Below are 60,948 nucleotides of genomic sequence, written 5' to 3'. Positions count from 1 at the left end.
CGGGCGCTGGGGATGGCTCCTGGGCCTCTGCCCCAGGCGCTAGAGTGGCTCTGGTCGTGACAGAGCGATACCCCGGAGGGGCAGAGCATCGCCCCCTGGTGGGCATGCCGGGTGGATCCCGGTTGGGCGCATGCAGGAGTCTGTCTGACTGTCTCTCCCGGTTTCCAGCTTCAGAAAAAAAAAAAAAATTTACTTGTTCTTTATTTTAAATGTTATATTTGTTCCTGTTTTGTTCTTTTACTTTAAAATAAGATATGTGCAGTGTGCATAGGGATTTGTTCATAGTTTTTTTTATAGTCCGGCCCTCCAATGGTCTGAGGGACAGTGAACTGGCCCCCTGTGTAAAAAGTTTGAGGACCCCTGCTCTATACAGATAATATTGTACTAGGTTTGATGTCACCTGCCTTTTGTCACATACTTTTAAGCATTTGGTAAAAACTATGATGGCCTCCCCCACCCCCCAAAAAAGGCACAACAGAAAACTTTCCCTACATTTTTCGAATTCAGACCCCAACATTTCTTCCATAACTGTATATTCAAAAGTTCAGCTATCTTATGTGTTTATAACTCAAGTCTAGTGTACACTTAACCACTGGGCCTCTCCATAGCATTTGAAAAATCATGTTATTCACTTGATTCTTTAAAAAAAAAAAAAGTCAGCCTTACATACCAATAGGGTATTTTGTTTAAAATTTCTAGTGGTTCCCATAGTCACTGTAATACAAACTCCCTAGCATGACCAAGACGACTATATAATCTAGTCAAAGTTACTGGGTTTTAACTATATAAAAATTTATGAAAATGCATTAAGTGTACATTCACTGTTCATTCTCCATAGATATTCTTCCAACAAATGTGGACTCCACTCCTAGTTACTTAAATACCTTAACTAGTGCCTTGCTTAACCTATCTCCATCCAGGTAGTGTGTTATAACTATTTCTATCCTAGCATTTATCACAAGGTTTTGTCTTAAAGTATAGTAATAGTATAGACAAAATGAGCAAAGCCAGGTTCACATTCCTGTTCAACTTTTAAATGGGTGATTCAATTTCACCTGTAAATTGGCAATACTATCTACCATAAAGGATTATTTTTAAGTACCAGAGAAAATACGTGTAAAGTGTTTGTCGATGCCTACCACATAGTAAATATTCAACAAACTATGACTAATTGTTTTACATGGCTAGCTTTTACAATAGATGGCTGAAAAGATTGATTTAGCATCCCAGAGTACCTGGCTTTTAATGACACTTCATGTTTTAAAGCTGATGAAAGTCACAATCTAAAGCCATTCAAGAAATCAAGAGACACAAATGAAGTTTCTTCATCATTCTATTTATTACATGTATGAATATTAACATCTCATGTTATCCATCTAATTCAGTCAAAACCAACAAATGAAAAAGGTTAACCATGTTTCAAATGAACATTCTTACAGATTCCCCTGTAACTTAAAATAGAAATAATGTTCACTGCATTAAATCATGACAAATTTGAAAAATGTCATAAAAAAAAATCACCTTTAGTACTTAAATATATTTGTTTGATGGCATCAGCGTCCAAGTTCAAGAATAAAAGTTGCTTCTTAGATACTTTTCAAAAATGGACATCTGCATAGTTCTCAAAATTTAAAAAAAAACTTGTTTTTAATCTGGCTTTTCTATTTGAGAAAAGTCCTGCAGTGTTCTCTCACAACCCCTTTGAAGGATAAAACTTAGACTTGACTTCTTTAATCATGGGAGCTACTAGAAAAAAATCTTATGTTGCAGTTTATTTCCATTTTCACCCAGTAAAAAGTACAGAAACACTGTCTTTATTTGATGGTGTGCATAAATATTACACTCCATGGATAGCAAAAATATTTTTTATTTATAATTTACAGTTTCACAAGTGAAAATCGTACATTTTTACACATACAATTTCATTTTGTTAAATTTGCACACATCTACAGAACTTTCACACAACAAGCACCTGAAACTGTGCAGGCAGTAGGAAATGCAAATACTAAAATGTATTTATTAACCAAATGATAGCTGAAGGCCCTGCCTCAGCTAGACAATTTATATAGATATGTCTATATATACATAAAAAAATTCTTCACCTTCTAGATCCAACAGCAGCTTTTTTAAAAAAAGAAAAACATACCTTTCTCATTTTATTTAAACTGACTCGACTTTATCATTTTCTGTTTTAATTTCAGTGGGTGTTGCTATGCTTTCCTCTGTACAAGCTGGTGGGTTATCAGTTTGTTCTTCCTTAACCTGGGGATTTTCACAAGGTTCCTGCATTTCATTTTTGACAATGTTCAACATAATGTTCAAAGGGTTTTCAACAGGTGTCTTGCTGGGAGATGGTGTACAATCAAATGAAGATGTCTACAAAATGAAAAGCAGTATAAGTGCTGATTGAAGTTCAAAAGTATCACAGTAAATGACGGTTTTATTATAAGACCATTATATAGACAAAGAAATAGACATATATACCAAATGCAACTGAAATACCTGCTTCCCTATAAAACATTCCATAGAAGCAGACTATTAAGCATTTAATATATACTCAGCAATGAGATGAGAAAAGCAGTAACCAATAAAAGGCCAAAAGACATTGATTAGACATGTTCTATATTGACCCTGCACAGATAGTAACCCTTCCATCACAGGATTTTTGTGATTCCTAATTTCAAACACTTAGGGTTTTTAAAAGTGCCACAAACCCTCAAAACATCCTAGACAGTCTAATCTTTTGATGTACATTACAATCTAGCAACTGCTTCTTGAACCCACGGAACAAATTCTCTGAATGACAATGTGTTCCATTGTTTGGTTTTAAAAAAATGGTCACTCTATAGGAAAAAAAAAAGTTTCTACAGGCAACACACTAATGTCTTTTTTAAATTTCATCTGTGGCCCTGGCTGGTTAGCTCAGTTGTTTAAGAGTGTCACCCTGAGGCCCTGGCTGGTTGGCTCAGTGGTAGAGCATTGGCCTGGTGTGCAGGAGTCCTGGGTTCGATTCCCAGCCAGGGCACAGAGGGGAAGCGCCCATCTGCTTCTCCATCCCTCCCCCTCTCCTTCCTCTCTGTCTCTCTCTTCTCCTCCCGCAGCTGAGGCTCCATTGGAGCAAAGTTGGCCCGGGCGCTGAGGATGGCTCTGTGGCCTCTGCCTCAGGCGCTAGAATGGCTCTGGTTGCAGCAGAGAGATGCCCCAGATGGGCAGAGCATCGCCCCCTGGTGGACATGCCGGGTGGATCCTGGTCTGTCTGTCTCCCCATTTCCAACTTCAGAAACATACAAAAAATAAATTTTTTTTTTTAAAAAAGTGTCACCCTGAAACAATGAGGTTGCATACCAATGAATGAACAACAAATGAATGCTTCCCTGCACCCCCCCCCCTTTTGTTTCTCTGTCTCTCTTAAAATAAATAAATAAAATTAAGCACTGGCCCAATAGCTCGGTTTGTTAGTGTGGAGGTTGCCGGTTCGATTTCCCAGTCAAGGCATATACAGTCAATGTTCCTGTGTCTCTCTCCTTGCCTCTCCCTCAAAATTTCAGGTGTGATCATTTAAAAATTATTCCACTAGCCTGACCAGAGGTGGCACAGTGGAGTGCTGTATCCCAGAAAGGAAATCCCGAGGTCATCAGGCTTGAGCATGGGATCATCAACATGATCCCATGGTTGCTGGCTGGAAGCCCAAGGTTGCTGGCCTGAGCAAGGGGTTACTGGCTTGGTAGAGGCACCCACTCCACCCTCCACCCCCACCACTGTCAAGGCACAAATGAGAAGCAATCAGGGAACAAATAAATGGCCACAACTATGAGTTGATGCTTCTCATCTCCCTTTCTGTCTCTCGCTTACTAAATATATTAAATAAATTATTCCTCTATAGTATGTCTGAAAAAAAGCGAGATGCTATCTATAACTCTAGATTGTGATCCTTCTCATCTTTCAGTTTCCCTCATATTTCTCTATGACTAGTGACTAGTAAAAGACATCAAGATTAAAGTGAATGCAATGCAAGGAATAATACAGAAATTTCAAAATTTAAGTCAGATTCTATCAATTTAACAATATTTAGTGAATAACTTCTAAATACTACATAAAAATACAAAAAAGCTCAATCTCAGTTAAAATAAAATTATTACTCTGATGCAAAAAATAATAAAATTTATTAATGTAAATGAGACCAGTAACTAAAAAGAACTTACATTTTGATAATCTTCATAACATGATGGATGATAAATCTGAATCAAAAAGAAAAAAATAAGTAGGTATTCACATGTCTATTCATATCTAATGTCTATTCTAATAAGATTTTCTTTTCTAATTTAAACTAGAGGTATCTTTGGAAAGGAGACAAAAATCATTTTGTCACAAAAATAGATAAAAAATTTTCAACCAGATTTCTCTTTAAACTTGGCTTTCTGCATTTAAGTAGATAATGTGACAGGTTTTCAAGACAGTACCAGTGATGATGAAATATAAATTTAGAAGCAAAAGTGTGATTAGGCAGAAAGAAAACAAAACTAGATTTAGAAGACCTAGTCCTTAGTTTATCGTTAACTAGTTATGCAACCTGTTATATAAAATGAGTACAGAACTAGATGACTGCTAAGATCCCTTCCAACTCAAACACTGACTCTAAATTCCAAAACCTCAGAAATACTTTTATTAGAAACAAAAACATTTCTCTTTCAAAGTGGTGAGCTACCCCTACAAAAAACAAATACAAACTAATCTTAAAACTTCTTATAAAAAATTGAAAATTACCTTTCCATCTACTCTAATAGCATTTTTTAAATGCCATTCCTCCTCTTCTTCATCCCAGTATTGTTCAAATTGTTCTTGACAGATTTCACAACTCTAAAATAGAATTATATAAAAAGAAATTTACTAATAAACACACTGAATAAAAATATACAAACATTTTATTAACTGGAGGAAAAAATTTGCATTTTTATGCAAGTTTAAACAATATATAACACACATACAAACTTTGCATTCTCCCATGCAAAAAATAGCTAACATTTCACTGGTGTTAGTCACTGATACATATTATGTAAGTAACTATGATGGTTATAAAAACCAAAGCCAGGATCACAGAGTACAACGGAAGAGTAAAGGTTAAAAGAAATCTTAAAAAAAAAATCACTTCTCGGCCTCTGGCTAATATCAAGTGAAGAAATCTTATAATCACTGAAAGAGGGATATAAACCAAGTGGTATGCTTATGATTATTTACTTAAAGGGAACGACATGAACAGAACTAGAGAATTCTCTCACCTCAACTGCTCCAGCTGGCCCTGCAGGTACACTTTGGAATTCCTTTTCTTTTGCAGCTTCTTGAGTTTTAAGTACAACTTCCTCATGTACCTTTTCAAAAAACTGGCTCTTTGCACGTTCTTCCAGATCAGCTATTTCTTCAAATTCTATCCAGTCCTTAAAACAGGTTGATTTAAAAAGAATATATTAATTTGTTCCTAAGCTTTCACTGCAGATATTCAATATAATGTCATATTATTTAAAAAGATGCCTTTTCTTTGAGCCCCATAACTAGTAGACAACATAAAGCACCTAATTACAATTAAGACCTTAATATTAATTTTCCATTGTCTTTATAGTTACTAATTTAAACAAGATAAATTTTACATAAAATTTTTCTTAAAAACCCAGTAATAGCAACTTGAAATTTTAGAAGAAATCTGTGTCCTAGTCTAATCTCAACAAAAACTTACTACATACTATTCAAATTATTTATTTAAAAAACCTTTTATTGCTTGACTGGTTGTAGCACAGTAAACAGACCATCGACCTCGGACGCTGAGGTCCCAGGTTGTAAAACTCTTTCACCTGCTTGAGTGTGGTCTCTTAGGCTTAAGTGTGGGTTCACCAGCTCGAGCATGGGATCTACCATGATCACATAAATCACGGGCTTGAGCAAGAGAGGTCACTGGGTCAGCCCCCCACCCCCGCCACAGTCAAGGAATGTATGAGAAACAATCAACAACTAAAGTGATGCAACTATGAGTTGATTCTTCTCATCTTTCTCCCTTCCTGATTCACTCTCGCTTTCTCTTGCAAAATAACAAAAAAAAACCAAACAAACAAACAAAAACACCTTTTATATATTATTAAAAAACTTCACAAGTTAGATCTCAGCAATTATTTAAACTAATAAACTTTCGGAATGACAGAATTTAAAGGCTAAAAGACAGTTCAGAGACATACGGATTACGTACTGTTAAACTGTAGTACCAACGCCTATGAGTGACTTTTCTGCTGACGTCTTTTTCAGTTCTATTTTGCCGATAATGCCAGTCCAGGTGATCTGCATAGACATCTGTCTGTGATGTTGTAAACCTCATTCCACAAGAGTAACACTGAATACCAGTGTACAGTCGATTTATAACACTATCATAACGTCTATTTTGAAAAAAAAAAAAAATCTTTGGTTGTGATAACTTGGCTTAAAGGACTTTAAAAAAGGCAGTTACAAATATTTCAGTTTTATATATTTTACTAATGATGAAGCCATTATGTGACAAAATAATGTTTCATGAAAAACTGTTAACACTAAAGATTAATATTATTCTCTAATATTATTCACCCTCTTTGTCTTAACTTTGGTAAACTTTGGAATGTAAGTCAGTCTATCCTATTATTAACAGTTACTTATTTCTTTTTGGCTAAAATGCAACAACCATGTGTTAATTAATAAAGCAATAATTGGTCTCTTCTTAAACTAGTGTCAATATTAAGGGGATACCTCTCAGACCTTTGAAGTTCTCAATAATTCAACTGCCCAGCCTGGTCTAATAAACAAGGAAAGAGGTAAAGAATAAATAATCAACATATGTATTACTAAAAAGAGTAACTAGAAGATTTATAGGAAACTTAGGTCAGTATTAATCATTTTTTTAAATTATGGGCTCCCTATTTGGAAAGAAATTGTATACAGACCACATAAATCCACACACAGGGCAGTTAGGAACACTATAAACACTTTCTTAAATAGTAGAATAGTCCCTGACCAGTTGGCTCAGCGGTAGAGTCAGCCTGGCGTGTGGAGGTCTTGGGTTCGATTCCCGGCCAGGGCACGCAGGAGAAGCACCCATCTGTTTCTTTACCTTTCCCCTTATCCTCTATCTCTCTCTTCCCTTCCCACATCCAAGGCTCCATTGGAGCAAAGTTGGCCCAGGCACTGATGATGGCTCCATGGCCTCTGCCTCAGGTGCTAGAATGGCTCAGACTGCAGCGAAACAAGGCCCCAGAGGGGCCAAGCATTGCGCCCTGGTGGGCATGCGAGGTGGATCCCAGTAGGGCACAAGCAGGAGTCTGTCTGTCTGCCTTCCCCCACCCCCACTTCTCACTTCAGAAAAAATACAAAAAGAAACATAGTAGAATAAAGCAAAAGACATTATACACGGCCCTGGCTGGTTGGCTCAGTGGTAGAGCGTCGGCCTGGCATGCAGGAGTCCCGGGTTTGATTCCTGGCCAGGGCACACAGGAGAAGCACCCACGTGCTTCTCTACCCCTTCCCCTCTCCTTCCTCTCTGTCTCTCTCTTCCCCTCCTGCAGCTGAGGCTCCATTGGAGAAAAATTTGCCCGGGTGCTGAGGATGGCTCTGTGGCCTCTGCCTCAGGCGCTAGAATGGCTCTGGTTGCAACAGAGCAACACCCCAGATGGGCGGAGCATCGCCCCCTGGTGGGCATGCCGGGTGGATCCAGGTGGGGGCGCATGCGGGAGTCTGTCTGACTGCCTCCCCATTTCCAACTTCAGAAAAAAATACAAAAAAAAAAAAGACATTATACAAGTACTTTGTATACCAGCAAACAAAATAAATTGAGTCATAATATTAATGTTAAATGATTTAATGAAAAATGGTTATATAACTAACTATATGGAAGCAAGCTGGCAAAACAATGAAAAGATCTAGCTAAACTTCACTTTCAGAAAGTCACAAGACTTCTAAACCTGATAGAACAAAAAATGTGATAAATCTAAAAAATAAAAAATGGGGCAAAAGATTTACAGTTGTTCATATAGAAAATTAATTATATACAATAATTAATAAATAATACAAAAATGAACAGTTTCATATACTCATAACTGTAACTCTACTTATGTGTATGTATCTTATTAAAAAAAAAAGTAGACTCTGCCTGGTTGGCTCAGGGGTACAGAGTTACCTGGCGTATGGAGAGTCCAGGGTTTGATTCCCAGTCAGGGCACACAGGAGAAGCTATTTTCTGCTTCTCCACCCCTCCCACCCATCTGTCTGTCTGTCTGTCTGTCTCTCTCTCTCCCCCACTCCTCAACCATGGTTTGAGCAAAGTTGGCACCGGGTGCTGAGGATAGCTCCATGGCCTTGCCTCAGGTGCTAAAATAGCTCGGTTGCCCAGCAACAGAGAAGTGGCCCAGACAGGCAGAGTATCACCTGGTAGGGGGCTTGCCGGGTGGGTCCCAGTCAGAAGGGAGTCTATCTCTGCCTCCTCACCTCTCATTCAATAAAAAAATTAATAAATAAATAAATAAGAGAAGTAAATGCTAGGAACCATAGAAAAGAGTTTAAAAAATGGTTGCCTCGGGCCCTGGCCAGGTAGCTGTTAGCTGGACCATCATTCTAATACACCAGGGTTGTGAGTTTAATCCCTGGTCTGGGCACATACAAGAGTCAACCAATGAATGCATAAATAAGGGGAAGAACAAACTGACGTTTCTCTCTCCCTCTCCCTAAAATCAATAAGTAAAAAAAAATTTATAATATAATATATATATTATGTATTTTCTCTTTAGTACCCACTTTTTTTTTCTTAATTTCAGCAAAAGTAGAAGGGAGAGAAAGAGAAATAGGAATATAGAGCTATTATTGTATGTGCCCTGACCAGGGGATGAACTGGCAACCCCTCTGCTTTGGAACGATGCTCTATAGCAGTGGTCCCCAACTCCTGGGCCGTGGACCAGAACCAGTCCGTGGGCCATTTGGTACTGGTCCGCAGAGAAAAAATAAATAACTTACATTATTTCCATTTCATTTATATTTAAGTCAGAACAATGTTTTATTTTTAAAAAATGTCCCGATTCCCTCTGTTACATCCGTCTAAGACTCACTCTTGACGCTTGTCTTGTAAGTTCGACAATTATATTCAAAAATACCACAGTTTTTACGCCAGTCACATAATTTTATTTTGTGCATTTATCCATCCCACCCTAAAGGCTGGTCCGTGAAAATATTTTGACATTAAACTGATCCGTGGCCCAAAAAAGGTTGGGGACCACTGCTCTAACCAACCAAACTATCCGGCCAGGACAATAACTAAAATTCTTAAAAAAAAATGGTTGCCTCTGAGTGAACAGTAATACTTGGAGAAAGGGATGCCATCTTTTATTATTATAAGCCTTTATTATAAGACTCATTATAAACCTTTAAAGTATTACTTTTAAAAAACATGCTTTCAAAAGGATAAAAATATTAGCTGTTCAATTTTTTTAAATCAAGTACTCATATAAAGATATAATAAATCCATAAAATAGCTTTATACATTTTTTTATAAGTAATACAGGCAATAGAAAATTATGGAAAGATACGCAAGTATCTGTTAACAGTAGTTAGCAGTAAAGTAAGAAATTGTATGTAATTTTATTTTTTTTTAATTTTACTTGTATTTCCTAATTTTTCACAATGAACATGCATTACTTAATAAGGTGAAAAAAGATTTTTTTTAAATTTTTGGGCCCTGGGCAGTGGCACAGTGGACAAAGCATTAGCCCTGAAGATAGACATCCCAGGTTCAGTTCCCGGTCAGGGCACACAAGAGAAGCGACCATTTAATCTGCTTCTCCCCCCTCCCCTCTCCCCCTTCTATCCCTCTTCCACTCCCACAGCCAGTGGCTCTACTGGTTCGAGCATTGGCCTGGGGCGCTGAGGATAGCTAGGCTAATCCAAGCTCCTCAGCCTCAGGTAAAAATAACTCAGTTGATTCGAGCATCAGCCCCAAGCATCAGCTCCCGACCAGGTTGCTTGGGTGGATCCCAGTAAGGGCATATGCAGGAGTCTGTCTCACTGTCTCCTCTCCTCTCACTTACAGAAAAAAAAAGTTGTTTTTTTTTTAAATGCTAGATACAAAAACCTAATTTTCTTAACCCCAAATACATAATAACAATAAACAAAAATCAATGAAGATAAAAAGGAAGATGAGTGATTATCAATACCAACTCTCTGTATTAGCTGTACCAAACAGTATTTTAAAAAATAGCAATTTAGGGATAGCATTTAGGCCTAAATATTTGTGCAGTAGACATATTTTAAAAGGGGATTTAGAAACAGGCTTCCTGAAGTTTATGTTACATTAAAAAAAAGGCTTCCTTAATTTTAAAAATGTACAAGGGGTAAAATTAATAGCTATAATAATAATGTCCAATGTTAGTAAAGTCATTGTCCTTTTTATCTTAAAAAAGTCAGAAAAAAAATTACATACTGTTTCAACTCTTCAATTGTAAAATTGGTAAGATCTGGAACATCTTGATCTTCATTTTGATCTTCCTCTTCTTCAGCAGAAGGCTGAGCAGCAACTTCATTTGCTTCTTCAATTGAAAAGAAATATACCAATCTCTCAATACCATTTTTTATATAGTCTTTTAAAGAGAAATACTGTAGTTATAATAAAGAACTCCACCTTGTCTATTCAGTGCTTCTAATCTTATATTTATTTACTGGAAAGACACCTAGTGGAATTCTTTATTTTGTTAAGTAATATTAGGTCTCATCTCTTAAAAGTCTATCTTCACAAAATTTTACTTCATCAATATTCAAATTATTTTTAAAAACTAAATTAAACCTGACCAGTGGTGGTTCACGGAATAGAACACTGACCTGGGACATTGAGCTCCCAGGTTCAAAACCCCAAAGTTGCCAGCTTGAGTGTGGGCTCATCTGGCTTGAGCACAGGCTCACCAGCTTGAGCGTGGTACTGTTGTCCCTGGCTTGAGCACAAAGATGGCTGGCTTGAAGCCTACAGTTACTGGCTTCAGCAAGGGGTCACTGGCTCAGCTGGAGCTACCCCCTCAACAAGGCAATAAACAACTGCAAGTTGCTGCTTCTCATCTCTCTCCCTTCCTGTCTCTCCCCCAACCTCTCTCTCACTAAAATAATTAATTAATATAAAATAACTATAAAAAGTCTACACATTACCCGCAGGCATGTTATGAACCAATGTCCACTACAAAAGTAGTAAATTCGTCTCAGAAATTTTAAAAAGAATCTTATTACAAACGAATTCTATTAGATTTTCAAAAAACAGTATACCTAAGAATTCAATTATTTTCAGTAAGAACTTTTATCATAGCTTACATTGTATCACATCCTACATCTTTGTAATTTCATGGAGCTTTGGAAGATGAAGTATGAAAATATACTTACGTGTTGTAGCTGAATCAGGTTGAGACAATTTGAGAATTCCTGTTTTTAGCAGTTTTGAAAATAATTCATTTACATCCACCTGACTGAGATGATTATCAGGATATGCCTTAGGAAGGGCTCCTTAAAAATAAATAAATAAATAACACTCTTAAAATGAAAGTAGAAATTCAAAGATACAAATTATACTAAGCATTTTCAAAGTTTTCTTCAAGATGTTCTATCAACAGTAAATTTACATATTGTTTAGGATGAGTGTCAATTATTTCAAAAGCTCCTAAAATGAACTTTTCAGTTAGGTAAGAAAATCATCACCTCTTAAAAATATATTCTAGGACAAATACTGAAAACACTAATACATTATACTCATATTCCCTTCTATGCAATGCAACACACCATCACTATTTCCAACTACTTAATTTTCTATTCCTCATCTTCTAATCATACTCAGAAAAAAAAAGACCCAAAGCCTAAGTAGAAATATATATTATACTACTCCCCAACCCACCCATGACTACACATGAAGACGAGTCATGTGGCTCAGAGTATACCCACCCCGACCTTTGCTGAATTACTGCCCTTATAAAACAGCTCAAGCTATTGATGAACAAGTGTGAGGCTTATTAAAGCTTCAATAATTTGAAATATGAGACAAAGATAACAATCTTCTCCTTAAACTCACTAGTGAGAAATCAATTCAATTACATATTTCGTTAAGCACTAATCTAATTATTATTCTCTCACTCAACCATAAAATTAATATTTCAATGTATTTGTATGTCACTATTATGCATCTCACTATATACCACTAGAAAAAGTTGTGAACCACTAAAAATTCCTCTTCATGAGAAAAAATTCAATTTGCATCCACATACACTAATCTCTGCCTTTAACCACTGCATACTCTTCACACTTAGCACTATGCCTTAGACATAGTCTGAATGTACAAATGAATGAATAAATCAACCTCAATGTCAATTACAATAGCATTTCACACACTAGTTTAACATTTACATTTTATTAGAATTTGCTATATAATAGTGTCTTAAGAGTCACAACTAGGTATACACAAGTCTGCAGATGGCCAAGTTCAGTGATCAAAAAAATGAACTATGGAACCAGATTCCTGGGATTCTAACTGGAAATCCCACATTCTAGTTGTGTGATATCTAGTTGCTTATTTGTGCCTCAGTTTCCTTTACATGTAAAAGGATAATAATTGTTCCTAACTAAGATTATTATGAGGACTAAATGAATTAATATTTATAAGGCACAAGTATTTGACACTACTGGCACACCAAGTTCAAAACAACAAATATCTTCAATAAGAAAAACTGAATTCTAGGCCCTGGCCGGTTGGCTCAGCGGTGGAGCGTCGGCCTGGTGTGCAGGGGACCCGGGTTCGATTACCGGCCAGGGCACATAGGAGAAGCACCCGTTTGCTTCTCCACACCCCCCCCTTCTTCCTCTCTGTCTCTCTCTTCCCCTCCCGCAGCCAGGGCTCCATTGGAGCGGGGATGACCCGGGCGCTGGGGATGGCTCCTTGGCCTCTGCCCCAGGCGCTAGAGTGGCTCTGGTAGCGAGAGCAACGCCCCGGAGGTGCGGAGCATCGCCCCCTGGTGGGCATGCCCGGTGGATCCCCGGTAGGGCGCATGCGGGAGTCTGACTGTCTTTCCCTGTTTCCAGCTTCAGAAAAATACAAAAAAAAAAAGAAAAGAAAAACAATTCTAAAGGAAAATACATTAATACACCACTTTACAAGTTACAAACTACTTTTGCACATACGATCTCATTTGATTCTCTTATAACAAATTTTCCAGGCAAATACTGACTTATCATATTCTGTCTACAGAGGAAGAAATTGAAGCTCAACGAGGACATTTCCTTATATTCTGCCCATCTATGAAGTAGAAGATTGGAGATTCTAAGCCTGGTCCTCTGACTTTAAATTCCAAATTCTTTTCTTCCCTTTCATTACAATGACAATAAAAAACATTAAAAATATTAATCCTAAATGGTCAGCCTAGAAATTAAAAACAAAAAGCTTTCAAATTAATTGAATCAATTTCTTATAATGACACAGTTTAAGAACTAATGCAACCTGAAGGGAAGGGGGGAGGGCGCTTTCGGGAGGGGGACAAGGGAGATGTTGAAGGGAATACGGGGGAGGGGAGATGCATTCAGGGTGACCCTAGAATCTATGTAAACACAAATAAAAATAAATAAATAAAGAACTAATGCAAAACTAAAACTTGTTAGGATTTCCCTAGTTACTTCAGAAGTTTTAGACAACTCCCTAAATTTGTAAATGGAATAGTGCCATCCTAGAGCATGTTTCTGAAGATTGAAAAATAAAGCAAGTATCACTGTGATTTGGTTGAGCTAATTCTCAATACATTAACTTTGCAATTATTTTATAAACCACTATAATTTATATACATCCTATTTTTCACATATTAAAACTAAAATTCATTTTTAAAGCCCTAGCATCCAATACCGTTATACGTCACACCACAGTAACAAAGACACTTATCAGGATACCTGGCTAAGAAATCACAGAAGTTTTTTGCTACTCTTTTAACACACTGGATATAATTATTGAGTACCCATAAAGACATATGAATGAATCAACTTTATAAGGCAATGTCCCCAGTATTTAATGTTTATTGGATCATCACACACATACACACAAAACAGAAACTCAAAATACCAAGTAACAGATTTCTGAGGTTTATCATTTGTTTCATTTCAACACAAGTGTCACACTCCTACCCCACCCTCCAGTTTCTACCCAATAGGTTTTACTCCTCCTCTTTTTAATGGTCTACTAGTCCTGGCTAATCATCTCTATATTTATAAAAAGGATCAATGTGAACGCACATCAACAATTTAAACAAAATACTCCAGTCTGACTAAATGTCTCTAAGATGCATATGCCCTCTCAAAATCGCTATTTCTAAAATTGACAAGGTAGCTATTCAGCAAGACAACAATTCTTTGTCCTTTGAAAAACACAAAAGTCAGAAAATACATACCTGAAGGATTCTGAACAAATGCTCCAGGATTCTGTGGATGAACTGGTAAAAACTGTTGCCCTTGGCCAAATGGTACTGGCTGAGCAACACCAGTAAGAACCTTTAAAAGAAACATTGGTTTTAAGAACATCATTTTAAGTAACATTTTAAGTAAAATTTTAACATCCTAATCACATAAAAATATTCACAGACCTCATTTCTATGAGAATAAAAATCTAAGAGTGTAACTTGACTGGGTCACTTCACTTCTAGGCTTTCAAAAAAAGGAATAATACCTTCCTGAATCTGTTTCATAGAATTATAAAGAACTGAGAATGGATGTGAAGCTTCTTTGAGAAGTCTAAGATACTATGAAAACATAAGGTAGCCAACAAATAGCTGTGTGACCTTACACAAATCACTTTACTTGCTGGTGCTTTCTTATTTTACAAACAGAAGATCTAACATCCAGATGTAACCTGTACACAGTCATAATGGCTAGTTAGCAGCAAAGATGAGCCCCTAACTCCTGACTTCACCAGAGATGTCTAAAGCCAGTTTTAATTAGCAATCTAACGCCTTTGTGATCATCTGCTTGGCCACCATACTTTAGGTTACAAAGTAGATTTCTATAAGACATCAAGGGAATGTTGAAAAAAGTCATGAAAAACCACTGTACAGACATACAAATACTGTATTTGTAGCTATAAAAGACATCAAGGGAATGTTGAAAAAAGTCATGAAAAACCACTGTACAGGCATACAAATACTGTATTTGTAGTCCAGAGTAAGGTAGGACTTCTACATGTTTCTGCTATGAAAACAAATATCCATTCATAAGCCATGTTCAGTATCCATGTAAACTTTCAGTGGCATGTATACGTGATAAAAATCCCACCAATTCTGTATAATGTAGGAAGCAAGACTAAGTCAAATCCCATTCTAGCGTATCTGTCAATAATAGTATCCTTTCTTTTAAGAACATACAAGAAAGTAAATCTAACTAAGCAGGGCAATTATTTTTTCAAACAATTTGATATCAACAGAAAATTGTTTTCTATCAATGCTTAGTAATATGCTTTTAAAATCTTATTCTTGTTTTACATTTTCTTCTATACAATGTTACTAGTATAAAGTGATTTTGCCTTAGTAAGAAAGCTTAAGTAACTCAAAAAAAAGTAAATTTAGCCTAGGAGAATATCAGCAGGCAAGCAGAAGTATTAAATAAATTCAACTGAATTAATCACAAATTTTAAGCACATTGCTTTAAAATTATTTCAAAATGCATTTTCAAATATATGTAGAAAAACACCAACAGGTGATTGTATATGTTTAGATGATAAAATACATTTGGAAGGCATGTCACAGGTTTGCTGTGTTGTTATTAATATCAAATAATCCTATGTGACTGAAATGACTGAAAAGGTGGTGAAAAGTAGGAAGAGAGGAAGAAAAAGAATCATAGACTGTAAAAGCATGGGTAATTTCATATTTAACTCAGGCTAAGGAATAATAAACTACGGTTACTTTAAAACTTATCCCAGTTCTACAATGTAACAGAGATCAATAAAACACCCTCCCAAGTGTATAATGCTTTACTGGCTTTGAGGCCTAAAAACACACATGCACAGGTAACAGGGAGGCTATGCATGTATGAAGCCAAGAGGTATAAAGGAAATATCTATACCTCCAGTATAACTTTGTTATGAACCTAAAACTACTCTAAAAATATAAAGTCTAGCCTGATCAGGTAGTGGTACAGTGGATAAAACATCAGATTAGAACATAGTGGACCCAGGTTCAAAACCCTGGGGTCGCCAGCTTGAGCGCAGGCTCATCTGGTTTGAGCGAGGCGTCACTTGGTCTGCAGTATCCCCCTGGTCAAGGCACATATGAGAAAGCAATCAATGAACAACTAAGGAGCTGCAACAGAGAACTGATGCTTCTCATCTCTCTCCCTTCCTGTCTGTCCCTATCTGTCCCTCTCTGTCTCTCTTTCTGTCATACACACACACACACAAATAAAAATAAAATAATAAAGTCTACTAAAAAAAGGGGGGGGGGGTGTATGTGTGAAAGAGAGATTTCTCTAGATACTTGAAAGAGCAATTTTGGATTGAAATTGCAAATTTCAGACAAAAGACTCTCTTCCCATTTTCTTAGCACATGAAGTTTTAAATTTTAAAGTACAGTGAAAATTGTCCAATCTGTAGAATAAACTATTTCCTGAAAACCTCCTTAAACCCTAGAAATATTAAAAACTTCGTATCTCCACACAACATAATTTAAAAATAAAGACTTATGTACCTGTTGAGATGCCTGAATATTTCCTACTGTTATTGGAGCAGGTAAATTGCCAAAGTTTCCAAACTGAGAACTCTGAAGATTCTTTTCATCAAAATAGTGTCCAGAAGCTCTGTTAAGGGGATTTGAGAAAGTCTGGTTTCCAGGGCCATGTGGTCCATTAAAATTTGGTCCTTGAGGTGAATCAAATATTTGTTCATGTCTCTGGAACTGCAGTCCTTGGGATGGGGCATTAAAAGCATTGCCAGGTGGATCATTATATGGACCAGTCTGGTTGAAAGAAACTGATTCAAGCCTTTGTGAAGGATGATTGTCAAATCGTGTGCCTTGAAGACCAAGGGGAATATCAAACCTTGATGCTTGCTGGTGTTGTGGACCATCAAATCTTTGAGGCACACCATCAAATCTTGGTTGAACTTGCTGTCCAGGTGGTCCATCAAACCTCTGTGGGCCCGGCTGACCAGTTCTTTCAAATCTAGGACCTGGTTGACCATGTAGTCCATCAAATCGTGGGAGGAGTGATGGCTGACCTGGCTGACCATCAAACCTTAAAGCATGACAACCTTCAAATCTTGGACCACCTTGACCCAGAGGCCCTTCAATTCTCAGGCCACCTCCTGGTACAGGACCTTCAAACCTCATTCCACCTCCTTGTTGGACTAAAGGTCCCTCAAACCTAATCCCAACCCCCGGCTGACCATGTGGACCCTCAAACCTAAGGTTTCCACCAAGTTGATTATGTTGTCCTTCAAACCTCAGACCAGCTACTGACTGACCATGGGGGCCCTCAAACCTCATTCCAACTCCTTGCTGTAGCAAAGGACCCTCAAATCTGATCCCACCTGCTGGCTGACCATGAGGTCCATCAAACCTGATTGCAGCCCCTGACGGACCATGACCCCCCTCAAATCTAAGTCCACCTACAGGTTGACCTCGGGGATTATCAAATCTAAGTCCACCCACAGGTTGACCATGAGGTCCCTCAAACCTTAGACCACCAACCGGTTGACCCCGATGTCCCTCAAATCTGAGACCACCCACAGGCTGGCCCCCTGGTCCTTCAAATCGTAGACCACCTGCAGATCCCTCAAACCTCAGACCAGGAGAACCTTCAAACCGAAAACCACCTCCACCTGCTTGACCAACTGGCCCCTCAAAGCGCAGTGGTGCCCCTACTGGTCCTGGAGGACCCTCAAATCTCAAAGGACATGGGCCTCCTAACTGACCTTGTGGTCCTTCAAATCTCAAAGGGCCACCTCCCCCCATTTGTCCAGGTGACCCATCAAACCGAAGAGAACCTGGTGTAGGAGGTCCGTCAATTCTAGGGCTTAATTTATTAGGTCCTTCAAAAAGCATCTTGGCTGGGCCATCTCTCGTGACTGATGGCCTACTAGGTCCATCAAATAATGGTCTGTCTTCAGCTAATGCTGTAAGTCGTTGATTTGTATCAAGGCCGGCGAACCGTGATGCTGGGCTATCTACAAATGGTTTATCTGAATCTTCATATCTTGGTCGCTTAAGTGGAAAACGATCATTGAATGGTGATCTCTGCTCTTCTCGTACACCTTGTAAAAAGAAAAATAATTACTTTCCCTGAATCTGTATTTATATAAAGTTATCTTAAAGTCTTTCTATATTCATGTAAATGTTTATCCAAAAATATCCATACTATCTCACTTTAAGAGGGGAGAAAAAAAGACAACATCAAACATCAGGTAAAAGATACCCTCTAGAGTCAGACACACCTGGGTAAAAAAAAAATCCCCATTCTGTCAACTTAGTAATTATTTGACTTAAAGAGCAAGTTATTTAACCTCTCTGATCTTAATTCCTAACTGTAAAATGGGGATAATAATCTATTTCATAGAGGTGTTTTGAGGATTAAATCAGATTACATAAAGAACCTAGTAAAGTACCTAACATACAGTTGGCCTTAAATTAGCTCTCTTCCCTTCCCACAGAGGAAAAAAACAAATAAAAAAAAAAAGAGGTAGTCTGAACAGTCACAAAAATCCATCCCCACTTAGCTTGCTCATTTTCCCTTCACTGCTGTGATTCAATAGGCATAATCTGATTTAACTTTCTACCTTTAGCAGAGACTTGCTCGTCATGTCTTCTCCGGCCCTCATGGGGTGGAAGATTCTCAGCATAAGTACGACTCCCAGATATAGGAGAAAGACGTCTTGCTCTTTCACTAAATTGTTCTTTTCTGTCAAACTGTGCTCCACTATTCCTACTTGCATGTTTACTTTTGGATGGCTCACATTCTATTCCAGACAACAAGGCATCAGTCAAAGGGTAGTCAAAAATATCAGGATCTAAGAGATCAAGTCTTGGAAATGAATGCTGAACCTGTGTCCTTTTCAGTTTTGCTTTATGTTCATAGTAGGTTAATTCAGCATCAGATAAGAGAGGTTTCTTTTTTAATCCACCTTTATTTTCTTCTGTAGGACTATCGCGTACATTGCATCTATGTTTACCTTCTTGATACTGAAATAGCTGTCGAATTTGATGCACAACAACAAGGAACTCATCCTGTGTAATTTCACCAGAATCTAAACGTTCACTCGTCTGCATGGGGTGATAAAAGGAAATCAAGTGTTTTAAATATAAAAAATATTTACAAAAATACTTAGACAAAGGGAATAATGATTACATGGGATCACAGTACTACCTTTTGAAGTAATTCTCTTTTGCTTGCAACAGTTAACTCTTTAGGAATCTGAAGATTGGCATCTACACTTAATCGATGCTGCTGCTTTGGGGTTCGAGGTGACAAGATTCCTTTAGTGCTTGACCAGCTTTCCCTATGCCTTAGATGAGGAGATTTACTATGTTCATCACCCTGTTGTAAGCTGAAACCATAAAAGCAGTATGTTACTTCATAAAATTTTTTAAAACACTCAGAACCATATTTAGGAATCCTTTTCAAAGGATCTAGTTACAGTGAATATATGTAATCATAAAAGTTAATTAAATGTTTAACAGGCGTCCGCAAACTGCGGCCCCCTGAGGCCATTTATCCAGCCCCACTGCACTTCCACATTTCCGGAAGGGGCACCTCTTTCACTGGTGGTCAGTGAGAGAAGCACTGTATGTGGCAGCCCTCCAACGGTCTGAGGGTCTGTGTAAAAAGTTTGGGGACCCCTGGTTTAAGAGAACAAGATCTTAAGTCAAAAAAATCAGATATAAATTCTAATTCTCGCATGTTCTAAATGTACAGCATTTGGTAGATTAATCTTTCTAAACTTTACTTTCCTTATCTGTACAATAAGAACGGTATTTAACATACAATTTTATAAGAACTTAAAAGAAAAATAAAGCACCAATGATAGCACCCAATAAACATTAACCAATTTTTAGGTTAACAGTTTTTAAATGTACATATTGTTCTACTTGATTAAAAATGTGAACATCCTACCTTTTATTTTCTTCCCAACCAGATTTCCATCTTTTGGTAGACTTGGAACTTTGCCAATTTTCTACATTCTCCTTTGGTTCAGTGCCTGACTTTATAGAATGCTGACTTGCAGTTTCTTGTAGTCGGTCATCTTCAGTCTTTTTTATTCGCCTTGGATCTCGAACATCCTGTTTAGCACTTCTCTTAGCGTTTCTTTCATCTCTGGAAGGTGGCATAAATTCTTCCATATGTGAGGGCTTACACCCCGACTGGCGCATCTTTCCAGCTTTGGGAGTCGAGGTTGGAGACATACTCCTTTGCCTTCGTTTGGGTGACCGCCTATCTCTTCTCTTAGGAGAATGTATAATTGGTGACCGAGACTTGGGTGATCGTGATCGTGACCGCTTTCTAGTACTTGATCTCCCAGGTTTTGTTCCCTGTTTTTCCAATTCTTCCATTATTGTATCCTGTTTTTGTACAATGCCATTAACAATTTTATTTCTACTTCCAACCAGTCTGTGATCAGATGATTTCATATGCTCATCTTTATCCTTTTTTTCTGTTTTTCTCCTGTCTTTTATATCATCATCTTTGCTATCAGTCTTATCTTGAAGATGTTTTTTTAATCTTGGATCTCTCTTGCTCATATCAGACACCCTGGGGCATTCAGATTCTTGATTTTTCAAGTCTTTAGTGTGAGATAATTTGTTTTTCAAAGGTGATGGTGATTTAGATTTAGATTTAGATTTAGAATCTAACTGGTCAATTTCTTTCTTGGTTATTTTTTCACCTGATTTACTTTTTTCTTGTTTAGATGAACTTAGTTTTTCAGAGGGTATAGTTTTACTTGTCTTAATATCAGATTGGTTTAATGTGTTCATTAGGAATTCTTTTCTGTGACTTTGATCTTTTCCATGAGAAGAATGTTGACTCATCCTATTAAGACGGGGGTCCCGGTTTGTTCCTTTCAAATCCTGAATTTGTAAGGACTGACCTGGACGGCTTTTCTCAGGTGGCACAGGCACCTGAAGGGGAGTTTTAACTGCCATAGGGGGAATTTGTGAAACATGTAATTTGGATGGTGCAGATCCAGGACCTAAGTTGGATGTTTCCTGCTGAACACTAAGAGAAACTGCCTGAAATATACAAATAAATGTTCATGTTAATACTGCAAAACGTGCAGATTACTTATCAAGAAATTGAAACCTAAAAAATATGCTTTATGCAACAAATTCATTTTTTTTCAAAATACTAAAGTGAAAAGATAGTTTATATATATATCTATATATATCTATCTATCTATATATATATATAGATATATATGGCCAATTATTTCTTACTAATCCTTTTTACTTTGGGTTTTTATAATATACTCTCTAAGTAGATGAGAAAAAATCCTCCCACTTCCTAATTAATCAGGTTTCTAAGCCAGACTGCTGCTAAGAAATTACTAATTGCACTCCAGCTTCATAGGAGTCAGTAATACCAGATACATTGTTATAAAATTTAGTTCCTCCAAAAGTAGCACTGATAGTAAATTTATAAAACTCTTTTTATATACCTCCTTACTCTCAAATTTAAGTGCCAAATAAAACAACTTAGTAGGTCATTCATGCGTATAAACACATAATCTTCCTAGAGTCCTTAATTCTGTGATGGTTTTTTCTTTTGTTGCCTTCTAGAAATCTGATTTCAAGTTCCAAACTCTGGAACAACATTCACTACAACAAGCCTACAATACTGGGACTGATATTAAACCACATTATATAATTAACAAAACTAAGGTGTTATCTTAGAAGATAGCAATACATTAGAAAATAATTGAAAGAAAATAATGTACAGTTTATATTCCAATGAGTTTTACAATAAGGATATAAAAATTTGCTCTAACTGCCGGGTCTGTAGTGGTGTAGTGGACAGAGCGTCAACCTGAAATGCTGAGGTCACTGGTTCAAAACCCTGGGTTTGCCCAATCAAGGCACATATGACAATCAACCAATGAACAACTAAAGTGAAGGAACTGAAAATTGATAGTTCTTGCCCTCCCTCACCTCTTCTCTCTGTAAAACCAAAATAAAATCTTTAAAAATATTGCTCTAAAAAATACACTATAATTTGTGAAATAAAAATACACTATTAATAAAGTAATGTTAATACAACTCAAATACAAAATAATTATTTTTCTATCGGAAGATGTTTAGAATATTTAAAATGCAAATTTCCTCTACTTACCAATTGTGCTTTAGCTTGCTCCAGTTCAAGCTCCAGCTTTTTCTGCTGAAGTTCTAATAACTGTTTTTGTTTTGCTAGTAACTGCTGCCTTATTAGTTGTTCTTGGGTAAGATTCTTTTGTATGTCAGGAACAATTGGAGGAGTGGAGATGCTAGGGGAACTGACCACTGTGCCAGGTGTTGAAGGTTCTTCTGGCTATAAGAGAAAATTACTTGTTAAAAAAAAAAAGCTATGTATCACAGCTAAAAAAAGAAGAGGGAACTAAAAATTATCAACTTATCTCTTCATAAATACCATCCATAATTTTAAACAACCAATCATGTTTAAAAGTATACAGAAAACTTTTCAGAAATGTAAAATCAAAATAACACCTAAACAAGAACATATTTTTAAATGCACTGTGAACCTAAAGGGGAAAAAAATTTTAACTAAACCATTTCAGCACAGAAAACTGTTGATATTATTTTCTGGCAAAAAATTTTAGCGAAGTCAGAATTTGACAGTTAAAAGTATTAGTTACATATCATTCATGTAAAACTTACCGATTTATTTAAAAATTTAGGATTCACATGGATGCTAGATGTATTCACATTGGGGGGTAGAGGTTTAATAGGCCAAGCAGGATCTAATGAATTGACTCTGACATCCAGGGCATAAAGTTTCTTCAATGGGAATATTTCATCCCATGTAGAACGTAACTTAAATAAACTTTTTCTAGTATTTTCATCCACCTAGAACAACAGAACAATTCTATGGCTTGTTAAGTTACTATAGAATGTTTTAAATATTAAATATAAAGCTACATCAATCTGTTCCACTTCACATATAGCACAAACACTTATTCATAACTACATAAAACTAAGTATTCAAAATATATTTGGTTGGCAAATGTAAAATAAATTTCTCCCTCAAAAAAATTTTTTTGAGAAAAAGCAATCATCACTTAGCATTCATGAAAGCAAACTACTGGCTAATCTGTACTTTCAAAAGTACAATTTCCTCAGGAAGTATGGCTTTGAAAATACTGAGATAAAGAACTACTACAAAGCCCAGAGATGCTCATGTGCTTCAGAAAAACTTGAAAGTGTCTTCTGTCAAGAATGCAGATGTGCAAAAGAAACTGAATGACACATGGTCTTTCTTCAACTTGCCTGTCACTAAGTAAAAAAGACCCATTGGGAAAAAAAATGAACATTTCCAAATTTTAGGGCTTAATTTAGCATTCCTAGTATTATTCTTAACTCTGGACAAAATTAACACAACTATAAAAGTTTACCTGATGGCTTAAGTTTCTTAATTATTTATGTGGTATACAAAGTTAAAATTTAGACAAAACTATCTCACTCCCAATCTTCTGCAATACAATATGGTTGATACTTAAGAACAAGCTATTTGTGGTGTGGAAGGCACCTTAATTATTAAAATTCAAAATCTTACCCACTGATGAGCTTTAGTTTTAAATAACTGCTCATACTTAAACAACAATGGGCATAGTAGCAGTATTTTAAAAATTAGCCATCAGAGAAACCTAGTACTTAAAAAAACTGAATTAGGTATTTAACTGTAGGATAATAAAGCCTTACTACATTTAAGTTTTTAGATAATAAATTACATTTACTACAAGGTCATTTTCATTAACTAGTGTTAAGGCCCAGTTAGATTCAGTCAAGGTATTCTACCAAACATGCAAATGAATTTGAACATACTAAAATTGAAACCAAGAGGTTGGCTTAGTTCCCCACCTTCAAATAAAGCAAAGTCAACTTCTCCAAAGCTATAGGCTCAGGTAAGAAGTATTTAATAAAGATCTATAATATACTACTAACAAGCTCCTTAATACAATTTCAAATACAGCCTTCCAAATTTCTTCTACATATACATACTTAGTAATATTTTTCTCTAGGAACTTAAGAGAAAATTACTCAAGTAGCAACTACATTTTCTAACAAGTAAAACCTTATACTGAATAATTCTTTCAAAATAATCCCAATTTTCCAAGTCTGACAACTGTTTTCTCTGAACAAATACATCTAAAATATAAGAACTACCAATGTTTTGTTAGAAAACAGTAACTAAATCTAAGTATCTTATAAATGCCCTTTTGCTAAGTGTGAAAGATAAAGCCTGAAAGGAAGATAATTACTCCAGCAAATGTATTCACCAAACTACCAGATTCAGTGTTATCAAAAGAATAAGTCTGTAGATATAGAAACTAACAAGCTTTTCTTTTATACTCTAAGGGGGTAAAAAGTGTTTTCAATATAATCTAAAGCAATGAACTGGTCCACTATTCACACATTCCTAGAACATTCATATAAAACATATTCACACAAAGTAACAAGAGGAAACATTTCCAGGAGAAAAAAAAAATCACAAATGTTTCAGGTATCAATCACAGGTTGAGACACAGTGGTAGATAGTTTTTTTCAGATAGGAATAGCCAACATCCTAACACCAGAAATGTAAACAATGAAATTTGAAATACTCTTGATAGCTTCAGATTTTTTGGCCAAATGTCATCTATTCTTGAATGGGTAATGTAAAACCCCTACAATCTGCATTAAAAATCTAACATAAAACACTAACTTCATGATGGCACCTGATAAATGTCCAAGTAAAACATTTGTACCACCCAAGAAAACCCAACACAAAGGCAAGTATTTATTTAATCAGGAACACATTTTTTAAAAATTCAAATGTTTCTAAATGCATATATACCTTTTCAAACACACAAATAAATGTTGCAACTAGATTTTTAGTAAAGGCAGTGAGATACTCTCGTCCAACGTTTTTCACGATAGAATCCATAAGGTACATAACAGGAAGCTTCTCTGAGGAAGGAGCCTGAATAAAAAGAAACTGAGAAGTTTAGTATAATGAATTGCCACCAAAGTATTTTTAAAAGTGAGTTTTTAAACCTACAATACAGACCTCTATTCTTGTTGATAATTTTTAAATTAGCATTAACGTTTATGAAACATTTGTGTTCAATCAAGTACTCATTTCTTACAGTGATCTTTAGTTGAGCATACAAAATAAGCTCAAAATCACCATTAAAAACCTTAATCTCTAGTATATTCATTTAACACTCAATGGAATTTTATGTTCATATGGTAAAGATCTGTTTTAAGTGACCAAAAAGGGGGGGGGGGAGGATATTTTCTGCAATCCAAATATAAGCTGTTCAACCCACATTAACTTATAAGATGTACCTAGACTCAATGAAGTTTTCAGATTTCTGGCAGAAATTCTAATTTCCATAAAATTTTATATGTTAAAGTCTATGAAGCTTTTACCTGTAAAATCATTAGGATTACTTCTCTATAATCCAATGTACAAAGAAATTAAATATACTTCACATACGAAGTCAATGGCAAAAAACACTTAAACTTGCAGGAAGGAGCAAGTTGTTATCGATACAAGAAAAACTGGACGAGTAGCCGCTGAGTCATGTAAATCAGGTTGAACTTGACTCTGGAAACCAGGATTTGTCCTGAAGATTTTCTTCACAGCATGGACTCTCCGTCGAAATATTTTTCCTCTGACATGCACAAACCAGGGGTTCTAACTTTGTGCAGAGCCAGTGGTGATGCAGATACAGGCGGCCCTTTTCAAAGCAATAAATGTTGCCCCAGTTCAATTGGGATGCCTACCCATCACTGGCTTTTAGAAGGCACATCAAGTTTCCAGAAAGCATCAGCAGGTTCACAGACTTGCTGAGGAGCTTTAAGACACACCACATAAACTAAGTGTCAAATCCGACTCCACAGGAGCAACCATGATTTAAAAAAAAAAAAATTATCCCCATTTACCCATCCCATGTGTATAGGAATCTTAACCCTGAACAACACTTACCCATAGCTATCTGTAGCTAGGGTAGGCTCACAGCTCAGACGTACACAATTCCATATTTCACAAAACCAATTGCCCATACAAGTGTGTAGAAGTGCTCTTGCTTCTAATAACTTTTACTACAACCAAAGTTGGCTAAGGAAACCTTTGAATAACCTTGTATGAAAAATTTTTTACAGTATTATCTAATAAAAGGGTTCACAAGGCCACGCATGTGGGTAAATTAAGAATCAACATGTCAAATGCTTTATTGCTGTGTCTCTATCTTGTGTCATGTTTTACACCATTTTAGTCATTGTGGTACTTATGATAACAGGCTCTCGATAAAACCAAAATCTGTTTAGCAGGCTAATTTTTTATTGTACAAGTGGATCCTACATGTACTATTTTTTTCACTACTACTGCCTCATGGGAGGAGTCAAATTAGGTGTGAATCCTTAAGTTTAGTAATGCTGAGATGCTAGTGAATAAGGACACAAACATTCACCTCCAGAAACACAAAACCAAGCCAGTTTGCTACCAAATGACAGAAAATCCCTCCCCTCACCCTCAACCCCATAAAGGTATTTTCCCAAAGTTACTTTCACATCTTCTCCTCAACCTGGCTTTACAAAAATAACCAGGAAACGTGTGCCAAAAAAATTTCAGCTGCAGCTTTTATCAGCAAAAAGTCCATCTATTTTCACCACTGTGTAGCCATACACAAATACAAGTTTTAATGTGATCACTATATTCAGCATTTACTTTTCAGTTCTCGAAGATCTTCTGGGTCCATTAAAACCCAATAAAAGAAACTTGGGTGACAACCTGAGCTGCTAAATATATTAGGCTCTGTGGAGTATTAGTAATCCCCCCAAATACTAGGCAATTAGATTTTAAAAATCAATGTTATTTTTTTAACGTGAGTGATTTCCTTGTTGCTTTTTTTTAAAAGGCATTCAATGCCAAGTTAAGCCTTCAACAAGACAAAAACTAAGTTTTTCATGTCCAACATGTTTGTGGTACCAAGAAAAGGATGTTGAATATGAGGAATGCTCCCTTTTTTAAATCTCATACTTAAAACAAACAAACAAAAAAAAAGCTGTTTCAGAGACATTCACAGGAAAAGGAGAATGAAGGCTTGTATTTTAGCTGTCAGACTGAGCATGACAAACTTGTAGGGCCCCTAAAAAAAAAACCTTACTTTTGTCCTCTTTAAATTAAGGTATGCAAGGACCACCTGAAACCGTGTATATTGTGAACAGATTTACCCAAGAGTGGATGGAACCTAAAGAATGAACCCAAGTCACTTAAAGACTTTTGTTTAAAACACACAACCACGTAGATAAAAATAAGTCTTGGAAACAGATTCTACACCTTACAAAGGTAAATAAAAAAGACAAATACATATTTTATATGTTTTATTCACAAATTTTATAATACCAGTCACACATTTCAAAACCATTTATTAGTCAGACCACTCAGTTTTACACTAGACAGAAACCGCTTCTAAACAATATATTGGTGGTTGTTGTTAAAGTGGCCTTTTAAAAGGGGTTCACTCTGCTAAAAGGAGGCTCATCCTGTTGAATTTCAATCACTAACTAGAAAAAACTAAACCGTAAGTACAAGCTTGAAAAATAACTTAAAAAGTAGTGCTGGGAAGCTATTAAAACGCATTATGACAACTAAGTTTAACAGTAACTTTACTTAAGTGACATATCACTCCCACATGAATCCAGAGAAAGGACTACAGGGAAATATAGGGTGGCAGAGGACCACTTCTGTCAAGGGGTGAAGAAAAGCACGTCTTCACTATTAGGGAATGGAGAAAAAAAAGAGAAGAGGAGGGGCTGAACTTTTCAAAAAAAACTGCAAGTACTTGTTACCCAATGGGCCAGTTCTCCACCTACAGGCTGGATAAGATCTCCTCCCCCCGCCACCCATGCCCCACACTCAACCCCAACTTCCCATTTTGGGGGACAAATAAATCACCCCGAGAGGAGAATTAAAGTTCTATCTAGCCGCCCCCACCTCAAAACGGGGCTGACGGGTGTGAGCAGCTGCCTGGCTGGCAGGGAATGGATTCTTCTCTCTTCCCTTTTGCATCATGTGCTTTTCAGGCGCCATGTTGGGCTCCTAACAAGCGGCTGCTCCACTCGGGGCCAATCTCCTATTCCCACCCACCAACAGCTCGCTCCCAGGTCCCCCTTCACCTCCTTCCAACCCACAGAGCACGATTACCCAAAGGGGTACCGAGGGGAAAAGTAGGAGAGGAGCCACTCCCCACCTTCCCGGGGGCTTCAAATGGTTTTGACTCTTCCTTCCCCACGCCACAACCTGCCTTTAAGTCCTCCTCCCCACAGGGCTCTATTCAAAGCGTGTGTCAGGACGTACAATGCGGTGGCCTAAATAGGAGTTGGTGAGCGGAAGTGGGACTCCACCCTGTACCCTCCCCGCTCCCTCCCCCCGCGAGAGGCCCACGCTCGAAGCCTGGGCCCAAGACCGAGCCAGAGTTGGAGGGGGAGGGTTGGAGACGAGGAACACTGTGCCCCTTTGGATGGAAGCGAGACCTGGGATGAGGCTGACACTAAAATCAGGGAGTATTAGAAGAATAGGAGGCTGCGGGGTGTATAAAAACCTTGGCGGTTTGGGCCTCGATGAGAGAGACGATCTCCTTGGCGAAGGGCAGGTTCTCCTCGGCTAGAATGGTCAGCATATTGATGTGCGGTTTGCTATTGAAGGTCAGGTCTTCGAGTGATGACTGATAATCCCGACAGGCGTCCTCCCGGGCCCCCGCAGTACCGGCCTCGGCCGGCGTCTGCTCTGACATTGCGCCGCGGCCCCCCTCCGAGGTCCGCCGCAGCTGAAGCTGAAGCCGCTCTCGACACCCCGCCTCCCTTCCGACTCCTCTTCCTCTCCCTGGGTCTCTCGCGGCTCCGGCTTCACCACATGCTGACCGCGGAGGGGGGTTGGGGGACGACACAGGGGGGACCTCGGGTACGAAACGCCGCCCTCTCACGGGTGTTCTCCGTCCAGTTCCAGCCGCCACAGAAGCCTCTTTCTCCACAGACACAAAATGGCGCCGGCAGTGGCGGTTCCGGCTCCGAAAATGTCTGTGTTCCCAACCGCTGCGTCGTGCGAAATGAGCTAGGGGAGGGGAAATGTGCGGTAAGAGGGCGGGGCCGTTGAACAAACACAGGCGTGATTGGCTCCTCCGACAACGTCACAAGCCCCTCCTCCGGCTCTTCCGCAGAACGTCGCGGCACAGTCTCCTCAATGCTCCTACCCTTTTCGCAACACCTAAAGGCTCGGAGGTGTGGTGGAAGAGACGGCCCCTCTCATTGGCCAGTTCATAAGGGGCTGTTCGGTCATTTGTTACCATAACAACTCATTCAAGGAGGCCAGTAGGCCTGACGGGGGGCGCTCTTCTCGAGACCCAATCCAACCCGTTTAAGGGGGAAAGCTCAGCTGTCCCTTCTTTGCCCCACCCTCTGCAATCCCCTAGCCACTGATCAGCTCCGTCAATCATCCTTCTGTCTCCTGCCCCCGCGGCCAGGGGTGGGTGGCCCAGGGAGCGGAGGTTTTCGGCCCTCCCCATCTCCTTCGCCCCTGGAGTCTCAGGTGCGCCCGAGAGCCTGGGCGGGTCCAGCTGCCGGGCCTGTCACTCCCTAACTAAAACCGGCAGAGAGACGCAAATTTACCCATAAACTCCGCAAGGGTCTGCAGAGTGAACTTCAGCACCCTACTTCCTCCATTCAGCAGTAAAAACACCTAGCCTGGCCTTTTTTTGAGTTGAATCCTAAGGAAAATGTCTTTATGGATTTGGAGATCTTTGGGAAGCCCACTCAGATCTCTGGGTTGGATATTAACAGCAGCCACTCCCAGCCCCAAGTGTGATAGCACCTCTCTGTCGATCGAAACAGTATTAGAATACGCTATTTGGGGCACGTGGAGAAAATATATATTTCACCTCTGAGGCTCTTTTCCCAAACTTCTAAAATCCTAATTGGAAGCTGGAAATGATACTCTAAAAACAAAGCATTCAAATAACTGCAGCGTAACACAATAAACTAAAAGGGTATTTCACTGAGTTGAAATAGTAACCTAAATGAAGGCTTAAAAAATAAAGTACTACTTAGATAAAACTTGCTTCCTTAGGCTACTAGGCTCTGTGCAGAGTTTGTTGTTCCCCAGAACAACTAACTGCTCTTAAGAAATAAAGGAAGCAATTCTTTCCCATATAAAGTAGAATTTTTATTTCTTTTTTGTTTCGTGTGGAGGTTTTATAGCAGTTTTATTGAAGTATAGTTGATAAATAATGAACTGCACATAAAATATACAAGATTGTTTTGACATACGTATTTTTCATTTCTTCCTAACATGATACTTCATATGAATGAGAAGTAAAGCCAAGGGGTGGAAAGCTTGTCTTTTCTCATGTGAAGCTCTGAATAATTGATGAATATTATTCATTGATCTCAAAATTGCATACTATTATTAGTGGTAGTATTCAGATATAACAGACAGTTAAACTCCAGGAACTTTTTGAGTTCCTGTTTTCCGGAGGGGAATGTCTAGGGCAGTGACTCTCAAACTTTGAATTGAGGACGCATTTAAAATCCTACAAATAATTGTAGGCGCACTATATACAAATTTCTGAGAAATATGTTATAATAATTAAATATATTAAAAAATATGAAGTCCAAGTAATTAAACAAAATAAATATGACAAAATTGAATTTATTCTGACATTAAAAAAAAACATTTTTATGTTACATTTTTTGAGTTATGCTTTTTAGAATTCATAAAAAATGGGGTTAAAAATAAAAAAAGACAAAAATGTTATCTTTTTATATATATAGATACATTCTTAGTAAAATTTAGTAAATTTGGCAGGTCCCGGTGCGAATGTGTTAAGTTTTTTTATTCTTGTGTTTATGAAAAACATGAGCCTGATGTATCCTAGCGATTTCTTCAATGTTTGGGCATATATAAGGTCTACGGAAAGTTCTGCCCATTTTTGGAATAAAACAAAATACAAATTTTTCTTACCGTCAATAAACTTTATTAAATAATATAATTGCCATTATTAGTAATGATTTCTTGCCAGTGAGAGGGCAATTTGTATATGCCATTTTTGAAAAATGTTTTATCTTTTGATGTGAAAAATTGAACCAGTGCTTGTTTGATATCTTCTTCATTTTTTAATTTTTTGCCCTTCAAAAAATTTTGTAAGGTCAAAAACAATTGATAGTCAGAGGGTGCTAAGTCTGGGGAATATGGTGGATGCAACAGAATTTCTCAGCCTAGTTCTGCAATTTTTTGACAAGTCCCCAAAGCAGCATGTGGCCTGGCATTATCATGATGCAGTATGATGTTCTTCCTATTGAACATCGCCAGCCTCTTTTCTAAACTTTGTTTTAGTTAATTTGCTACGTCAGTATGTATACATAAAGTGATAAAAACAGAGAGGCATGCGCCAAATGAAACTTGTGATAGAAACCGACAGAACTTTCCGGTAGACCTTATATTTGAAAGGCAAACTCTCATTTCCTCATCAATATATTGAATAATTCCTCTCTTTTTACTCTTCATTGTGTTGAGGGTAGAAAATCCTAATTCACATAAATAGGATGTTAAAAATTATAGTAAACCTGACCAGGCAGTGGCGTAATGGATAGATGTTGGGCAGATAAAATATATTATGCTCACTTTGTTAAAGATGGCGCTGCCACGTGGAAGCCGTCACCCAGGTGATATTAATGTGTGTTGGGGGTGGCCTGTGGGCAGGCAGGATCCTTGTAGCCTGGGGCTTGGTTCTAGGACTAAGCCTTTCCCACCCTTTTTGATGTGAGGTGGTGCAATCCCATCATGCCCCAGACAAGTGACTTTGTATTAGAGACTTCCCTATTTTGTATATTGGATTAAAGGTTTTGATTTCTACACTATAAAATTGGGGCAGAACAGGAGCTTGCGCTCTTGGTTCCTGAAATTAATATTAGAGGAGAGAGCAGAGAGGAGAACAGAGAAAAGCCACGTGGAGGAGGCCAGGAGAAGCAGCCAAGATGGTGGAGTGCTGAGTGAGAAGCCAGTTTGTGCCGAGTTTGTGCAGGGAAGGAAGGAGATGGGGAACATAGGTGAATAAGTCTGGTGAGTTAGAAACCTTTGATTCTAGGAAACTCAGATAAGTCAGTAGCTTTGTGAGCACTGCATGTGAGTGGGTTTTGGAACCCAGTGTGTGTTTTTACTTGCCTGCCGGGTGCAAGCTGGGATTAAAGATGATGGCCCACCAGTTTTTGGCTCCATTGTTTCTTTACCGACTGTCCAAATCCAATGCAAACCTACATGGGCCAGGCTGCTGTGATGGTGGCCATGGCCACTGGCTTAACAATAGAGCGTTGGACTGGGATGCGAAGGACCTAGGTTCGAGACTCCGATGTCACCAGCTTGAGCGTGGGCTCATCTGGTTTGAGCAAAGCTCACCAGCTTGGACCCAAGGTCTCTGGCTCAAGCAAGGGGTTACTCGATCTGCTAAAGGCCCACGGTCAAGGCATATATGAGAAAGCAATCAATGAACAACTAAGGTCTCGCAACGAAAAACTGATGATTGATGCTTCTCATCTCGCTTCGTTTCTGTCTGTCTGTCCCTATCTAGCCCTCTCTCTGACTCGCTCTCTGTCCCTGTAAAAAAAAAAAAATTGTAGTAAAATGTTCAAAGCTTTTTTAGATTTTTCCACATATTCTTCTTTTATATGACAGAAATCCAAAAGGCTTCAAGAGACAATTTCTTATGTTTAATCATCAATCCACAATCAGTGGATATAGCTACCAGTTCTTCTTCTGTTAATGTTAAACCTAAATCACTTAAAACTTCCCTGAATGGGTTTCTAATCCAATCGTATTATTCAGTGTTAAGTGATGGAAAATGCTAAAAATTAAATTCTGCCTCTCAGCTTTCAAGTCCTATTTTATTTATACTTAACTTTTGCTCACTTCCAGAATCAGATTCTTCAATATCACGCTTCTTTTTGAGAAATCTATCCATTTTATTTGGGTGTATTTATCTAAAAATAATATAATGATGTGCTAATAATAAATATAGCCTGACCAAGTGGTGGCGCAGGGGAAAGAGAGTTGGACTGGAATGCCAAGGACCCAGGCTCAAGACCCCAAGGTTGCCAGCTTGAGCGCACGCTCATCTGGTTTGAGCAAAGCTCACTAGCTTGGACCCAAGGTTGCTGGCTCGAGCAAGGGGTTACTCAGTTTGCTGAAGGCCCACGGTCAAGGCACATATGAGAAAGCAATCAATGAACAACTAAGGTGTCGCAACAAAAAACTGATTGATGCTTCTCATCTCTCTCCATTCCTGTCTGTCTGTCCCTATCTATCCCTCTCTCTGTCTCTGTAAAAAAAAGAAACATGTAATGTTATCTCATTAAAAAAATAAATATAATAATGATGTGTTAACAAAAAGAGCGATATTTCTGTAATGAAATAGTATAATAGAGTAACTATATTTATTTTTATATCTGGGCACATGCTGCGAACCAGTGCAGCTAGTAGTTCCAGGTCCCAAGTGGGAATGGTGCGGAATGAAGAAAATACGCAGAATTAAGAAAATATGGGGTCAGGAGGGCCCTGTAATTGCTGCTGGCATGAACAAAGCGCACCTAAAAATTGCGTCTTGCTTTATTCATAGGGCAAAGTTGGTCATTAGTGAATCAGTGAGATCTTTGATCACGTTTCCAAGGCAACCCAAGAAATTTACCAAGTGCAGAAAACCCTCACCATACATATCATCTTAACTTTACACCAAACAAAGGATAGAACAAACTTGCCTCCAGTCTTTAGGGGAACATGGGGGGTAGTGTAAACAATCCAGCACCACAGCTTAACAGCCTTTTGCAACCTAATCAGGCAAGTGAGGTGGGGGGTTGGCAGCTGTCAGCTTACAGCCAATTCCCCACACCTCTGTCCCCCAAAAATCTAAATTCCAAAAACCCTGTTGGTTTTTTGGTCCCCAATAGGCACATATTTCTCTGGAATACCATAGGGAACACCTGGAAGTCTTCTAGGGTACACCAGTGCGCCCTGGCACACACTTTGAGAACCACTGGTCTAGGGTAAAATAATCCTCTAATAGTTTTCCTTGTGATTTTAAATGTGAATTTATTTACTAAACTTTGAGTTATAGAATGTATATATCTGCCTGTCATTTTTTATATTCTTTTAACAACCAAGTGCACTTCAAAAAGAAAAAATAAAAGTTTCAAAGCTCTGATTTGGTTTCTATTTGTAACCCTCTCAAGCTACACAGAGAGAGTATATAATATACACATAGCATATAAATCAACAAATGCATTGTTACAATAATACAATGTTATAGTAATTAAATATATGGAAATATAGGAAAATATGGAAGATACATAAAAATAAGTTAGGATATAATATTAAAAGCAATTAAGGAAAGTGAATAAGGCTATGACGTCCAGACAGGAATTTATTTAGTGTGTACAGATAAAATAGGCAGACTAAGACTCTGCCTTTGGCTCAGGGCCCAGTTAGTACGTGTGTAAAGTTATATATAGATAAAAAATGGTTTGATGTCATAACTCTGTAGGTTAACATAAACAAGAAGCTTCCCTAGGAACACCTTTAAAGTGATTTGATGTGACATTTCCATAGATTAACATAAAAAGGACTCCCTACTAGAAACTCCCAAAAAGGTGGTTTGAAGTGATAATCCTAATCCTGTAGATTGACACCTGTTAGAAGGCATAGGCCAGAAAAGGTACTAATGCTAAGCGCCCCCCACCCCCACCCCCGCGGTAGTTGCCCAGACTCCAACATTGAACATGGACCATCTCCATGCTGCTGTCTACGCCACTCTGACCAAGGACAGCTGAGAGGAGCACGCAGATGGGGCCCCCTTAAACTGTATCCAGGCACACCAAAAGGATTTGTGAGTAATAATTTGCCTGTGTGGTTCTTACAACTAACTTGTGTGTTAGTTGGTCATGTCTTTCCTCCAGTGGCAGTTGGTCTCAACACTGATAAGTAGAATCCTCATAGCTGCCTCAAGAGTAGTCTCAAAAAGGCTTCCAGCCCTGCTATTAAGTAGGTGTGTCCCACTGTGCTGGGAAGTCAAATCAGGGATGCCTGATCGACATACAGTAGAGCTAGGGCTATACTGGAACATGTATATACCCACAAGGGATCGGAAATTGCAATAGTGGCCCTGTCGGAGTAGCTCACTTGGTTAGAGCATTGTCCACATACACCAAAGTTGCAAGTTCCACCCTGGGTCAGGGCACACAGAAGACTCTGCTAATGAATGCATAAAAAAATGGGGACAACAAATTCATGTTTCTCTGTTCCTCTGTCTGTCCACCTGTCTCTCTCTCTCTCCTCTTTCCTCTCCATCTCCCTTCTCTCTCTCTCTAAAAATCAATCACCTAAAAAAAACCCCAAAACTCAAGAGGTAGCATCTTATTTAAATCATGTGCTATACTACAAGAATATTTTTATAGCCTCAGAACAGATAACAAACTAGATCATTAGTATTTTTAAATATACAAATAAAAGCATGGGCCCTGGCTGGTTGGGTCAGTGGTAGAGCGTAGGCCCAGCATGTGGAAGTCCCAGGTTCGATTCCCGGCCAGGGAACACAGGAGAAGTGCCCATCTGCTTCTCTACCCTTCCCCCCTCCTTTCTCTCTATTTCTCTCTTTCTCTCCCACAGCCAAGGCTCCATGGGAGCAAAGTTGGCCCGGGCACTAAAGATGGCTCTATGGCCTCCCCCTTAGGCACTAGAACGGCTCCGGTTGCAGTGAAGCAACGCCCCAGATGGGCCAAGCATCGCTCCCTGGTGAACATGCTGGGTGGATCCCGGTTGGGAGCATGCGGGAGTCTATCTGTGGGCCACCTCTCGCTTCTCACTTTGGAAAAATACAAAAAAAATACAAAAAAAAAAAAAGCATGAAACTTCTCCCATGATAGTTTCAGTACCAGTTCTTTCATCAGAACGTGCAATCGATGCCCTCTTTGCACCAACATTAACCCTCAGTTATCTGCCCATCTCTGTTATTTGCAGTAGTGAACTCAATAGACCCTTGGCCCAGCCTTCATGAAATTTAAAACCCAATTATAATTATAATCTCATAGAGTAATATGAAAAAGTACATCTGACTATGAAACAGTACCAATTCCAGAGCAATTTTCAAAAATGAAACCATTGACTATTGTGTTTCTGAAGAATATGAAACCTTTCCATTTTTTTTTGAGGAAATAACTATACCCCTCCCTTGGTGCACAGAGTGTTTACAAGAGAAGTGAATTTCTCAAAAGTATTAACTAATTGTTCTAGGCAATCAGTTACCCTTCTGATATAAAATTTTAATGTCACTAGAAAGAAATGTGTATACTCACAGAAATAAAGAGAAAATACAGAAACAAAAATTAAAAAGCAATCCGTTTGATAAGTTATGGTACATAAAAGTCTAACCACTGGGTTGTACACCTGAAACTAATACACTGCTCACAGAAATTAGGGTATATTTTATTGCTTCATATCCCCTAATTTTTGTGAGCAGTATATAATATTGTACATCAACTCCAACTGAAAAATAAAAAGTTATTTAAAAAATATATAGCAGGCCCTGGCCAGTTATCTCAGTGGTAGAGCATCAGGCCAGCATGTGGAAGTCCAGACTTGATTCCTGGTCAGGGCACACAGGAGAAGCTACCATCTGCTTCTCCCCCACTGCCCCACATCTCTTTCTCTCTCTCTCTCTCTCTCTCTCTCTCTCTCTCTCTCTCTCTCCTTCCCTCCCTCTCCCGCAGCCATGGCTCCAAGGATTCCAGCAAAATTGGCCGCCTGCGCTGAAGATGGCTCCATGGCCTCCGCCTCAGGCACTAAAATAGCTAAGTTGTGGAGCAAGGGAGCTGTGGCCCAACCAGGCAAAGCATCGTCTGGTAGGGGCTTGCCAGGTGGATAACGGTTAGGGCACATGCAGGAGTCTGTCTGCCTCGCCACCACTCACTTAATAATAAAATATATATATATATATATATATATATATATATATATATATATATATATATACAGCAGACTCCAATGATAAAGCAAAAATTAAAAAAAATTAAAACTTCTTCACTTCAGTTAATGTTTAAAAAAAAAAAAGAGCAATCCCTTTGAAAACAGATAGTTAACTAGCATTGCCAGCAGGTGGAATTACCCTTTTAACATGTGAATCCAGTGTGTGTAAATAACATACAATTATATTTATATTTAAACCATACATATAGCATATGTATATACAGTGTGAGGCAAAAGTAGCTTTAGAGTTCTGAGCACATGAAAAACAGAGTTTATTCTTTTATTATTTATTAATTATTGTATTACTTTTCCTATGAACAATTCTATACCTACTTTTGCCCAACTCTGTATAATATTTACACCACTTATAGTATATGTATGCATGTATACGTAATACTTATACATTGTATGTAGTAACATATAATATATATTCTTGCTAGAATCATGAACAGTGTTATCCATTTAAACATTCTTTATTGTTTACACATTTTATAATTACAAAAGTAGTGTATGCTGATGCTAAAAAATTCAAATATAAAAATGAAATGATAGTTTCTGCCTGACCTATGGTCAGAGGCGGATTAAGGTGGGTTGAGGCCCCAGGCGCGGAAGAAAATATTAGGACCCTTAAAAAAAAGAGAGACAAGGAAAATAGAAATACATATTAACCATATTTTTAAATAAATAAAAATATTATGTACTATTCATGTTGAAATTGCACATATGAAACCAAACTTGGTGTCATTAGAAAAAAAATGTAAAGTTGGGGTTTTGCGGGGCCCTTCAGAAGTTGGGGCCCAGGGCGCATGCCTGGTGTGCCCATCATTAAATCCACCTCTGCCTAGGATGGCACAATGGATAAAGCCTCAACTTGGGGCACTGAGGTTGCTGGTCTGAAGCCCTAGGCTTGCCTGTTCAATGCACATACAAGAAGTAACAACTTTGAGTTGATGCTTTCTACTCTTCCCTCACTGCCTTTCTTTCTCTCTCTCCTCTCTCTAAATATCAATAAATAAAATCTTTTTTTAAAAAATGACAATTTAGGCCCTGGCCGGTTGGCTCAGTGGTAGAGCGTCGGCCTGGCATGTGGGGGCCCCGGGTTCGATTCCCGGCCAGGGCACACAGGAGAAGCGCCCATCTGCTTCTCCACCCCTCCCCCTCTCCTTCTTCTCTGTCTCTCTCTTCCCCTCCCCCAGCCAAAGCTCCATTGGAGCAAAAATGGCCCCGGAGCTGGGGATGGCTCCTTGGCCTCTGCCCCAGGCGCTGGAGTGGCTCTGGTCGCAGCAGAGCGTCGCCCCCTGGTGGGCGTGCCGGGTGGATCCCGGTCGGTCGGGCGCATGCAGGAGTCTGTCTGACTGTCTCTCCCCGTTTCCGGCTTCAGAAAAATACAGAAAAATAAAATAAAATAAAATAAAAAAATGACAATTTACTCTCTTTGCCCTTGGTCATGAGGTAACTACTGTTCATAGCTTAATGTGTACCCGTCCACATCTTTTTCAATAAACACACAAACACGAAGTGTGCATTTGATTTTTATTCTACCATATTTATTTTGTTTTTATTATTATTAGCAAGTGAGAGAAAGAGACAGACAGGGATAAACAAACAAGAAGAGAGAGAGAGATGAGAAACATCAACTCATAGTTGTGGCACCTTAGTTATTCATTGATTGCTTCCACACATGTGCCTTGAAGGGGGGTGGGGGGTGACTCCAGCTGAGCCAATGACCCCTTGCTTTTAAGCCAGCAACCTTGGGCTCAAGCCACAACCTTAGGCTTCAAGCCTACAACCTTTGGACTCAGGTCAGCAACCAAGGGGCCATTTCTATGACCACACGCTTAAGCTGGCGACCCCACACTCAAGCCAGTGAGCTCACATTCAAGCCAGATGAACCAACGTTTAAGCGGGTGACCTTGGGGTTTTGAATCTGGGTCCTCAGCATCCCAGGCATATGTTCTATCCACTGCATCACTGCCTGGTCAGGCTTATTACATCATTTGATCTTTACAAAAAGGGGATCATTATATGTAGTTCATTACTTTGCTTTTTAATTTTTTAAAATTTATTCATTATAGAGAGGGGGAGAGAGAGAGAGAGAGAGTGAGAGAAGGGAGGAGGAGCAGAAAGCATCAACTCCCATATGTGCCTTGACCAGGCAAGCCCAGGGTTTTGAACTGGCAACCTCAGCATTTCCAGGTTGACACTTTATCCACTGTGCCACCACAGGTCAGGCTTTTTTTTTTAAATTTTTTTTTTTAATTTATTCATTATAGAGAGGGGGGAGAGAGAGAGAGAGAGAGAGAGAGAGAGAGAGAAATTACTTGCTTTTTAAACATAGGGTTTCGCCTGACCAGGCGGTGGCGCAGTGGATAGAGCGTCGGACTGGGATGCAGAGGACCCAGGTTCAAGACCCCAAGGTCGCCAGTTTCAGTGCGGGCTCATCTGGTTTGAGGAAAAGCCCACAAGCCTGAACCCAAGGTCGCTGGCTCCAGCAAGGGGTTACTCAGTCTGCTGAAGGCCTGCAGTCAAGGCACATATGAGAAAGCAATCAATGAACAACTAAGGTGTTGCAACGCACAATGAAGAACTAATGATTGATGCTTCTCATCTCTCTCCGTTCCTGTCTGTCTGTCCCTGTCTATCCCTCTCTCTCTGACTCACTCTCCATCTCTGTAAAAAAATTTAAAAAAATTAAAAAATTAAACATGGGGTTTCATGAACATCCTTTCCTGAGCACTCCTAAAGCTATATATACTGCTCACAAAAATTAGGGGATATTTTATCGCTTCATATTCATTTTGAAATATCCCCTATTTTTTTGTGAGCAGTATAATTCAAAGCATTTGTTTTTTCAAGTCTGTGGCTTAGAAAGATAGCTAAGACAAGAATAAAGCCATTCAAGTATTACCTCTAAAGGAGGCTCTAAAATTGGCATGCAGTAGATATTTAATGAATATTTGTTGACTGATCCAGACCTTCTGATTTCAATTTCACCTTAGTTGACCACTGTTGTATTCTACTAGCTCAAAGAGGCAAACACTGGATTAGCTGAGAACCTAAGATAGAGCTTGACTTGATGTTATAGGGTTTAGAGATAGAGGTCATCAAGGAGGGAGGCTGAATGACAATTCAAATGGTGTGGCTACCACGTTCCAAAATCCAGTTCATAGTTTTGGGGCTTAAATTTTTTATTTTGCCAGTAATCCTAGTCTCGGCAATCTTTTTACTTATTTTTGGAAAACATGACTTAATATGTACAATTTCTCAATTTAAGTTTTGCTGCTATATACAAAGGTGGAACAAAAGAAGGTTTACAGTTGTGAGTATACAAAATAGTTTGTTCTTGTATTATAATGTATTAATTATTGTATTATTTTCCACCTGAACAACTGTAAACCTACTTTGCCCAACTCTGGATATATCTTAAGCATTTGGCATTTCCTTCCGGTTGTGGATGAAAAAAACAAAGGAATATTTAACGAATACTAAAACTTCCCAAAAAGTATTTCATAACAAATTATAGATTGTTTTGCTAAAAAGTTGTTTATTATTTCATTAGTTCATTCAACATGGCCCCTCCTCTCAAGGACTTTATAATCTGCTGATTGAGATAAGCAAAAACCTCCCAAATTACCATAAATATGACACAGCAGTACAGACTGAGAGCAGGAAAGAAGTATCTAACTCAGACTGGAGTGGTCAGGGAAGTGTTGCCTAAAGAGCTGACAGTTGGCAGAAACAATGGAGTAAATAGGAGCAACTAAATTAAGAAAGAAATAGGCACTCCAACCAAGAAGACAGAGGTAGATTTAGGTTTTATGGGGCCCAAAGCAGGTACAATTTGGAAGACCTTCTTGAAGAAAAAGAAAACAAAATTACGAATATAAAAATTTATGGCCCACTTAAGGGAGATTTCATCAGTTTCACTGTACATCCATCTATTTGAAGAGAACTATTCAAAGAAGAAAATAGATCTCTGAGTTCTTCATTTCTTTCTTTTTTAAAAGATTTTACTTATTCATTTTAGAGAGAAGAGAGAAGAGAAAGAGAAAGAGAAGAGGGAGAGGAGCAGGAAGCATCAACTCCCATATGTACCTTGACCAGGTAAGCCCAGAGTTTTGAATTGACGACCTCAGCATTCCAGGTCAACACTTTATTCACTGAGCCACTATAGAGCAGGCTGAGTTCTGCACTTCAAACAGATGAAATATATGTGTGTAGAAGAATTTATGAGATAATAGCCAATCATGAATGACCTGTTATGAGATTTCCAGTACAAGAAATGGGAATCCACTGAAGGATTATTATGGGGGAATGGTCAGATTTTGGTATCAGAAAGATAATTTTGGCAACGCCAGGTTTGGTAAAAGTTAAATTACATATCTTTAAAAACACTTAGTGTTGTCTTTTTTGTATCTTTAAGCAGAAAATGATGTTGCTTAACCAAAAGCAATAATACAGTATAAGTTTCATGGGAAGAAAGTGGACAAATATCATATGTTATTTTGATATACAAGTTTGTTTTTAGTTTACTCTGAGAATTATATAAATTAGCTTTAAGAGCATCATATTTAAAAATACATTTCACAGATTATTTGGGGCTTGAAATTCTTGTGAGTCAAAATAGAAAGCTCTAGTCTTATCACTTAAGCCATTTTCTGACTTTTGCTTCTTTGAGAGGCCAAGTTCACCTAATACCAGAACTATTCTATGCCAGGAAATAATGTTGGCCAAGGCAAGAATAGAGCCTGTTATCAGATAAGTGAATTAAACTGAGGAATTTGTACATTATGGAGAAACTTCCTTTTTTTCTTTTAGAGAGAGACAGATAGACAGACAAGGACAGACAGGAAGGGAGAAGGATGAGAAGCATCAACTCATAGTTGGGGCACCTTAGTTGTCCATTGATCACTTTCTTATATGTGCCTTGATCAGGGGACTCCAGCCAGGTCAGTGACCCCTTGTTCAAGCCAAGTGACCCCTTGCTCAAGCCAGCGACCTTGGGGTCATGTCTATGACTGCATGCTCAAGCTGATGACCTTGAGGTTTCGAACCTGGGTCTTCAAAGCTTTATCCACTGCTCTACTGCCTGGTCAGGCAAAGCATGGACTCTTACAAAATGGTTTTACTTCTGTCTCTATAGCAACTTCTTAGCTGAATGGCCCTAACAAAGTTATTTTCATTTTTTCATATGAAAAAGGAAATGTGTGTGTGTGTGTGTGTGTGTCTGTGTGTGTGTGTGTGTGTGTGTGACAGAGACAGAGAGAGGGACAGAGGGACAGACAGACAAGAAGAGAAAGAGATGAGAAGCATCAATTCTTCATTGCAGCACCTTAGTTGTTCTTTGATTGCTTTCTCACATGTGTCTTAACTGGGGGCTACAGCAGAGCGAGTGACCCCTTGCTCAAGCCAGCAACCATGGGATCATGTCTAAAATCTCACACTCAAGCCAGCGACCCTGCGCTCAAGCTAGGGACCTTGGGGTTTGGAACCTGGATCCTCTGCATCTCAGTCTGACGCTTTATCTGCTTTGCCACAACAGGTCAGGCTTCACTTCTTTTGTTTTTTCTAAGTTTTATTTATTTTTTAATTGTTTATTTTATTGATTTTAGAGAGAGAGAAAGACAGGAACGTTGATCTATTCCTGTATGTGCCCTGATCGGGGATTTAACTGGCAACCTCTGCTCTTCACGAGGTTACTCTCACCAACCAAGCTATCTGGCTGGAGTGGAATTTCACTTCTAAGAACACAAGACAGATTTACTCACAAGTGTGAAGTAGAGCATGTAGTAGCAACAATTGAAAAACAATCAAAATGTCCATCAGTAAGGAATAGGTTAATTTATGATATATCTGTGCAATAGAACAGCAGTTTTCAACTTTTTTTAGTCTCAGGACCATACTACAGACTTAAAACTTACTGAGGATCCCAAATAGCTTTTAGTTTATATGTATTACATTTATCAATGTATATATCATTTTAGAAATTAGAACTTAGAAATTACAAAACTATTCATTTAAATATAACAATAAATGCATATTAATATAAATAACATTTTAAAAAATAACTATCTTTTCTTTAGAAAAAAATTAGTAAAAAAGATGGCACGGGTTTCTTCATTTGATTGAACTAGAAAATTTTATAGAGCCAAATCAGTATAAACTTTAAAAATATGTTTAATACTAACTATTGATTTGAAACAGTTTTTGCTACATAGTAATCAACTTTAAACTGTCAGGGACTTTTAGCAACAAATACTTATTTCCTCTCTCACTGGTTTGTAGGTTGAATGTGGCTCTGCTAAGCTTGACTGGAATCAGGCTTGACTTCAAGGAGTTGATTGGGTTCAAGCCTTTCCACATATTTCTTCATTCTCCTTGGATCAGTGGCTACCTGGAACATGTTCTTCTCTTGGAGGGTTACTGGAGTCCAAGAGAGTCAGCAGAACATAAGATGCAGCAGGAGAGGCAGAGTACCCCGGGGGAGCATTCCTGCTGCTGCCCCTGCCCCTTCAGGCTGGGCCAGGTGGTCAGAAACCCCTTGGTAGGCGACAGGCGGACAGTTAACCTGTAGCTTCCTCAGTGACCAGCGTCCAAAGCTGCTCTCAGATGAGTTCCTTGGGCATCAACCTCAAACCTGATGCTCAACACGCCATGGGACCACTATGCAAAGGGGCTGCTTGGATCTTGGGCGGGGCTTGTTAGAAGGTCAATTGGTTAGAAATACCTGGGAAGAAGGAAGAAAAACAAATGAAAAAGAACATGGATAAGAACTCATGACATGAAAAGAAAACAAAATGATAATAAAGAACAGCAGGAGAGACTTTGTTGGCCAAAGACACCCTTTAGGAAGCAAGAGGTTGGTAATAATTTTTTAAGTTGTAGTGAAACATGAATATTTGTTGTACTAAATATTAAACTATTTTAAAAAGAGTGAAAAAAAAATACAAGATGCTTACTAAGGTCCTCCTGGCCTGGAACTAGCACACTTATCACTTTGGTCCATATCTCAAAATGTACAAAATAATTTATACGTCATCACTTGGACTGAGAGGAGATATCCTCTGCCTCCTCCAGTGGGGGAGTCTTCTGTTAGAAAGTCACACGAGGAGCTCCAAGATGACAGCGGAGTAGGCGGACGCACAGACAACCAGCTCTCAACACCAAACTGGAATACAAATCAATTTAGGAAAAATCAGCATGAAAAACCAACACTGAACTGCAAGAACAGCTCTCAAAAACCAAGGAGCAAAGAGGAAGCCACAATAATCCTGGTAAGGAGTGCCTGAATCTCCTCTGCTTACAGGAATGGAAGGGAGGGGGGGTGAGGCTGAGAGCCCAGAGAGGATTTCACAGAGGAAAAAGAGCAGAAACTACTGCTCACAGCCACTTACCTGGCGACCAGGAAGCAAGGTGGGTTGAAAAGACCAGCTTATCTCCCAAGTGGAAAGGACAGGGAGAGGGACAGACTGTGAGGGGCTAAGGTATGCAAGAAACGAAATAAAAAAGCTGACTCATTCGTGCTGGAGGCGGCCATAGCTGGGGGAGGGACTGAACCTTTCACAAAACAGAACTGAAGTGCTTCTGGATCAGAGATCTCCGGACATCTATCCAACTCCAATCAGTGCAACAAGACACAGCTGAAAACAAGAAGTGGGGAGGAGGAGCAGTAACTCAGGTCTCCATGGAGATCTGAGATACACCTCCCCCTACTGAAGCTGAGAAAAAACCCTGCCCCCAGTGAGATTAGTTGGTGGAAGAGACCTTCAGCGTCTCAGGTTACACCCACAGCATTCCTGGTTACAGTTTCAAGGAAGCCCCCTGCTGAATCAGTTAACAAGACTATCACCAGTTAAGAAAACAAACAAATCAAGACTTCAAAGCTGCCCAAATCCGAAAGTGGATTACAAATAATAGCTGATACCAACCCAAGAAGACCTAGAAATAACACAACTAAAAACTGGAGGCAGACAACACCAAGCCTAGACTCAACCAACTCTATAAATAAAACACCATGATGAGAAGACAAAGGAGTGCAACCCAAATAAAACCACAAGAGACACCTTTGAGAGATGAGCTGAGTGATATGGAAATAATCAAACTTCCAGATGCGGAGTTCAAAATAATGATTGTAAGGATGCTTAGGGATCTTAGAACAACAATGGAGGGGCAGTTTGAAAACCTAAATAAAGAAATAGCAAGTATAAAAAAGAACCAGTCGGAGATGACAAATACAATATCAGAAATAAAGACCACAATGGGAAGGAATTAAAAACAGGATAGATAGAGCAGAGGATCGAATCAGCAAGTTAGAGGACAACTGGAATGAAGGCATGAAAGCAGAGAAGAAAAGAGAATAGAGACTCAAAAAGTCAGAGGAAACTCTTAGAGAGCTGTGTGACAACATGAAGAGAAATAACATCTGCATCATAGGGGTTCCTGAAGAAGAAGAAAAGGAACAAGGAATAGAGATGTTGTTCAATCATATCATAGCTGAAAATTTCCCTAAATTAATGCAAGAGAAACTCTCACAAGTCCAAGAAGCACAGAGGACTCCATTAAAGAGAAACCCAAAGAAACCTACACCAAGACACATCATAATTAAAATACCAAAGCTAAGCGATAAAGAGAAAATATTAAAAGCTGCAAGAGAAAAAAAAGTTATCACCTACAAAGGAGCCTCCATAAGGATGACATCCAACTTCTCAACAGAAACACTTGAGGCCAGAAGGGAATGGCAAGAAATATTCAAAGTAATGCAGAACAAGAACCTACAACCAAGACGACTTTATCCAGCAAGGCTATCGTTTAAAATAGAAGGAGAAATAAAAAGCTTCCCAGACAAAAAACAACTCAAGGAATTCATTACAACCAAACCAATGCTGCAGGAAATGTTAAGGGGCCTGCTGTAAACAGATCAAAGTGGGAAAAGAATATAGCAAAAAAAGGAATACATCTTTAAAGAAGAAAATGGCAATAAACAACTACATATCAATAATAACCTTAAATGTAAATGGATTAAATGATCCAATCAAAAGACATAGGGTAGCTGCGTGGATAAGAAAACAGGACCCATACATATGTTGTCTACAAGAGACACACCTTAGAACAAAAGACACACATAGATTGAAGGTAAAAGGATGGAAAAAAACATTTCATGCAAACGGAAATGAAAAAAAAGCTGGGGTAGCAATACTTATATCAGACAAATTAGACTTTAAAACAAAGGATATAGTAAGAGATAAAGAAGGCCACTACATAATGATAAAGGGAGTAATCCAACAGGAAGATATAACTATTATAAATATCTATGCACCTAATATAGGAGCACCCAAATATATAAAACAGACTTTGATGGATTTAAAGGGCGAGATCAACAGCAACACTATAATAGTAGGGGATTTCAATACCCCACTAACATCACTAGATAGATCCTCAAGAAAGAAAATTAACAAAGAAACAGAAGACTTATTGGAAACACTAGATCAACTCGATTTAATAGATATCTTCAGAACCTTTCACCCTAAAGCAGCAGAATATACATTCTTTTCAAGTGCTCATGGTACATTCTCTAGGATAGACCACAAAAGTGCTCTCAACAAATTTAAGAAGACTGAAATCATATCAAGCACTTTCTCCAATCACAACAGCATGAAACTAGAAATGAATCACAGCAGAAAAGCTCAAAAATTCTCAAACACATGGAAACTAAATAGCAGGGTGTTAAATAATGAATGGATTAAGAATGAGATCAAAGAAGAAATAAATTCCTAGAAACGAATGACAATGAGCATACAACAACTCAAAATTTATGGGACACAGCGAAAGCAGTGCTGAGAGGGAAGTTCATAGCACTACAGGCACACTTTCAGAAGCTAGAAAAAGCTCAAATAAACAACTTAACCATGCATCTAAAAGAATTAGAAAAAGAACAGCAAGTAAAGCCCAAATGTAGTAGAAGGAAGGAAATAATAAAGATCAGAGCAGAAATAAATGACATAGAGGCTAAAGAAACAATACAGAGGATCAATGAAACTAGGAGCTGGTTCTTTGAAAAGGTAAACAAGATTGATGAACCTTTAAGTAGACTCACCAAGAAAAAGAGAGAGAGGACTCAAATAAATAAAATTAGAAATGAGAGAGGAGAAAGAACAACTGACACAACAGAAATACAAAATATTGTAAGAAAATACTATGAAGAACTGTATGTCAAAAAACTAGACAACCTAGTTGAAATGGGAAAATTCCTTGAAACATACAATCTTCCAAAAATCAATCTGGAAGAATCAGAAAACCTAAACAGACCGATTACACCAAATGAGAGAGAAACAGTTATCAAAAAACTCCCAACAAAGAAAAGTCCAGGGCCTGATGGCTTCACAACGGAATTCTACCAAATATTCAAAGAAGAAATAACTCCTATCCTTCTCAAACTATTTCAAAAAATTCAAGAGGAAGGAAGACTTCCAAGCTCCTTTTATGAGGCGAGCATAATTCTGATTCCAAAACCAGGCAAAGACAACACAAAGAAAGAAAATTATAGGCCAGTATCTCTTGATGAATATAGATGCTAAAATCCTCAACAAAATATTAGCAAACCGGATCCAACAATATATGGAAAAAATCATACACCATGATCAAGTGGGATTTATTCTGGGGAGGCAAGGCTGGTACAATATTCATAAATCAATCAATGTGATTCACCACATAAACAAAAAGAAGGAGAAAAACCATATGATAATTTCAATAGATGCAGAAAAAGCATTTGATAAAATCCAGCACCCATTCATGATCAAAACTCTCAGCAAAGTGGGAATACAGGGAACATACCTCAACATGATAAAAGCCATCTATGAGAAACCCACAGCCAACATCATACTCAATGGGAAAAAATTAAAAGCAATACCCTTAAGATCAGGAACAAAGCAGGGGTGCCCCCTTTCACCACTCTTATTCAACATAGTCCTGGAAGTCCTAGCCACAGCAATCAGACAAGAAGAAGAAATAAAAGGCATTCAAGTTGGAAAAGATGAAGTAAAGCTATCATTATTTGCAGATGATATGATATTGTATATAGAAAACCCTAAAGTCTCAGTCAAAAAACTACTGGACCTGATAAATAAATTCATCAAAGTGGCAGGATATAAAATCAATACTCAGAAATCAGAAGCATTTTTATACACCAACAATGAACAATCAGAAAGAGAAATTAAGGAAACAATCCCCTTCTCAATTACAACCAAAAAAATAAAGTACCTAGGAGTAAACTTAACCAAGGAGACTAAAGACTTGTACTCGGAAAATTACAAAGCATTGATAAAAGAAATCAGGGAAGATACAAACAAGTGGAAGCATATACCATGCTCATGGTTAGGAAGAATAAACATGATTAAAATGTCTATATTACCCAAAGCAATCTATAAATTCAATGCAATACCAATTAAAATACCAATGACATACTTCAAAGATATAGAACACATATTTCAAAAATTTATATGGAACCAAAAGAGGACACGAATAGCCTCAGCAATCTTAAAAAAGAAGAATAAAGGGGGAGGTATCACACTTCCTGATATCAAGTTATACTACAAGGCCATTGTACTCAAAACAGCCTGGTACTGGCATAAGAACAGGCATATAGATCAATGGAACAGAACAGAGAACCCAGAAATAAACCCACAGTTCTATGGACAACTGATATATGACAAAGGAGGTAAGGAAATATAATGGAGTAAAGACAGCCTCTTTAACAAATGGTGTTGGGAAAATTGGACAGCTACCTGCAAAAAAATGAAACTAGATCACCAGCTTACACCACTCACAAAAATAAACTCAAAATGGATAAAAGACTTAAATGTAGGCCGTGAAACCATAAGCATCTTAGAAGAAAACATAGGCAGTAAGCTCTCGGACATCTCTCGGAGCAATATATTTGCTGATTTATCTCCACGGGGAAGTGAAATAAAAGACAGGATAAACAAATGGGACTATATCAAACTAAAAAGCTTTTGCACAGCTAAAGACAACAAGAACAGAATAAAAAGACAAACTACACAATGGGAGAACATATTTGATAATACGTCTGATAAGGGGTTAATAACCAAAATTTATAAAGAACTTGTAAAACTCAACACCAGGAAGACAAACAACCCAATCCAAAAATGGGCAAAAGAGATGAATAGACACTTCTCCAAAGAGGACATACAGATGGCCAATAGGCATATGAAAAAATGCTCAACATCACTAATCATTAGAGACATGCAAATTAAAACCATAATGAGATATCACCTCACACCAGTCAAAATGGCGCTTATCAACAAAACAACACAGAATAAGTGCTGGCGAGGATGTGGAGAAAAGGGAACCCTCCTGCACTGCTGGTGGGAATGCAGACTGGTGCAGCCACTGTGGAAAACAGTATGGAGATTCCTCAAAAAACTGAAAATCGAACTGCCTTTTGACCCAGCTATCCCACTTTTAGGAATATACCCCAAGGACACCATAGAACGGCTCCAAAAGGAGAAATGCACCCGCATGTTTGTGGCAGCATTGTTCACAATAGCAAAGATCTGGAAACAGCCCAAGTGTCCGTCAGAGACGAGTGGATTAAAAAGTGGATACATATATACTATGGAATACTACTCAGCCATAAGAAATGATGACATCGGATCATTTACAATAACATGGATGGATCTTGATAACATTATATGGAGTGAAATAAGTATGTGCCCTGACTTACGATTGAACCCACAACCGTGGCGTATTTGGCCAGGGCTGGAAAAGAAGACTTTTTAATACAAAAACTAACCTGAGATTATAGACACTATAAGGGAAAATGGGAAAAGGCAGTTACAATCATCGTGAAAACAGAAACAGTAGGAGCACTCGGAGAAACTTGCAAAATGCTCCTGTTCTCCCAACAGCAGCCAGGACCTGCTGTGAGCAGTCAGCCCAGAGGAATCAGGCTATAGCAATTAAGTCATCAGTGTTGCTAGATGGCATTCCAGGGCTAAATTAATGATACCTTCTTTTCAGCTGATCAAAGTATAAGTCTAGGTGAGGCCCATGAAACATCGCTGAGGACTAAGAGTAGCCAATAAAACACTCTTCTGTCATGTAATCTTCCCCCAGCCCCTTCTTCCACCCTTCCCACCAGATAGTAAGGATTCCCTCTCCCTGGCTTAATTGCCCAAGTCTTTCTCCTGCTAGAGCAAATCAAGGTTGGACTCAAGGACAAGTGAAAAACAAAGTGAGTGTTACACTGCGTCACACTGAAAAGACCCAATTTTGAGAGGCTGAGGGGAGGGAGTCTAACATGTGCTAGACATTTAGCCGAGGTTTAAGCCCAAGGAGGCCTCAAATTCTGGCTGCTATTTAGTTTTGGATTCACAGGGGACAAGGAGAGGTCTTGTCATAAATATTAATCCTAAAAGAAACATAGGCATCTCTCGAACTAGCTATGTCAGAGGGAGAAGACTGATTCAAGATGAAGGGCCTCCAAATGTAAAAGTTGCCCCAGTTTGCAGTGGATAAAGCGGACGCTCTTCAAGGTCTGAGAATAAGGAGAACTGATCTCAACTACAGCATACATATAGTCTTTGCACCTAGAGGAGGGAAACATTCTGGGATCATTGCTGTTTCAAAAAGGACAAACTCTGGCCTGACCTGTGGTGGCGCAGTGGATAAAGCGTCGACCTGGAAATGCTGAGGTCGCTGGTTCGAAACCCTGGGCTTGCCTGGTCAAGGCACATATGGGAGTTGATGCTTCCATTTCCTCCCCCCATCTCTCTCTCCCTCTCTCTCCTCTCTAAAAATGAATTAAAAAAAAAAAGAATTAAAAAACAAAAAGGTCAAACTCTTTACTTGATTAATTTAAGGTTTTTCTTGTCTGAAATTTACCAATTTATTTACAAAGAGCTTTCACCCGCAATCATGGACTCAATCACAACAACCCTGTAAAATCATTATATCCCAATTTATAGTTGAGGGCTTTGATGTTCAAAGAGGCTAAAAATATTTAAAGAGGTCGCCTGGCAGCAAGTTTCACAATTGGGACTAGGTTGTCCTTCGCCTAGTCCAGCATAGTATTTTTTTTTCAATTAAACAAGTAATTCAAAAGTGTCTTTATGGTTTTTACTACCACTAGAAGAATCAAGTCACAGCTTCAGCTGGGTCATCTTGCTAATAACTCAGAATACATATACTGAGTTTCACCGTGACATGGCTTTAGGCTAGGTATCTTACAGAGATAAATAAGTTATAGACCTTACCCTCAAGGTCCCGGAGTCTAGTCAAGGAGGCAGACATATAAACAATTAATGCAATGCAGTGTGGTAAATGTGTAGTTCAAATAAAAACTGAAAATAGAGTTAAATAAAGAAAGATCCACTCTACTTGCACTGATTGGACAATAGTGTCCCGGAAAAGGTGATGATTAAGTTAAAACTTGAGATATAAAGAGAAGTATACTTTGTGAACAAGGGGAAAAGGCACTCCTGGCAGAATGAAGAGCTCATGCAAAGGCACAGAAGTGTAAAACAATAAGACTTCAGTGTAGTCATCATATGTTAATAAATACAAGAGTTACACTTCCTGATGTAGCTCCTTCAGTCAGCAGTGCCCACCTCTGCAGATTGCACCAGATACCATTCATTCATTTTTTTCATTCATTTAGTGAATATGGTGAACTCTGTTCTTTTTTCTTTTTTTTCTTTTTTTGTAGTGAGAGAGAAAGAGAGACAGACAGCTAGAAAGAGGGAGAGATGAGAAGCATCAACCTATTGCAGCACTATTTAGTTGTTCATTGATTGCTTTCTCATATGCATCTTAACCATGGGGCTCCAGTTGAGCTGGTGACCCCTTGCTCAAGCCAGTGACCTTGGGCTCAAGCCAGCGACCATGCAGTCACGCTTATGATCCCATGCTCAAGCTGGCAACCCTGCGCTCAGGCCGGTGACCTCGGGTTTTGAACCTGGGTCCTCAGCAGCATCCCAGGTCGACGCTCCATCCACTATGCCACCACCTGGCTAGGTGAACTCTGTTCTAAGTGCCAGAGCCTGATCTGTGGTGGCACAGTGGATAAAGCATCAACCTGGAATGCTGAGGTTGCTCATTCGAAACCCTGGGCTTGCCTGGTCAAGGCACACATGAGAATTGCTGCTTCCTGCTCCTCCCACCTTCTCTCTCTCTCTCTTTCTAAAAGTGAATAAATATAATCTTTAAAAAAAAGGGCTGGAGATAGAACAAAACAAGCAAAATCCCTGCCCTTAAGGAGCCTACTTTCTAGGCAAGCAATAAAAATAGAACATGTTAGGGGGTGATACAGGTTATATAAACAACTAACCATAACATAAAACCTCAGTTACAAAAATACATTACTTAGGATTTGTTTGGCTGTACATAACAGAAAAACCTAATATAACAGAAACTTGCACAATATAAAGTTTATTTCTCATGCAAAATAGGTAGGTCATTTAGGGTTATTACAGCAAATTCTCAGTTGTCAGGGACCTAGACCCCTTCGAACATTCTATTCCACCATCTCTAGGGTGTGGCGCTAATCGTCATGTTCCAAGAGATGCTGGAGCTCCAGGAATCACACACATCATTATCTAGACAGCAGGAAAGAGGAATAAAGAGGGTGAACCCTCTTCCTTTGAAAGAGATATAAGAACTATATGTCATTTCTACTGCTGCGACCCTGCCTATCAACAAGAGAAACTTAAAAAAATAGTTTTTTGGATGAGGAGCAATGCACTTGGGTAAAAATAAGCGTTCTGCTTCCAAATAAAGGAAAAATAAATATTAGAAAGTGTAATAGTTAAGATCCCAATGGGAAACAGCTGGTACCCTCAAAGCTAAAGAGGCTTTATTTACATAAGGACTATGTTAAAAGTGAAGATCAGCATCCCACAGGGTACAATGCAGTAACCTTGGGGGCTAAGTAGTAGCTGTGTCATTACCAACTCAAGGGCCACGACACAAGGGAAGTGAACGTTTCAGAACATAGAACAAAAGAGGGATGTGTAGATGTGGTGCCCTCAAGAGTAACTGTGACTTTGGTTGAGGGACTCAGTCAGCCGAAGTGGCCCTGCAGGGAGGAAGCAAGAGGATAACCCCCACTCCGCCCTCGTTTCCTGCCCTGCCCCACTCAGGTCAGGGCTTCCCTTTATTCTTCCCTGACTGAACGCTGGAAAGCACTGAAGGCGTGGAGTGGAGAGGGAAAGTGCAGGGTGGAAACTGAGCAAAAGGGGTGTGGGCACTATCAGCCACAGGGGCAAGTGTGGAAATGCCAGACCCCTTTTCCACCTTAGTTTTGCATCCAGTCCTAATTCTCTGTCACAGGTCTTCTTCTTTTCTATTCTTTCTCATCATCCTTAGGCCTCCTCCCAGCCTGCTCCTACTCATGCTGTTTGACTCTCCCTGATTATAGTTCTACCTTTTCAACAGACAACTCTTCATTAGATCACTCCCGGCCTCCTAATTAATAAAGAAGACCACAACTAAAACTAAAGTCAGGAAGGCCTGAGAGGAAGCGCTCGTATTCTACCTCTCCCATCCTCAATTATCCCACAGAAAGACCATGTCAATTACAGTGTTGGTGAATTCAATTACAGACTCCAATCAGAAGAGTAGCACCTTGCACTCCCAAACAGAAAGTGCAGATACTTATTACTCCAGCAGCAGAAAAGAAGATTTTTCTCTCACCCAGCAACAAGCCCAGCCAATGGAAACACTGCAGCTTAGACAATGAAAAGTTGCTGTCACTTGAAATTCTTTCCTTCTGTGAACTTTCATTTTTCTCACCCTTTTTTCTATGAAAGCCTTCTATCTTGTATAACATAACCCCTTGGAGTATATAATGTCTCTACTTCCTAGATGAGATATCACCTAATTTATAAATTATTTAATAAATCAAATTAGATCTTAAAATTTACTCAGTTAAATTCTGTTTACTAACACACTCGCTGCTCTCTTTTCAGAAACTATCCTCATGGAGTGCACTCCCATTTCAATTTATTTCTATCCCAAGAGTAGGACTAGTGGAACGTTTGTAGAAAGTCACAAAACATGAAATATAATGCAAATTTATTTTATAAATCAGCACTCTAAAAGCATGAGTAATTTCAGAATATTAGTCATCCATTTTATTCCTGATCTGCTATTTACTAGAGTGTTTTGCTGGTCTCTGTCTTTGGGCTAGTTTAATTCCAGAGGTCTGTTAATAATAGAAAACAGAAATACTGTACTTCCTCAAGCTTAACAATCACTATCTTGATATTCCCCATTGAAGATACTGATAATCAACTCAATAAATATACCCTGGGAACAGAGCTGTCTATCCAGGCGAAATATCTGATTATTGGAAGAATATCAAGATAAATGGGATAACCACAAATCCTAGGGGAAAAAAATGTTGGTTCTTAAGCAAGGATTGAACATTTATGAGAGTTTCCTCTTTCGTGGTTGTTGTTTTTTTGTGGGAAGTCTATGTGTTGGTAACTACAGCCTTTCCCACAAAACTTGTTTATTTTTCCTAAAAACAATAAAGTAACTTTTAAAACATTTAAACAAATCATGAGATTATAATTATTGTTTCTATAGAGAAACCACTATTAAAACTTCTGTATTGATTTACTCAGAACAGAATTAGTAGAATTTTCTTTTTTTTTTTAAGTGAGAGGAGAGGAGACAGAGATACAAACTCCCACATGTGCCCCAAAGGAAATCCACCAGAAAGCCCCCTACAGAAAGATGCTCTTCTCGTCAAAGACCATTGCTCGGCAACCAAGCTATTTTAACACTTGATGTGGAGGCTCCACAGAGCCATCCTCAATGCCCTGGCCAACTTGCTTGAACCAATCAAGCCATGGCTGTGGGAGGGGAAGAGAGAGAGAGAGAGAAAGGTGAAGGGAAAAGATGGAGAAGCAAATAGTCTCCTCTCTTGTGTGACTTGACCAGGAATCAAACCCAGGACATTTACATGTAGGGTGAGCACTCTACTACTGAGCCAACTGGTCAGGGCCTAGAATTAATTTCAATACAGTCCCAACCACTTTGTATGTGACTTCAGACAAGTTATTTCAATAGCTAAACTCCAGCTTCCTCATGTGTAAATCAGAGGTAAAAACACCTCCTCAGAGGTTATAAGAATTGAGATAAAGTTTGTAAAGCTGATATCACAATGCTTAGTATTTAGTGGGCACTGAAGAAATGCCTGGGTTTTTTTTTTTCCTTTATCCTTCATTAAACTATCATTTAATGTAAAATTCCATCATTATAACACATTCACTTCCAAGCAGATGTGGACAAATTTTGAAGTCCTGGAAGTAATTATTGGCAAACAATAATATTAAGTTTAAATCTTCCATTGTTATTATGTCAATTATACTTTATAATTAAAAAATTTCCTCATGACATTCTTTTTTTTATTAGCACAGTACCTGGGAATAGGTGCTCAATAAATGTCCATTAAATGAATAAATGCATAATTAACTAAAATTCTTCCTTTTTTGAAGCCCTGTATCATGTTATTTGTTTCTCATATTTTTAAAAGATTTTATTTATTGATTTTGCAGAGAAAGAAGGGAGGGAAAACAATAAGTAATTACTTCACTCTAGCTGTTCATTGGTTGCTTGTCGTATGTGGCCTGACCAGGCAAGCCTAGGGTTTCAAACTGGTGACCTTAGTGTTCCAAGTCAATGCTGTATCCACTGCACCACCACAGGCCAGAGTGTTTCTCTCTCATTTTAAAATATTTTATTTATTGATTTTATTTTTTAGAGAGAGGAGGGAGGAAGAGAGAGAGAGCAAGACATCGATTTATTTCACTTATTAATGTATTCATTGGTTGTTTCTTGTTTGTACTCTGACTGAGAATTGAACCTGCAACCTTGACATATTGGGACAATGTTTTAACCAATTGAGCTACCTGGCCAGGGCCCACTCTCATTTTTTACTATAAACTTTATTTTCCAGATGAATTTTAGATTCACAGAAAAACTGAGAGGAGAGTACAGAGATTTCCCATACCCTGGTCCTCACACAAGCATAGTTTCTCCCATTATCAACATCCTCCACCAGAGTAGCACATTTGTTACAATTGGTGTACCTTCCTTGACACATCATTATTATCCAAAGTCCATAGTTTACATTAGGGCTCACACTTGGTGTAGTACATACTATGGGTTTGGACAAATGTATAACGACATCTATATACCATTATAGTATTATACGAAGTAGTTTCACTGTCTTCAAAATTCTCTGTGCTTTATCTATTCATCCCTCCTTCCCCTTAACAGTACTGACCATTTATGACACCATAGATTTGCCTTTTCCAGAATCCTATAGTTGAAATCACACAGTATGTAGTCTTTTCAAACTGGTTTCTTTCACTTAAAATAGTATTTAGGATTCCTCCATGTCCTTTCACAGCTTGATAGCTCATTTCTATTTAGTACTGAATAATGTTCCATTGTCTTGATGTACCATGGTTTATCCATTCACCTACTAAGTAGTGGTAGTCAACCTGGTCCCTACCGCCCACTAGTGGATGTTCCAGCTTTAATGGTGGGCAGTAGTGGAGCAACAAAAGTATAAATAAAAAGATAGATTTAACTATAGTAAGTTGTTTTATAAAAATTTATTCTGCCAAACTTAGCGAAAATCCGACATAAAGTACTTGGTAATTATTATTATATGCTTTAACTTGCTGTAACTCTGATTTATAAATTTTATAAAGTAAAGTTACTTCCCTACTTTATAAATCACCATTACTGTGGAACCGGTGGGCGGTTAGAAAATTTTACTACTAACAGAGATACAAAAGGGGGCGGTAGGTTATACTACCCCTGTACTAAAGTTTCCAAGTTTTAGAAGTTATGCAGGTTTTCTTGAAGATATAAAATTTCAGATCCTTTGAGTGAATACTAAAAAGTATGATTTCTGGGTTGTATGGCAAAAGTATATTTAGTGTTTTAAGAAACTGCTGAATAGTACCTTTTTTTTTTAGCAAGAGAGAATGAGAGAGAGAAGAAAAGAGAGAGATGAGAAACATCTATTCATAGTTGTGGCACTGTAGTTGTTTCTTGATTGCTTTCTCATATGTGCCTTGACTAGGGGGCTCAGGCTGAGCCAGTGACCCCTTGCTCAAGTCAGTGACCTTGGGCTCAAGCCAATAACCATGAGATCGTGTCAATAATCCCGCGCTCAAACTGATGAGCCTGTATTCAAACCAGTGACCTTGGGGTTTGAACCTGGGACTTTAGTGACCCAGGTTTATGCTTTATCCACTGCGCCATCACCAGTCAGGCTAAACTGTACCATTTTGCATTCTTACCAGCAAAGGAGTTCCTGTTGCTCCACATCATTACCAGCATTTAGTGTTGTCAGTGTTCTGAATTTTGTCCATTCTAATAGGTGTGTGGTTGCTATAATTTGCATTTTTCTGATGATATATGATGTTGAGTATCTTTTTATATTCTTTGTTTTTCTACACTCACATTGTTTTACATTTTATTTTAGTAATATTTGTGTACTTGTGTCTGACCCGTGGTGGCACAGTGAGTAGAACATTGACATGGGAAGCTAAGGGCCCAGGTTCAAAACCCCAAGGTCACTGGCTTGAGCTTGGTCTCATCCGGCTTGAGTGCAGGGTTGCTGGCTTGAGCACAGGATCTTCAGCATGATCTCGAGGTTGCTGGTTTTAGTTCAATAGTCACTGGCTTGAGCAAGGGGTTACTGGCTCAGCTGGAGGTCCCCCCCTCCTGGTCAAGGCACGAATGAGAAGTAATCAATGAACAACTAAAGTGACGCAACTATGAGTTGATGTTTCTCATCTTTCTCCCTTCCTGCCTCTCTCTCCCTCTCTCTCTCAAAAAAAAAAAAAAATTGTGTACTTATTTATCCTTGCTATTAGCTTCAATTTATGACCTTCCCCTGTCTAAGAATACTTTAACTTTTACATATTGTTAGAAACCATTTGTTCAAATTTTGCCAGGATTGTTTTAATGGTATTTTTTTTCCATAAAAGAAACAAAACTTATTTTTCAAGTACTATAAGAATTTTCACATTTATTACCAAAACAAAATAATAGTAATAACAATAATAGATTCCTGTATCAGATATGTTTTAATTTTTTATTCAGATAGCTCTCATTTTTTTCATTAAAAATATGCCTTAAGGCCCTGGCCAGTTGGCTCAGCTTTAGAGCATCAACCTAGCCTGTGGATGTCCTGGGTTCGATTCCCAGTCAGGGCACACAGGAGAAAGGACCATCTGCTTCTCCCTCCTCTCCATTCTCTCTCTCTCTTTCTCTCTTTCTCTCTTCTGCAGCCATGGATTGATTGATTGGACCACATCAGCCCTGAGGATGTGGTTCACATGGGTACTGAAGATGGCTCCATGGAGCCTCTACCTCAGGTGCTAAAAATAGCTTGGTTGCCAGCATGGCCCCCGATGGGCACAGTGTCAGCCCCAGATGAGGGTTGCTGGATGGATCCTGGTCAGGGCACATGTGGGATTCTGTCTCTTTATCTCTCCCTACCTCACTTAAAAAAAGAAAAGAAAAAATATGCCTTGAGATGGAATCATTTTAAATTCTCTTTTTTAATCAGTGTAGATTCTGCTTAAAAATATAAATTTGTGAAATTTCTAGTGGTTACTGTAAGGACCAAGAGAAGATCAGAAAATAAGCAGGGCACTAATGGAACAGGGAACTTAAGGGTTACAGGCAGGTCCTGCTCCTGTTCTGTTAGAAATAACATGCCCAAGGTCACTCAAGAAGCAGAGACAGATAGGGACTCTGGGAGGCTGAGAGAGAGAAAAAAGAAAAAAGAAAAAGAGACAAATGTTTGCATTCTATTGGTTAAAAGACCCTTATCAGAAGTTTAGGTTTGGAATTCGCCAATGAGCTAGACCCCAGCCCCTGTTGCTATGCTATGTGCAGCCCCCTTAGCAAATAGGTTACCGCCACATCTGCTTCTGTATTAGGCTTGCTTGCTTAGCTTATAAAAAGATTTAGCTGTGAGCGCTAGGTGCGATTCCCATCTGCAGCTCCTTGTGAGCACAGTGTCTCTGGACACCTCGGGAATTTGCCCCTGCGCAGGTAAAACTGGCCAATAAAGTTACATCTATACTCCTGAAAGTCTCCGACGTTTGTTCTTGTACCCGGTGGATGTTACAGTTACATTGTTTACTTCAAGAAAAGTCAGTGTCCATAATGATTTCAATAAGACATATTACATCAGAGTCATCAAGCATATTCTCAGCCACATCCTCAAATGTCTTAATGAGGCACTCACAGCAAAACCTACACAGTAAGCCCTGGCCAGTTGGCTCAGTGGTAGAGCATCGGCCTGGCGTGCAGGGGTCCCGGGTTCGATTCCCGGCCAGGGCACACAGGAGAAGCGCCCATCTGCTTCTCCACCCCTCCCCCTCTCCTTTCCTCTCTGTCTCTGTCTTCCCCTCCCGCAGCCGAGGCATCGCCCCCTGATGGGCAGAGCATCGCTCCCTAGAGGGTATGCCAGGTGGATCCTGGTCAGGCGCATGTGGGAGTCTATCTCTCTGCCTCCCCATCTGGGGCGTTGCTCTGTTGCAATCGGAGCCATTCTAGCACCTGAGATGGAGGCCATGGAGAAATCCTCAGCGCCTGGGCCAACTTTGCTCCAATGGAGCCTTGGCTGCAGGAGGGGAAGAGAGAGACAGAGAGAGAGGAGAGGGGGAAGAACGGAGAAGCAGATGGGTGCTTCTCCTGTGTGCCTCGGCCGGGAATTGAACCCAGGACTTCCACACACCAGGCCAATGCTCTACTGCTGAGCCAACTGGCCAGGGCAGCAGCCAACTGTTTTGATGGAAGAATAGGTAAAAGGTGCTTTTCTCGGAAAGTGTGGTGGTTCTTTGACTTTGGTCAAGGGAGATAGACTTGAATGCATTTCTTCAGTTTCTGCTTATGTACAAGGCAGGAGTGAGAAGAGTGTGATGCAGTGGTTTTGAGCATGGACACTAGTACCAGATTTCCTGGGCGCTTCTGACTGTGACATCTGATGTCAGTTTCCTCATCTTAAAACTGGGGTTATAATCGACCAGTTAGGAGGATTAAATGAGGTAATGTTTCCAAAGCGCTTAGGGTAAGTGTTATGTGTTTGATAAATTCATTTTGAGTTTAGTGTTTCCTTCGTCAATGGTTTTTCCCACTAGATTATAAATCCCCACAGAATAATTGAATCCTGAAAAGAAAAGGGGAAATTCACATTTCCCCGTGTTAGGGAGTGTCCCTGTACATATTCTGTGCTACATTGTATTTTATATCCTTTACACACATCTAATTCCCACCTTTTGAGAGAGATGTCATCCTCTTCCTTTTACAGTCAAAGAAACTAAAGCTCAGAGAGTACACTATTGGAAACAGAATTCAAATCTTTCCTAACGGCAAACACCATACTCATGTACTTTAATAGTTATGAGGATATGGCGGGGAGAATCCAGTGCTTGTTGCGTGATCACATTCTGCTGTTATATCTTATCGGTCATCCTAAAGTGTTTAGTGTATGTTTCTGAGATGATACAAGGACTTATAGTCAATATTGTGCCTGTGGATCATGGGGACAAGCATTCATGTTACTTTCCCAAAGTAAATACAAATTCATGTGAGAGAAAA

The 60,948-nt window shown here is 38.7% G+C and overlaps 1 protein-coding gene across 2 annotated transcripts; it reads right to left on the bottom strand.

Annotated features, from left to right (window-relative positions):
- Positions 1-1,320: 1,320 nt before the first annotated feature.
- On the bottom strand, positions 1,321-29,320 carry PCF11 (PCF11 cleavage and polyadenylation factor subunit). 2 transcript variants are annotated; one of them, XM_066369662.1, is made up of 16 exons: positions 28,832-29,320; positions 25,078-25,203; positions 22,902-23,090; positions 22,360-22,554; positions 20,149-21,263; positions 19,402-19,582; positions 18,815-19,298; positions 16,731-18,292; positions 14,445-14,544; positions 11,413-11,532; positions 10,472-10,577; positions 6,233-6,416; positions 5,277-5,432; positions 4,765-4,857; positions 4,203-4,238; positions 1,321-2,376 (listed from the first exon to the last, which is right to left on the bottom strand). In XM_066369662.1, exons 1-16 carry the CDS (start codon positions 29,021-29,023, stop codon positions 2,161-2,163), a joined length of 5,055 nt encoding a protein of 1,684 aa, XP_066225759.1. In that variant the 5' UTR covers positions 29,024-29,320; the 3' UTR covers positions 1,321-2,160. The 2 variants fall into 2 exon arrangements, with proteins under 2 accessions (XP_066225759.1, XP_066225767.1); XM_066369670.1 differs by having other exon boundaries at positions 19,208-19,298.
- Positions 29,321-60,948: the final 31,628 nt, after the last annotated feature.

The sequence above is a fragment of the Saccopteryx leptura genome, chromosome 1 (assembly GCF_036850995.1).
Source record: "Saccopteryx leptura isolate mSacLep1 chromosome 1, mSacLep1_pri_phased_curated, whole genome shotgun sequence".
Lineage (NCBI taxonomy): Eukaryota > Metazoa > Chordata > Mammalia > Chiroptera > Emballonuridae > Saccopteryx > Saccopteryx leptura.
The sequence above is the reverse complement of the archived record's forward strand: the minus strand, read 5'-3'. Positions and strand labels throughout refer to the sequence as shown.

Bases quoted from the DNA above. Each gene is read 5' to 3' on its own strand.
- PCF11 (XM_066369662.1), bottom strand. From the start codon at position 29,023: ATGTCAGAGCAGACGCCGGCCGAGGCCGGTACTGCGGGGGCCCGGGAG. The intron at 18,293-18,814 runs GTAGAAAGTTAA...TCTTTTTACAAG, and splicing joins CGAGCAAGTCTCTGCTAAAG to GTGTACGAGAAGAGCAGAGA. The intron at 2,377-4,202 runs GTAAGTTCTTTT...TTCATTTTGTAG, and splicing joins GTTATGAAGATTATCAAAAT to ACATCTTCATTTGATTGTAC.